This window comes from Taudactylus pleione, unplaced genomic scaffold (assembly GCF_031769625.1).
Source record: "Taudactylus pleione unplaced genomic scaffold, aTauple2 ptg000032l, whole genome shotgun sequence".
Taxonomy (NCBI): Eukaryota; Metazoa; Chordata; class Amphibia; order Anura; family Myobatrachidae; genus Taudactylus; species Taudactylus pleione.
In genome coordinates this window covers 46,829,495-46,901,583 of record NW_028284434.1, presented here as the reverse complement: position 1 = coordinate 46,901,583, position 72,089 = coordinate 46,829,495, and positions in this window count along the sequence as shown.

Below are 72,089 nucleotides of genomic sequence, written 5' to 3'. Positions count from 1 at the left end.
GTACTAGTTAAGTCACCTGTGCTTAAGCGTGGCTATCCTTGGACTGTAATGGCGGAGTTTGGGAACCTCTGTTTTAGACCTTTATAGTATTTAGCCACACCATTTAGTCAGTGGCGTCCCTCCATGAGGTGACACCCGGTGCGAGGAGGGTTATTGTGCAAAGCCGCACACCGGCAAAAAGGGTACGGGGCCTCATGGGACAGGGGTATGGCTTGTTGGTAAGGGGGCATGGTCTCACTGAGTGAACCCCTATTTAAGTCACTCCGGGGTCCGGAAGATGCGGGCTGCCCTCGGGGACAAGTCTGTTTTAAAGTGCCAGCTCCCTCGCTGTGTCAGGAGTGCTGCACATAATGCTACAGTGCAGCACCCGGTTCCTGTCACTGAGGACTTGGCACTTTGGTGTCACCCCTCGGCGGTCCGCCCCTTCCTTTTGACGCCACTGCTTGGCGGCATTGCAGTAGCGATTCTGGCTGCAGTTTGCTGTTCCTGGCACTCTGCTAAATAGTTGCAGGGGCTGTGGGTGGGTGATTCGGCACTTTGGTGTCTCCCCCCTTATGACGCCATGGCATTTAGTCCAATACTGCCACACAACTGCTAGACATTGACCAGCATATAGGAAATACATATATTACTATCTTTTCTATCCTATTTGAAATCCTCCAACCCACATTGTACATGAGATTCCCTCTGATATCATGTTTACGCTGTATCATATATATATTGCATTACTCATGTCTGTATTCTGCTACATTTGCAGGAGGTCTGTGCTATAAACTATCTGGTCATCCTCGTTACCACTGTTTGCCAGACGTGAACAGAACATGGAGGCGCAGAATGACAGAAACATATAGTCGTATTTTATACTTTACTTTGTACAATTTTTCATTTTCAATAGAGAGGGGCTGCAATGTTACAGTGTATCACACCAGAATAACAAATAGCAATAAACCAGGAACAGATGTAGAATGTTTTGTTCCAGCACCATATGTGAGCATTGGGAGACAGTTATGTTTTGCATACAGTAGTAACTAGTGTGAAACGTAATGCCACAGGTACAGTAACTGCCTCTTCCACAAAAACAATAACAGCTTCCCTTTTCTCTATCAAAGAGGAACTGCGAATGTGAGAGAAATGTAATTCAGCCAAGAAGACAGTATATCTGTCAGCGCGGAAAGTCTGGTTTATACTTCTCAAGGAAAAGTGTGATTCTGAATTTTTCTCCTTATGCTGCAGTACTGTGGTACACACCTCCCACTTGGACATCTGGCTGCCAGGGGCACTATAAAAAAGTAGGTAAGGATGAGAAAAGCACATGCATTCCTCCAGGAGGGGGCAACCAGGTTGGCACTGCGCTGGGCATAGTGCAGCAGAAGTGGGCGCTGCTGGGAAGTGATGATGTAGTGACATAATTGCGGTCCCGCCCCACTATACACTGCCGCGATTACTGGCATTGTTAAGCAGGGGGGCGGATCCATGATGACGCGATTCATCGCAGAGCTCATCATCAGCCACCTGTTTAGTCTACTTTACTCGGGAAGTGGGCAGCCATTTGGCAGGTGGCTCCGGGAGACCTGCCCACTCTCTTGGTGACTGAATATCAGGAGCCTCCTGGACGATCCGGGAGAGTAGACAAGGATGATCTTGTGATATACCTTCTGTACAGATATGCTTACTCCAAATCACAGGCTGTGGAATGTAAGTATCCGGAGCGTGCAGGAAATTTTTTGGGTGGATTCTTGTTGGCAGTTCTGCTTATTCCAAGATGCATTTTACACCACTGTGAGGCTTACAGTGCAATTGATTCAATGGGAAAGTTGTGGTGGGTAGAAGGGAATGTACCGGATGAGACATGTCACTTGCCTAAAAATGGAAGATTGAATCCCAGTAGCAGAGTGTCGCAGCGACACTGAAACAGGCAGAACCTCTACTTCCCATCATATCATACTTATGAAATACATATATTATAAGGAACCCCCTACTGCAAATAAAGCATATATTAGAGGCCAGTGGGGAGTCCCATGACAGCCTCCTCTGCGCTGTCTGGAATGTTTGGAACTGCAGTCACATGTCTGGAATGTTTGGAACTGCAGTCACATACATATATTATAAGGAACCCCCTGCTGCAAATAAAGCATATATTAGAGGCCAGTGGGGAGTCCCATGACAGCCTCCTCTGCGCTGTCTGGAATGTTTGGAACTGCCGTCAATACGTTCCAGCTACTGGAAGTGCGTTCTAAATGCCGGAAATGCGGTCAAGGACGCTCGCCTATATCACAGGGTATACAGAGCTCTTATAGGCTGCCAGATCAACAAATAGTGTTGTCCAGGCAATCAAAGAGTATTCTTAAAGAGGCTTATAATGCTACAAATAAAGAAGCAGACACTGGGGTCTATTCACTAAGCCTTGGAGAGAGATAAAATGGAGAAAGATAAGGTGCCAGCCAATCAGCTCCTAACTGTCATGTTACATGCTGTGTTTGAAAAATGACAGTTAGGAGCTGATTGGCTGGGACTTCTCTTTTCTCCATTTTATCTCTCTCCAAGACTTAGTGAATAGACCCCAGGGTTAGATACTTTAAAGCAGAGGTTCCCAAAATCTGCTATTACAGTCCAGGTTTTAAGGAAATCCATGCTTAAGTCCAGATAGTTAACTTAAATTGACAGAGGTACTAATTAAGCCAGCTGTGCTCAAGCATGTATATCCTTAAAACCTGGACTGTAATATTGGAATTTGGGAACCTCTGCCTTAAAGCAATATACATTCAAATCAGGGTATAGATCAGTGATTCCCAACCTCGGTCCTCAAGGCGGAATCGGTATGAGATGCCTGCGCTCGGGATCCCGGCTGTTAGAATCCAGACGCCGAAATCCTGAAAGGGTTAACATACCGACACTTGGTCAGTATGCTAACCCTCCCCCTCTCCCTAGCCTAACCCTAACCCCCCTCTTTGGGGCCTAAACACCCCCCCCCCCCCGGTGCCTTACCCTATCCTCCCCCTCCCCGGTGCCTAACTCTAACCCTCCCCCCTTAGTGCCTAACCCTAACCCTCCCTCTAGTGCTTAACCCTAAACCTAACACCTCGATACTTACCTTCGGTATCCTGGCGGTTGGGATGCTGGCGCAGGGCTTCTGACCGGCATTGAGATTTCGGCAGCGGTAATAGGAGCTTCAGCATCCAGACCTCCGGGATGCCAAACGCATACCCTCAAGGCACACTAACAGTCCTGGTTTTAGTGATATCAGTGCTTGAGCACAGATGGTTAAATCAAAATAACCCAGATACTAATTAAGTCACCTGTGCTCAAGTATGGCTATCCTTAAAACCTGGACTTAGTGTGTCTTGAGGACCGTGGTTGGGAACCAATGCTATAGATAGATGATTTTTTTTTTACAGTGAATGCAGTTGTATTATTTATGCACCTGCCCTGTCAGTTACCTATAATCAGCATAGCACACATACTGTATACCCAGCACTGTCTCAGCCAGCACACACACACTCTGCAGTACATCTAGCTGTTGTTGGAACACAATGTGTCTTCCCTGACATCTTACAGAGATTGTGCAGCATCTGGCAGGACGCACATTGCAGACAGCACCTGCTGATATGTGCCGTCAGATCAGTGTATCCGCTGGCTCTTCGCGAGTATAAAATATTTACCGTTATTTTATTAATACATGACAGAGCCAGACCCGCAGCTTATTCATCTGCAGGGAGGTTACAGCGGGTTTGCAGGAATGAGTCCTTTCAGCTTGGACTGAGTGCTAGTTCTCTCCGGACATGATCTGTAGGTGATTGAACCCCCAAGTGATGTCTGTAAGCAAATACATTACAGTACAGCACAGAAGAGGATTCACTAGGAGATGAGATAGAAAGTAATAACAAAACCCCCTATAATTGTTTAGATTTCTGTATGCTTGTACAAGAAAACAGTTTAATTATTATTATCATTATTAAATAAATTATTCTTAATAATATTATTATTATACATTTATTTAAAAAGTGACAAGAATTTACATAGTGTTGTACAATAATTCAAGAGGTATACACAAACATTGTATATTGGTACAAAAGGGTATAGATAGGAAGGATAGCAGTTGGGAAGCCGACGGACGTAATCCTGACTGCCAGCTTCCCGACTGTCTAATCCCGTCAGGGGTCTAATGACAGGCGTCGAAATCCCAATGCCCTAAATTAGACCCACGCCGGGAGCCCGACACCTGGCTTACCGATCGAAGGTAAGCCGGCTGGATTTTCACCCCTGCCGGGCTGCCGCTGCCGAGATTTGAACCATGCAGCCGGTAGTAAATCACACTGACTCCGATGGGAAGTATTGCATGGGAGTGTGGTGTAAAGTGTTGCATGGGAGTGTGGTGTAAAGTGTTGCATGGGAGTGTAGTGTAAAGTATTGCATGGGAGCGTGGTGTAAAGTATTGCATGGGAGCGTGGTGTAAAGTATTGCATGGGAGCATAGTGTAAAGTATTGCATGGGAGCGTGGTGCAAAGTATTGCATGGGAGTGTGGTGTAAAGTGTTGCATGGGAGCGTGGTGTAAAGTGTTGCATTGGAGCGTGGTGTAAAGTGTTGCATGGGAGCGTGGTGTAAAGTGTTGCATGGGAGCGTGGTTTAAAGTGTTGCAGTGGAATTGAGGGGTAAGAGGAGTCAGGATAAATGAAAAAGGTAAGCTTCTATGATTCTCACAGTTGAGAAACTGGGTCGCATCCTGAATAGAGCGTGGGAGGAGACGCTCTTACGATGTCCTGCAGATGCATTTGATCAGGATTCCATAAGACAATCTGTGAATAACAGGTGTATGATAATTATTTGCTGAGTACTCTAGAATGAGGCTGTAGTGTAGAGTGGAAGAGAATTGCAGTTGCCATTGCAGGCTATGAAGAATAATGCTCGGCAGTGGTTCCGCCGCTGGCCACTGAATTTTGTGCATGTACTTCCCAAAGTTGGCTGCACACGGACATAATAGGAAGGAATATAGTTTGGAATAGCAAAAAGTTACACATTGGTGTCCGAAACTACAAAAACTGCAGGCATTTACTCATTTAAAATTAAACACACGTTTTCTTAATAAAACAAAACATGATGGCATATTCTTATGTCTAATTTGATAAACTTCTGCCACCCACTAGGAATTGATCTCTACTAATTGTTTGCTCATAATTAACTAAATATTTTTTTATTGAACTCCAAGGGTTGTTTTAATTTATAAAATGAATCAGGCTCCCCTCAGTGATACAACAGCTAATAGGAAATAATTCCAGCTGAGATGTGTGCACTTGATCTGATATGTGTCTGGATATGACTGCGGGCTTATTGTATAGCCATGACAAATTGAGTCATTTTCTCTGATCTAAAACAGCACAGCACACCCCTGGGAATAACTTTATTGGTAATGAATATCTTTACTCAGTGTTGTCTATTCATCTCTGTAGTTACTGCAGCTAGTGCAAGTGTAAGGTATACATCACATTTTATGCATTTTGTGTTAGGGGGTCACTAACAATCTGGTTCTATAGTTCTGCCATTATGTTTCTTACACTGACATATAGAACACAGCTTTCCTTTCTTCTTATCCCAATAGATAGAACCGTAATCTAAGTTTTCTTCATTCATGCCTACTTTCCCAGAATGTCCGGGGGACTTCCACATTTTTGCGGAGTTCCACATACTCCCAGAAGAGAGGATATAATGTGATTCTCAGGGCCTAATGACAAGAAGCACCCCCTGGACCCCCACAGTGATCATCTGCATCTCTTCCTGCAGGTACAATGTCTTCACACTCCATGATCAATGATTCATGAGAGATCTCCCTCCGGCATCAATATTGCTGGATCCAGGCCAGTATGTTATGATGAAGTTGAACCATGTTAGGCACACAGTAGAAACTGTGCTTGCCGAGAGTTGAAAATGCAGTTTCTTGTGGTCATTGAGGATAGAGAAGTGAAATCTGGCAACTCCCTGTTTCCCATGTCTTAGTTGACTTTGGCAAAGGTGAACCTTTTTGATGACAAAGCACAGGGGAAAAAGATGATGTTGCTTTCTAGACAGATGGGAAGGTCCAAGAAAATTGTTTTTCCTTAATATTTCCCATATGTATCAAGCGGATTGGGTATGGGTTCTCGGCGGTCAGGATTCTGCTGGTCAGAATACCGACAGCGTCATCCCGATAGTCAGAATCCTGTAGATAAGTATACTACCACTAACCCTAATCCCTACTCTAATCCTCTCTCCCCGGTGCCTAAACCTAATCACCCCCCTAGTGCCTAAACCTTACCTCCCCCTCCTCGTACCCTAAACCTAACCCTCCCCCTTAGTGCCTAACTCTAACCCTCCCCCTAGTGCCTAACAGTAAACCTAACCTTCCCCTATCCCCCAATATTTACCTTTGGGATGCCGGCGGTTGGGATACTGAAGCCAGGATCCTGATGCTGTCAAGATTCCAGCGCCAGTATTTAGACCGTCAGCATCCCACACGCAGAAGAGCTGTCCTTTGCCGTTTTAATTACAAATCTACATTCATATGGCATTAATAAATGCAACTATGCATGTGGTAAGTTGTGGGATGTATCAAATTCAAAATGCAATGCTTGATACATCCTGCCCTCCATCTGGTCTCTACTGCGAGAGTCTTTAATTCAATGTCATACTGAAAGACCATGTTCCTCAACCTTAACCAGTCTTGCAGAGGCATTGGTGGTGTGACCTGAAGAGTAATCGATCAGCTTCAGTGTGACCAAAAACTCCTTTCTACTACCCATCAGTGGATCATCTTTCTCATGGTGTAATGTAGCTTACTGTAGGTAAAAGTCTGGAGAGTCTGCAGGCTGGTGACATGTTCCACTTTGATCTTCTCTGTGGAGAGTAGGGCCGGCTCCAGGGGTCGGAGCACCCTGCGCCGGCTCTCTACATTGCGCCCCCAAAAATGGGGGCATGGCCTAATTACCATAGACCATGCCCCCTACATGATGTTATTTGGAGGCGTGACCACATGGCACGCCTCCAAATAACGTCAGGCTGGGGGGAGCCTCATTAGCTGGGCTTCCTCCAGGCCTCTCCCGTCAGTGAATGGATGCCGCACGCATGCAGCTGTGTGGATCCCCATACAGCTGCGGCGGTGGGAATCCCCAACCTCCTGATTTGACCACAGGTGGAACAGCGGGACAGTATTGTCCGGAAATCGGGATGTTGTGAAGGGGTGCACCTCTATGGGTGGCGCCCCTGTTCGACCGCACTGGCGAACATCCCTAGAGCCGCCTTGGTGGAGAGAACCAAGTGTAAATGGCTGAACATTTTTCCTATAGGTTTGCCGAATGGTTATGCTGGAGTGTATGATATAGTAGGAAGTAGCTTTTACTTTTACACTGCTAGGAAAAGGTCTCTTGATGGTTTGCCTTTAAATACATCCCCTTCTATTTATCATCATCCTATATACACATTTGTTTAAGTAGCTAGGATTATGGTAGTAATCATAATCTGAATAAAAAAGAGAGCTGGGGATAGATTTGCTAAAGCTTCTAAAAAATAAAGGTGGTGGTTTTGCCAATAGCAACAAATCAAATTCTGTCTATCATTTCCCTATTGCATCCTAGAAAATGAAAGACAGAATCTGATTGGTTGCTATGGGTAACACCACTACTTTTCATTGCTAGAAGCTTTAGTAAATCTATTCCCTGGGGTTTTAGTTTTTAGAATTTCATTTCTAGCACTGGTGGTGCCTGTCTGCAATCTAGTAATAGTCAGGAAACCAAGATGCTGTGGTTGTCCTTAAATAGAAGGGTTTATCCAAAAATTAGACATTGCCTTGTACACTGCCCACAAAATATTTAAATGAATGAATGAAAGTTCCCCACCGATAAAGTCCTTGTCTGCCAGGACAAGGACTTGAGCTATTCTCCGACCTATTTACAGAGGTCCAGAAGTCAGAATGTAGCTGCAACTTGTTGCCTTACTGCTCCCAAGAAGCTGCATTGAGATAACAGTCACCAGGAGGTTTATTTACTGAAGGTCGATTTTTGGTCGATTTTGTGTTTCAGGGTTCTAAATCACTCATTCACTCTTATAGATAATTTTTTGACATTGTTTAAAAAAAAGATGTCCAATATCATGTTAGTAAATGTTCAATTTAGACCCTGTAACACAAAATAGACCAAAAATCGAGCCAATATCGACCAAATATCAACCAAATTCGACTTTTAGGGAATATACCCCCAGGAATAAAAAAAGGTCCACGCTCTGGAAAGAGGATTTTAGGTTTAGGTGAGAGCCCCTTTAATAAGTTGTTATAGGGCTAGAGAAAAGGCACTACCAGATTTCAGTGTTGTAATAGGGATATACAGAAATATGACTTATGCAGAAAGTAAAAGCATAAAATCATCAAAGTATTAATAAAATGCTAGACATGCGTAACAAGCATTGACGAAGTGTATCACTAGAAAGGCACATTGCACGTTAGTGATTGAGGTTTCATGAATATGACTACAATTACTGCTGATTCCCGGTGGGAAACCGTTAATAGGTTAGTTTGATTTCTTCGGCAATTTGTGATAACACCTTCTTAGCTAATGTTTTGACCTCTGAAGTATCTGTGCATTGATCGGTCACTCAGCTCAGACAGACGCTGCAGGACAAGTCCTGTATATTTTATGAAGAGAAATCATTTCTAAGTGCGCTGTTGAATGGAGAAGAAAAATTTGCCAGAATATCCATTGATCAGTCGACCTTTACACACAATTGTGGATTTAAATGGAACATCAGCTTGAATTACAGAGAATGGTTGAAAGTTACAATAAAGTGGATTCTGAGCCATCTTTACTAAGCAGTAGAAGTGCATGATTATCTATTATTGCCCAGATCTTGCATTACACCGTAATCTGCAGTATTCTTTGTAAATGCTTTCTATTTAATGATCAAAAGTGCTGAAGGTGCCGGCCATCACGCATGAGAGCAGATCTTGGTCTACATAGCTGTACAACTTTATATTAAAGAACAAAAAGAATATATATATATATATATATATATATATATATATTAAATAAAGACTGCGGCACTCCAAGATTCAAAATGTGTTTTGGCATAATTCACAAACGATTCAGAGCCCCTGTGGCTCTTTATTAAAGGCATCCACTGCTTCTACAGTGAGTGCAGGTCCAGTCCTATATATATATATATACGCATATATATATATATAGATAGATAGATAGATAGATAGATAGATAGATAGATAGATAGATAGATAGATAGATTTCAGCTGGAGTTTTGGCTTTCCATGCTTTTTGCACCTCCCTTTTTTCATGTGTTCAGTACTTTTTCCCTGAGTCTATTCACATTATTACACATAACTTAATTTATGGACATGTATGGTTTGATGTCTTTGCATGTGTGGATTGCATGGTTTGTTGCTGACAGTTGGTGAAAATTTCATTACATTAGCCCCAGTACAAATATATTTACTGAGAAGAATGTTGCTGTGTTCAATACTTATTTTACCCGCTGTGTGTATATATTTATAAATCTATAAAAAAAAATAAGAAAAATAAAGCTGCTCTTCTTGTACGATCCTTGCCAGAGAGTGGATCTGTAAGTAAAATATAAAAACAGGACAAGAAGGCGCTAATAGTGTAGTATGTAAAATCCCATTTGGTTTTCAGAATAAGTAATGTGCGTACATTTAAAATTAATAATTACTCTTATCTCAATTCCAACCAATATTCCAATGAATCAGGACACGACTTCCATATGGTTTCCAATTTCACAATGTAGCCCAGCACCAAAAAAAATCCAAGAAATATTCATAGGGTAGTATTGTGGCACCCCACCAACACCCTGTGTTCTTACCCACGCTGATGTGCCTCTATGAAAATGTAAAATATTAATGTGACTCCTGCCATTGTCTAATATAGGGCATGATTTAACTGGTTTCATTAAGGTTCAGGGACTATTTGCACTGCCCCCTCAGCGGTGGTGGACGTTAGGGGACCAGTGAGTACTGTAGCAGGCTCAAGGATTTGACCTAGAGAAAAACGGCAGTTGGTGTGTGCAGTTGGTGAGGTAGCTGGACAGGAGAAGGGGCTGCGCTGCCTTGATGCTTACCTGAGGGCGGCGGCCGTACTCCGGGACGAGCAGCGGAGGTCTCTGAGGCGGGGAACATCCGTTGGAACTAAGAAGTGTCATCCGGGGAGGTTCTGAGAACAATCAGCATAAGAGAGATGTGTCGGATGACCCCTAAGGGAGTGCCTCAGGCGGAGCTGCAGAAATATAGAGAGACTGAGCTTGTAAAGGAGCTTGAGGCAAAAAAGCTGCTGCAACCTCCCAAATAGACACTCAGTGACATTGGCGCTTATTAACTGGAGGCCTACAGTTGTCCACCGTTACATATACCCAGCAGTCCCTTCAGAGATCAGCGTGGGGTTTATAGACTGCATTCATAATAGTAAGAGTAACCCCCTGATACCGCATATTGGAGGTTAGGTACAACAGGTACCAGCAGTGTTAGGGCGACACTTCAGTGCCAGCACCTGTAATACTATGAACTAAGGTTGCTAAGCAAAGAAGGAACTGACTGTAATACCAACACCATCGCAGCAGGATCATTTACAGAGGATTACAGTGTAGCATTAAATACAGACAAGTACTGTAGCTGGAGCAGTTTAAGAACTATTCTTCATATCCCGGGCAACGAAGGGTGCACCCTATTAACTATTTCAGCACTGAACTAGCAGTGTATGAGACATGTAAAGTGCAGTAGTGTGAGGAAAATTTTTTCCTAATAAGGTGTATAGAAAAGTAACACAAGTTTGCAATTGTATTCTTGATGTAAAATTATCCGTTTATCATACTCACGTGAGGCTTTTGTATATATTTTAGAGATGTTAAGGGAATTGCAAAATCAGTCATTTGTTAATTGCCAATAGAGCATACTTACCCATTTATAGTTTGCAGGTTCGAAGTCCAGAGTTCACTAGTGATCTGCAGGTTCCTGAAAAATAAAATAAACAAGAGTGTTAATGTGTGTGTTACTGTCTACTGAAATGCATTGTTGATATATGCCAAGTGTTTCTTTGTTCTTGCAAAGTATAATAAACATAAGAAAGGATTCACTATTGCCATCTTTACTGCTATACTATATTGTATGATTACATTGTGAATAAACCCATAGTATAGGGTATCACAGTATATACAAACTTTATAGTTTAAAACATAAGATTAAGAATACGTACAAGATAATGACTTGGCATATAACATATCGATCAAGGATAATTCACCCAAATGAAGGATCTGGAATGTTCAAGCTGAATGGTACCGAATTCAGGAAACCTCCGTGGTATTGCCTCATGGGTGTAGACTTGAAAGATAATAGACAGGAACCACCAACGTGTTTCATTTGTAACCAAACTTCCTTAGGGATAGATTCCTGATCCATTTGTGGTGCTTAAATAGGGCTACTGGTTCACTAGAGCATTATTTTGATTATTTCCTATTCACAGTAAAATGACTCCATTTATGGTCATATGTATTAATACACGACTACTACAAAATGGCTGAGTTTGTATCATAAAATCATATACAAAAATCATGTACAGAAATCTCTTATAGATATAAGAAAAATTAAGCAATAATACTTTCATAAAACAGAAACAGTCATGTTTAAAAAATCACTTTAAACGAGTTTGCACATGTTGAATTTCATTAATTAATAAATTCGGGCTAACCAAAAATGGCCGCCGAGTATGGGGAAAATGTGTTTGTTACTATAAACTGTGATTCACCTGAAAGAATGATTAGACTATAATCAAGTCCCATTGGACCTGTAAGAAGTTGCCAACTCATATATTTGCGCCACCAAGGGCGCCGTGTTCATGACAAGGCTATATAAAGTCCCAATTAGAAATCCTAAAGAATCGCGGAGTGTCATCCGAAAACCAGAAGTGGAGGAAGCACTTCAAAGAGGGTAATACAATACAAAACTGTGCATAAGTTTAAGGCAGGTGTGGAAAAAATGCAAAGTGAATGAACAGAAGAGAAATTTAAATCAAATTAATATTTGGTGTGACCACCCTTTGCCTTCAAAACAGCATCAATTCTTCTAGGTACACTTACACACAGTTTTTGAAGGAACTCGGCAGGGAGGTTGTTCCAAACATCTTGGAGAACTTAGCACAGATCTTCTGTGGATGTAGGCTTGCTCAATCCTTCTGTCTCTTCATGTAATCCCAGACAGACTCGATGATGTTGAGATCAAGGCTCTGTGGGGACCATATCATCACTTCCAGAGCGCCTTGTTCTTCTTTATGTTGAAGATAGTTCTTAATGACGTTGGCTGTATGTTTGGGGTCGTTGTCCTGCTGCAGAATAATTTTGGAGCCAATCAGACGCCTCCCTGATTGTATTGCATGATGGATAAGTACCTGCCTGTATTTCTCAACATTGAGAAATACAAGGCACACTGAGGGTAAGACCTACTATACATATGCTGTGTGTCAGTGTTGGGACTGGTATTGGGGTGCAGGGCTCTCTGGGCTGGTGTGGCTGGACTGTTTCATGGCATCATAATGTACACTGTTTCCCCTTTAGTTTGTGTTTTTTATATATGTAGCACTTTATACACTTTTAATTATAACCTCCTACTTATGTAGGACCTAACACCTAGGCATTTCTTTACTTTTCTTTAACCCTCACTTTAAATCTCACACTAGTGTGATGCCATGGTGCGGTTCTGCTGTGTTGGCCTTGGGGGTCCCGTGCCCTGTATTTGTTCCATAGCAGTGTTAGGGACCTGCATGATGGAGGTCACCTGGATATGGTGGGCAGGCCCATCATTATGGCAATCATTATGCTAAGACCCTCTTGGATGCAATTTAGCAGTATTATTATTAGGTTCAGCATAGTTAGAGTGTGCACTTGCATTTGTTTCTGCTTTACTGGCTTATGCCTGAGTTCACTGCAGTTTCTATAATAGGTGCAAGGTGTGCGGTGCACACTGGCCCCTGGGTTCAGGAGGGTCCACAAACCGCACACCCTGCATCCATATAATTATACTCCATCGGCCCGGCGCTTGTTGCCAGAGTCTAATACACCGCCAGAGTGGAGAGGGTCAGATCGGTGCCTGGACATGTCCCCCCTCCTCTCTTGAACCACCTCTGCCTGCCCCTCCTTACCCTGCCATTCTGGCTCCCTAAGTGTAAAGAATTGCAAGTGCAACATGCACCTGAATCTGCAAATGGATGGAGAAGTAAAACTTCATTGTGAAGTACTGTACAAAAATGTGCATTTTACCCAAAATAAAGATGCTTACTGCAAACTCTACAATGTTAATGGAGACATATTAAAAAAATGATTGCTGACTGTAATCGCTGGAAGACGTAGTTTAGCTAAGTATCGACCAAGAGGGATGAATACATTAAAATTATATTTCAGAGTTTTTTCCCCCATTTTATTATTTTGTGCTTTACTAATATCTTTCTGTTCTTTGGGGGATACTGTGAAGTTGAATGTGTGTCTCACAAATAAAAAAATTAGCATTAAAGGAAAAGATAAAATGTTAGGCTGGGAGGCTCTTAAGTATGAGAAAATGTTGGAGGCTGGATACGTTTTAATTTTCAATGCCCTTCTTATAGAAGTTTATGCATTTTATATATTACATTTTTTATATCTTGCTTATTGTATCTTTTTTTTATTCTCTATATACTATTAAACAGCTGCAGGGAAAAGCTTGAGCCATATATCCCATCCTTGTACTACAGTAGAGACATGAAATTGTATGGTATTTTGGATTTGCCTTCTCAGATAACTCTGTGGCACTTTTACCAACGTTGGCGCAGAGGGCTTGATTCAGAGGTGGACACTATTGCGTCTTCATTCTAATGCCGCAGCCGATGGGTATCCTATCGAGGGGCCTACTGGCCATGGCTCAAGTCCACCGATGTGTGTACAAAGAAACACTATAGATGCACGATTGGCCCCACCATCGGACATTGCACCTGCCGTATGACAGGCACAGAATGTCCGACTGAACATGGCTGCTGATGTCAGTGCAACTGCGTCTTTAGAACATCGCTGACACTGACACTCCTGCGACATGCCTGCGTCTGGTAGCCCCCATCCTCTCCAGTTATCACCCATTAATGCCCATTGACATTGCATGGATCTGCATGCAATTTTGATCTGTGTCTCTGGCCCTCATTCAGAGCCGCTCGTAAGCGGACGTTCGCTCGTAGTCATCCGATGTTGTCAAACCACGCATGCGTCGGTGTAACAGTGCTGATTGCGATCATTTTTTCAGTCGTTCGTCGAATAGCGAACAGGAAGTGACATGTCATGACAGAATTGTCCGTTTTGGGGCGGTGACGGGGGTGGAGATGGGAAAACGCAGGCGTGTCGAGGCGTTTTTTGGGCGTACATAAATTATCTGATGCGAACGGCCAATGTGAACGGAACAAGTGTTACGTCACTGTCTCATCCACTTTCCATTCAAACCGGTCGCTCAGCTTGTGGTCTGGTATTCTCTACCGCAATGACGATGGTCTCTTCGTTCTTCCCGAGGCTCATCGATGGTTTCCCGATTTATCAATTGAGGCCTCAAAAACAATCAGTTTTGAATTGCAAAAATGCTTGTAAGGTGTTTAGCCAATAGCCTTTATTTAATAGCAAAAAAACGCACGCAGGTGAACTACTCAGCTGCTAATTTCTGGGTTAGACAATCAATTAGCTTACAAATTTATTTTACATTTGCGTGTTTTTGCCAAATTTGTTTTTTTTATTTTTCCGGGCAACAATATTGTACGCAGGTTTGTTGTTTTTCTTCATTTTTTAGGGCCCAAGAAAACAATCGTCCTTTTGTTTTTTGCTAAGTGTTAATTAAAACTCATAAATTGTTTTTAACCCTTGGTTTATTTTTCCATAAAAAATGTTTACATTTCCATGGTATTTTTTGTAATGTTGTTTGCAGGATTACCTTTTAACCAGTTTTTGAATAAATTAACAATAGAATTGTGCAGATTTTCAACATTATTTTTTATTTTTTTGGTTTATTTCTCAACCAATTTTGGGGCAATAAAAAAAACTTGATAACGTAAAAACAAATAACAACTGATTTTAAAAACACACAAACAAAATAAGTGGCATTTGAAATCCACAAACAAACACAATTAATAAAAAATTCACAAGAAAGGAGAGGGAGGTTTTGGGCATTAAGGAATATGGGGCAAACACAGAGAAGGATTGTGGGAAAATTAGCCAGTGCTGTCATCGCCTTTTGGCCCGTTTGGCCTGGGTAGGGAGGGAGCCTGAACGGGTCCGGGATGTCCTTCTGCTGGCCTGGCCAGAGGCAGATGTTGTGACCTCTGGACTAGGCATAGGGCTAGGCACATTTGGAGGGATGGCTGTTGTTGTGCCAGAGGTGGAGGGTCTTGATGTTCCGGCAGGAAGGGAGGCCGGCTCCAACATGTGCTGGTGAACAAGCTGCTCCAGGGCATTTGCTATCCGCACATTGGCCCCAGTATTTTCCGCCAGGGCTTTAGCAATGGTCACGTTGGCCGCAGCACTTTGCTCCAGGGCGTCCGCCACCCATAGCAGATTGGCGTCCATCCTCAGCAGAATCTCGGTCTGCTGATCCGTTTTAATATTGAGATCACTGAGGAGGCCCACTGCCTGCGAGGGGGAATACCCTGGACTGTCTGCCACAGGGTCCACAGCTGGATCTACTGCTTCCTCCCCTGCAGAGCCAGCAGAAATTCTGCGGCCAAAGATCCCCTCTGGAGCAGACTCATCCGCCTGTGTCTCTGTGAGAAAAAAGAGTAACATTATAATCTAGATATTGTCCCAAACACATTTCTGAGTTGTTAACATTACAACATTTACCTGGGGCAACATGAGGAGCCGCAAAGTTGGGCATGTCGGTATCCATGTTCGACACGGCAAACATCTCCTCATCCTGCACACACCCCTGGGCCAGCTCCTCCAAATCCGTGAGCTCCAGTGACACAGGGGTGGGACTCCCACCTGTTCCCCCTGCATGCCTAGCCCTATCAGCCAGTTTTTGCTTAAGACTATATTTGAAGTCGCTCCATCTGTGGGGTAAAAAGTTGGCATTAGTCCTGCAGTATTTGGACCTGTAAACACTTTTTAATAAAATGTAGTTTTTACGTACCGGCGTTTGACCTCACGGGTTGAACGTTCACAATCACCCACCCTATTGACACCACTGGCTATGTCATCCCACATTTTCCATTTCTGGCTTGCACCCATATTCCTTGGTGCCTGTGGCAGGTTGTCATTGCACATTTGCACCAAAACCTCCATCTCCTTTCTTGTGAATTGTGTCTGCCTTTTTGGGGGGGTTTAGTTGGCCTACTAGGCCCAGCAGCCTCTTCCATGGCATCCTCCACTCCTTTTTTTAAAATGGGATTAAAATTTTAAATGTAAAATTTTTCCAAAATTATTGTTAAACATAATCCTTTAGCCCAAAAAAGAGAAATACTTACCTGGCACCTCTTGGCCAGTGCTTTGCTGCTCTGTAGTCATTTTGGACTTTCAGGTCTCACTACAGCAGACCGATTTGGCTTTTCAGTGACGTTTTTATACATGTGTCAGCATTATTCAGCAGCATCATTGACTGTGCGCTCCTATTGTCCGTCCTTAATTTGAGCGGGAAATAAAGACTATTTATGGCTTGGTGTGACTGGAGTCGATTTGGCATGTTGTTTGTTGGAGGTTTGGTGTAGGCGTATTTTTGAGGTTTTGCTGTTGACTGAGTAGAAGGAGGAAATTTTTGGTGGTTTTTTTTGGTTTATTTCTAGCTTCTTTATTTTCCGTTGCTTATTTTTTTTAGTGTTTGGCTATTTTTTGGTGATTTTTTGAGTAAGTATTTTAAAAAACCACCGTCAAAAATAATAGTAAATAGTTTAGAAATGTTTGTAATATTTTTTTATTTTGCTTGACAGTTATTTTGGCATTGCCCCAGTGACGTTTTTGAACTTCGGGATATTTGTCTGGTTTTGGTAAGTGTTTTTGTTTTCATGATTTTACAAATTAGATGTGTTGTTCTTAGCATATGTTTCGCAAAGTAATGTTTTTTTTTTCTGGGAACAATCATGTCTTACCACTAAATGTAGCGTACTATTTAGCGAACTAATGTGTCTTGTTTTAACTGTCAAAGTAGCGTACTATTTAGCGAACTAATGTGTCTTGTTTTAACTGTCAAAGTAGCATACTATTTAGCGAACTAATGTGTCTTGTTTTAACTGCCAAAGTAGCGTACTATTTAGCGAACTAATGTGTCTTGTTTTAACTGTCAAAGTAGCGTACTATTTAGCGAACTAATGTGTCTTGTTTTAACTGTCAAAGTAGCGTACTATTTAGCGAACTAATGTGTCTTGTTTTAACTGTCAAAGTAGCATACTATTTAGCGAACTAATGTGTCTTGTTTTAACTGTCAAAGTAGCGTACTACTTAGCGAACTAATGTGTCTTGTTTTAACTGTCAAAGTAGCGTACTATTTAGCAAACTAATGTGTCTTGTTTTAACTGTCAAAGTAGCGTACTATTTAGCGAACTAATGTGTCTTGTTTTAACTGTCAAAGTAGTGATGGGTAGTTCACGAATGATCAGTTCAAAATGAACTGATCTTCAAAATGAACTAGTTCATTCAGTTCACAGCTCTGGCAAAGAACAGTTCATCAGGATCTAAAACAAGTGGGAGGAGTTAGACACAGTGACAGAGAGAGCACAGCAGCTCCATTAGGCATGAGTCAGTACTGCTAAACGACCACAGGTGGCACTGCTATGCTCAGACTATGTGTGTGACTGTGCAGCTCATTGAACTAGATTCAGGCATTCTAGTTCACTAGTTCGAATAGGTCAGTGACTCATGTGGAGCTGATTGAAATATATTGTCATGATGACTCATTGAGTAGTTCAAAAGTCACATGATACATTCCCCATTAGCTCTCTCACATACAGTTATGAGTCAATACTGCTAAACGACCACAGGTGGCACTGCTGTGATCAGACATATGCATTGTATGGATCTGATGTATATTGTCAGGATTCATTCTCCTAGTATATTAATTCACAAGATACACTCCTAATCAGTTTAATACACAGTGCTGCATGCTACTGTATATACTGTACTTCTGTTTACTCTACAAGACATAGGGGGAGATGTATCAAACCTTCAAGAGAGATAAAATGGAACCTATCAGCTTCTGTCTTTTTATAGACTATGCTTTGCATAACTTCTTTACTTTATCTCTCTCTAAGGTTTGATACATCTTCCTCCTATCTTTACTGTACTGATCTCAATTTTATAGGTGTGATGTATAAAACATTCTAAAGAGGACAGGTAGAGAACTTGCCCATATTGAGACCATCCCCTATTTTTATGTGGAGGCTGTAATCTCACCCGCCCTATTGTTAATCTGTTTTTATTCTTTCAGTGTAAAATCATGTTTTTCCACTAAATGTAGCGTGCAATTTTCCGAACTAATGTGTGCTCCCTTCTTATTTTTTTTTACCCTAAAAAATGTGTTCCCAAAAAAAACTAAAAATATTTTCTACTTTTGAAATGTAGGTTGTTCTACTCATGATAAGACCCCGGCCTGTAAGCATCTTTGGATTTCTTAAAAAAGATAAGTATATTTTTCTTTACACATTTGTCTAAAACAATAACTACCTGGCTTACCATTTCAGGTTGATGTTGGTCGTATTATATTGCCCATGGTTCCAGAACCCGACTAACCTCAACTTCGTCCCAGGCGTAGGCCTCGTAGGCATGCAAGGCCCCAGATATATGGAACATGTGTCACCCTTTTTGGAATGCCAGATGATGAGGTATTAAGACGATACCGTTTTCCTCCACAAATCATCCTAGACACTCTCTCATTAATAGAGAGTGATCTTGAACGGCAAATTGTCAGTCCTACAGCAATACCACCACTTACGCAATTAATGTCGGTGTTACATTTCTGTGCCTCAGGATCCTTTCAAACCACTGTGGGAATAGTTGCCGGAATCTCCCAATCCTCCTTTTCAAGGATCCTGAGGGCAGTGATGGAGGCCATTTTTAAACACCTCCATCATTTTATTAAAATGCCAGTGGATATGGGTTCCCTTAGTGTGGCGAAGGCCAATTTTTACCAAATAGATGGCTTCCCACACATCATAGGGGTTGTGGATGGTACTCACATACCACTTCAGTATTTTTAGGAACCGCAAACACTTTCATTCACTGAATGTAATGGTGGTATGTGATACCTCCCTCCAGATCCTGTCCCTGAATGCCAAATTCCCCGGGAGTGCACATGATTCCTTCATCATCCGGCAATCAGGGATTTGGCACAAATTAAACAACCTACAAGCTGGTGATGCGTGGCTTCTGGGTAAGTTGACACCTTCTGTTGCAACCACTGCAAAGCTTGTTACACACTGGTTGTGATGTTTGTTTTTCTTTTTTGACAGGAGACAGTGGTTACCCTTGCACGCCCTGGCTGCTCACTCCTTATTTGGCTCCCACACCAGGTCCACAAAGTGAGTATAATTCCGCACTTACAGCAACCAGGCAGGTGGTGGAGCGCTGTATCGGCCTTTTAAAAGGCCGATTCAGATGCCTCCACCGCTCTGGTGGCAACCTCATGTATTTGCTGGATATGGTTTCGAAAATTGTGGTCCTGTGTGGGATATTTCACAACATCGCCATAAGGAGTGGTGTCCCAATGCAGCCAGAGGATGCCTTGCCTGAGGATTGCCCCCCCGAGGTTGGTCGGATGATGTGGTGGCCAGATATTTTAGGTAATTATTGTAAAAAATGTAGTTAATTGACACAATGTAGACAGGTAAGATTTTACTGGCCAATTTTAATTTGTTTTTTTATTTTTGTGTCTTTTATTCCATAAAATTACCCGAAAAAACGATGCCTACTACCTGATCCCAAAAATTGTCTTCATGTGGCCACATTGGATATAACTTCTGGAACAATTATTTCTTCGCCTCATTTGTGGATTCATGTTGGCCTGCTACTTCTTCAAACAGTTCTTGATTGTTTTTTTTTTTTTTTTTTTTTGGTGTTGGTTGTTTTTTGGAGTGTGTTTTCACTGTGTGAATTGATTGTCACAACTCACTTTGTGTTTATTATTTGTGTGGATTAAATTTTTGGTTTACGTTAAAAAGACTTTTCCTTGGAAAATTACAAGCAAGTGTATCCTGGTCCAAAAAAGGCAAACTTTCTTAATGGCTAATCCTGTAATGTGTTAAATTGTAAAGTATTTTACCATGCTTTGTGGCTAAAAACAAACACCAAAGGTATTATGGTGAATCAGTATGTTTTCTAATCTAGGCCTAAGCAGGTTTGATTTAATATTTACATTACCCACCCCAAAAAAAAAAATGCTGGTAATTCTACAAACCTATTGGTATTGTTAGGTGTTTAATGTGCCAGCTTACATACTTACTTGAGCTTTCTACAATCAAATTTACATTACTTAAAAAAACATGCTCCAATAGTCGACTTATGTAAGGTTAAACAATCTAATATTTACAGACAAGGAATGAGACTTTAATAAATCAAAATATATTTTATTTTTAACAACATTTATAGTGGGGACAAAACAAAAAACTTAGTGCCGCAGGACCGCCAACATGTGATCCAGGACCACAAGCATCCCTACGACATGGCCCCTCAACGCGTGCAAGCCTTCCTGCATTGCTTGCAAACGCCTCTGGTCCTCCGTGGGTTAAAAAAAAAGTGTGGATTACTAAACTGACACCTTAATTTATATGTTACCAAACAACTTAAAATTCAGACAATACTTTAAAAAAAGATCTAAAATTATAAAAAAAAAAAAAAAGTAATGGCAAACACAAAGATTGTATAAATACAAACTATAAAAATTACACATAAAAAGACAACCAAAAAAAGGGCGAAGTACGCAAAAACACTACATTTGTTGGTACCGTAAACTAGAAAGACACAAGTATGAGTGTTTGGACATGTGTGATATGTGTAAGGGGAAAACATCCTAGACATTGTTTTGCAAAGATATATATCCAAAACATTAGAAATATTTAACAAATTGGAAATGCACAGGCAAAAGGACAACATCACCCAAAAACCAAAAAATGCCAAAGCAACCATAGTTTAAAAGGGAAACATACCGGTCATATTGATGCCTGGTCCTGTAGGCCCGACATCGTCCTCCTCTGAGGTGGGCCAGTGCTGGTCCTTTGGAGGAGGGGATATTTGACTAGGTGTGGAGGGGGAGGAAAAGAGAGGGGTGGAAGGGAGGGTGATGAAAAGAGAGGGGGGGTGGAGGGGAGGGTGAATTTTGAGGGAATGGGAAGATTAGGAGGGAGGGGCCTCACGGACTGGCCGGTCTGGGGTGGAGGGGGAATTTGGGGAAGGTTGGAGAGAGGAGGATTGGGTGGGAGTGGGGGATAGGGGACGAGGCCGACGACGTTGTCGGATTAGACGTCGTAGTCTGCGCTCAGCCCCTAAATGATGGATAAAAAATTTTAAGGATTTTTTTTTTCTTTTGGTTTTGTTAACAATTTACACACCCCAAAATTTAAAATGTCCCCCCCCAAAAAAATGAAAACATGCACACGCAGGTATGTCCTAAATAAACAAACAGGGCTAGATGGAAAACATGCACACGCAGGTATGTCCTAAAAAAACAAACAGGGCTAGACGGAAAACATGCACATGCAGGTATGCTTACATTTAAAATGTTACAAAAAACACTTACTTTCGCTAATTTGCACCCGCGAATTTGCCAAAAGGCGTGGGGACCTGCGGTGGAGATCCGACCACCGCCTTTCAAGCTGGCCGATATTGCAGCGGAAGCCCAAATTCCGAAGCCGGCGCCGCACCTCCGCATAGGCGAGCCGCTTGCGGAGGTTTGTGATGGAGGCCGGAAGATCAGTGATTCTTCGGTCCATCACATCTGTGAGGACCAGGAGTTCTCTACGTGTAAATGCTGCGGCTCTCATGATGGCAATGATTTTTTCACCGAAAAACAGTTTTAATAAAGGTCCCAGAAAAAATTTGATTGGCTAATGTACTTTGAAAAATAACAGAACGCATTGTATTGGTTATTGTATGAGTCATGTGACCTACACCCTCACAAATATAATGTGAATTATGATAGGCTTGATGCAGTGACATGCGTAAGCTAATTTAAATAATATTAATAAAGATGAAAAATCTGCATATAAACTAACGCAAAACAATAGTAGCATTCAAACAAACTATAAAATTTGAAATACCATCCCCTTGGTACAAACGTACGTATTCTGCGGAAGGAATGACACACACGAACAATAATAGAGTTTATTGACATTGTTAAAAAAAACGGATTGCAAAGATGTGAATACCAATTAAGCCAATGAATATACTGATTGCTATTAATCGATTCAAGTATGTGGGCAGAATGAAATAGCAGGCAATCGAAAACTGACAAGGCCACTTCCGGATGTGACTTGTGCGAGCGTTCCCTGCAACCAAAGATGAGACGGACGGTCGCTATTTGGAACGTTCACTAGCTAGAGGAGGGGTTGGGAGACTATGGGGCGGAAGATTAGCTGTGAACGAAAATACGAGCGAGCGGTTTAATTTACATTTTCCCGCTCGTACGCCGTACGTGCGAACGGCCACTTGCGTCCGGGTCTGAATCAGGCCCTCTGTGCGGTAGCAGTGCAGATGGATGCTTGTGCAGAGGGAAAACCATCGGCCTCTTGCACCCGATGGCTTCCCTGAGCTCCCCTCTAAATTACCTCCAGAATGACTAGACCGCATGGTTTTTGGTGTTTATATGCACTGTTAACATTTATTAAAGGCCAAACCACCTTACTGTAAACTGCCAAATCTGAATCCATCACGATTGTTACACACAGATGACACCGCAGTGAGCATAACGCACGTCACACTGTCAGACCAAAAGGCTTATCATTTAGACCTGGCTTTGATAGGTGAGACTGCTCAACTCAGCGCCATTTCAGTATAGAAAGAGAAATGTTTCTGCTTTGAAGATCTTTTTCTACAAAGAAATATTACAGATACTGCAAGTGATTGATGTCATACATCAAACTGAGGAGCAGGCAGGGGACTAGGGGTTTGTCGTAAATTTAATTTACTGCGTCAGGGGATTTAAATCCTTTTGCATAACAGGAGATTTGTATTGTCACTGTTCTTTTTGCCGTGTTTGGTTGTATTATTCTGATAACTATTAGCAGGGGCACCATGGGGAAGTGGGGTGCGGAGATTAAAGGCCTAACCTTATCAGGATTGGGCAGTCACACCCCCTTTAGCAATGTGTCACTTCTAGATGAAGCATGGCAGTGCCGGATTACCAAATAGGCAGAGTAGGCACCGGCCTATGGCGACAGCAGATCGAGCTCTCTTAAATTGTTTCCAAAAAATAGAAAAAATTTATCAACTCAAAAAAACAGAAAACTTTACATTAAAGACTGTATAGAGAAAATACTTCTCAATGTAATTTACCCATTAACATCTTAAAATATTGTACATAAACCATAGACATCAGATTCACATTAGAGTATGAGGGGTATTCAATATGAAACGTTAACTTCACTGTCGAAGTTAATGTTTCATATCGGAGTTTTTACCTGCGTTAAAGTATCGGGCGCGCTCCCGCTTATACCCGTATTCAATATAATATTAACGAAAACGGGAAACTCCGAAGTTGGATTTGCGTAAAGTTACGAATTTTTCCTTTAAAAAATTGTAAGACCCCCCTAAAGTAGTAAAAACATGGGGGAACACTATGGGTACCCCCGTTTTAGCCTTTAATTGAAAGTCGGGGATTTAAATAGCCGCAGCAGGTGTTTTTTTTCCGACATTGAAGAAGTGATGCAGAAGAGCACTTAGGTCATTTTTTTTCGTTTTTTTAAGTGGTCCCATCAAATTTGGGGTACATGAAAATGGGTACTAGCATATTTTTATGTCCCTAAAGTAAGTTTTTAAAAATTCAGCATTTGTGCACCTGCCACTATAATTCTATTCTAGAAAACACCTGCCGCATACTTGCAGAATAGCCCTGAACCTATTTCCCTATTCTTCAACAATTTTTTCCCATTTTTTTTTTTCACCCCAATTTTTAAATTAATATTTTGGGGTGTCCCTATTTTTTTTTTTTTTTTTTTTGACACAGTTCTTTTTTAAATGTCAGTCCCAGGGGTGCAGGCTATTTTTTTAAAGCCTGCACCCCTAAACCCCAATTCTGCACTTTTTTTCGACACCTATTCAATGGTGAAAAGTTATCCCCGTTTTTTATCAAAGACTTTTCAAAACTGCGATAAGTCTTTGAAATTGAATACGATGTAAAAGTAAAACCTGCGATAATTATGTCATACCTCCGATATTAACGCAAAAACGATGTTATCACACCCATATTGAATACCCCTGTATGTCTCTTAAAGCTCATCTTCTGTCAGCTGTCAGTATGTAATAGAAAGTATTAGGAGATAATTTGCGATGGGGCCCCTGAGATTTCTACTGCCTTGGGGCCTCCACAGGGTTTAATACGGTGCTAAAAGAGGGCCGCATTACTTACTACACAGTATGGCCATGCCCATACACATTTGGCCACACCCACCAGTACTGGGGCTGAAAGAGCTCATGGTAGTAAATGACAGTGAATTACCATTACTACTACTGTATATTCAAGGCTACTAGATCTAGATAAAGGGTCCTTATACTGAAAAATGCACTTTAAAGTCTGAGAAAGGCTATCATCAGAAGGTATAACATGGTGCAGCTACTGTAATCAGATATTCTATCATTTCTCAGATTAATTTGTCCACTAGAGGCACTGTTTCATTGGAGTCTATAAGGCTCATTTACAAACATGCAAACTTCAACTGGTGAGCTTGAGCCATCTAACTTTCCACATGCTAGTGCTATGGCAAACAGAATTTTATTGTGACTTTTAGGAGATAATATGTCATTATTCAGCTTAGCAACAGCAATAGACTTTAACAGTTCAAAGCTTTTCAACAACAATACTTTCTTTAGCTATGCAAACAGTACTTGTCAACAGTCCCTGAATGTCAGGAAGACTCCCTGAAATAGTGGTGGTCACCTTGACTTCTTAAAGAGTATAGCAATCGCTAGGCTGGGTGTGCACAGTGACACTGATAACGCCATCACTTTCTGTCCACCATGGAGGATACACTGGGGAGAATAGGAAGATGTGTGCTACAAGAAAATGGCCACTGCTCTTCAGCACTCTGATGGCTAATGAATGATGTGTGGTGAGTTACAAGGGATGAGAGTTAGAGAGAGAGAGTGAGAAAGTGTCATGTTCCAGGCTATGTAGCTGCTTTGAGGCTCATTAATAGTTGGACGTAAGTCAATTTTATGACATGTCTCCCCGAAGCAGCACACGCCAAACTCGGCGCCCTTCTCATAGGTGTTCCTTTGACAATCTCCATCAAATGCTTTTTCAAAAGTAGGCAAGTATGAGCCAATGGCGTTTGTTGTGATGTACTTTAGGTGCGCACCATGGCGGATTAAAGCTGAAGTTGTTGGGGATCTCAATAGATAGCCCATCGCTTGCTGCATTAGCATCATTTCGTTTGTCACAGCTGCTACTGCTTAGGTTCCACCTCTGAAGGCCCCCATACATCAGCAATTGATTGCAGCAATCGTGCAATTTGCAATCGATTGTGTATAAAAATCTTTCCCTTTTTCAATCGATTGTGGCAATTCTGCAATCGAATGAAAAAGGGAAAGATTTTTATACACAATCAATTGCAAATTGCACGATTGCTGTAATCAATTGCTGATATATGGGGGCCTTGAGTCAGGCCCAAAATCACAAGTGAAATAATTACAACCACCTGCAGATCTTTTAAAATGTGCCCGTCACTTATTAATACACCTACGCTCCAGCTGGGAAATATGGAAAACATGCACTGTTAGTGTGTCCCATACTATAACCTTACATTAGCCCAGGCCCTACATCTGAATCAGGATTTTAATTCATATTTACCGTAACATTTGCCTAAACCCTAATCCGAGCTGGTCTCCTAGTCACCACTTAGCTGAAGCATACTTGCCTAATTTCCCGGAAGTTGTAGGAGACTCCCAATCTTTTGGCTACTCCCCCACACCCCCAGAAGAGTGGGTGGATCTTCCTAGGGAAGTGGACCAGAATTGGGAGATAATACCGGGAATCGTCCATCCATAGTGAGGGGGCGGGGCAAAAAGGATGTGAATCTATGCGTTTTAGTTCCAGCCCCTCCCCACAGGCCCACAATATTTTGCCACGATGGGGACAGGGCCACATTTCATGGCCGTTACTAGGACGGTGCTGCCGCACTGAGCGCATTATGCTCTGAAGGGGAATCAGCCGCTGCCGTGATCACCCATCTACCGGGCGCCTGTTGCGATGTTCTTACCAGCGGTGCTCCCGGCTTCTCTGCAATCTCCACTCCGGAGCGCCAATTCCCAACTTACACACAGACAGTAGGGAGAAACGTCATTACTTCTCTCCCACAGTGCACTGCAGAATAGCTAAACGAGGAGCCATGGCCCGTTAGACGGTGGGAGCAGCAGGGCGCTCTGTCACTGTGTCATTGAGTTCACAGATTGGCTGCTGGGTGGTCAGTTCTGTCACTGTGATGACTCATCCTATGAAACATTAAAGGCAGGCAAGTACAGAGCATGTAGAATCTGTCACAGAGGGGAGGAGTGGGGAGGGGGTGACATTAGAAATGAATTATCGAATGAAAGAACAATTAAAAACACTAGTGCTGCTGCTAGATCAGGCTTAGGCACTCGGCAGCAACAGATTGCCTAAGCCTGATCTAGCAGCAGGACTAGTGTTTTATAGTAAAATTCATATTTATTCCTAATACGGGAATCATGATAATTGTCAGTGCTACCTAGAGTATCTAAGTAACCAGATGCATTACTGTGTGGCATAGTGTGTAAGGGGATTTTATTGTGTTGCATAAACTGTAAGATGCATTACTGTGTGGTGTGTCATAATGTGTAAGGGGCATTACTGTGTGGCATAATGTGTGGCATAATGTGTAAGGGGAACTTCTGTGTGGCATAACTTGAATTGGCGGTACTATTGTGTGGCCACACCCCTTCCCTGCGAGAACATGCCCTTTTCTTGGTGCTCGTCTTCCAAGGCGTGCTGTCCATATATAAAATATGGAGGGGGGGCGCCAATGTGCTTTCTGGCACAGGGCACCAAAATGTCTAGTTATGGCTTTGCCTCAATTCATAATGAGCTCGCCCTCAAATTTGTCCAGTGCATCTCCTATCCGGGCATCTCTCAGAGAGGAGAAAACAGAAGTAAGCAATTATGAGCTGAAGCTCTAATATCATGCCCCAATGTGGAAAGGTCACATAGGCCAGGAAGTAGGCTCATGGAATTAAATGAAATACATTTATTTTACCATTACACACAGCTGAGTGTCAGTTGGTCTCATTTAGTTCATGCTGACGGTTTGTCAATTATTTAATTTTTATTCTAATTTAATGTGCAGTACAGCTACAATTACATTGCAAAGGAAAAAAATATTCATCTATTTCCTTTATACAGATAGAATGTATCGTGGTTTCAGGCCATATAGCCGTATTTGCATCTTTAGCCTGGGCTCATTGATGTCTTATAGTATATTACAGTGACTGGCCACTCATTGGCTGGGACCCACATGGAACCAGCCAATGAGCAGACGCTACATGTAAAGCAGCCGCTGATTGGCTAGCAGCCCGTGAGAAATTACAGATGATTTTGGTCATCTGTCATTTCGCGAGGTGTAAGTATATGTAACAGCATATACTTACACCTGCTCGGCTTGGTTCGGGTAAATCGTTTTATTGTTTAGCCAAGACCCTGGATGCTACGGAGAGCAGCGCCAGGATGGAGGTGAGTATACGATCTTTTTGCAGGTCATTCCACACGGATATCTACATTGTAGAAGAGGACAGACCGGCTGGTACAGGTAAGTATGTGTGATTGATGTATGTGTGTAATAAACTTGTACTATCTAAGGGCCTGATTCAGAGCCGCTCGCTATTTGCGGTCATTCGTTCTAAAACAAGGGGTGGCTATTCAAATGAACCGTTCGCTAATTGCAGTCTGTTCACGCCTCTAAGTCTGAACGAGCGAGCAAAACTTGTGGTTGTAATTTGAAAAATACGCCCCCTGGCCGCTCGCATCCTACGTCATGTCCGCTATTTATTAGATTAATCGAGCACATCGAACAGCGTATGAACTGCTCGCTATTCTTGTGGCTGGTTTTTTCAACCGCTATTTTGCGAGCAGTTCGGGGTAAAAAAACCAAGTGACGTGGTCAATGACGCTGCTGTATTAATTATGCACTCCCTTAAAACGCCTGTTTTGACCGTTTTTAAGCACGCCTGCGATCTAATTCCACACCCCCGTTTTCAAGCACCTTCCCCTGTTACCACCCACATACGACTCCTTCTGTCACTCAAAATAGCAGGCATTCGCTATATAGCGAACAAACGATTTTCGTCCACACTGACTGGTTCGCGCATGCGCATTACAATCCGTACGCATGCGCAGATGTGCGAACATCGGTCAGAACGAACGAGCGGCCGCTTACAAGCGGCTCTGAATCAGGCCCTAAGGTGTGTGTGTTTTGTCTTTTTTTAACTATTTATTTTACAGTGGGGGTACGGGTGCCGGCCGCCTGCTGGCACTTGTAGTTCCACAAGTGCCAAAGGGCAGGCATGCTGGCACCTGTAGGTCCACTGTAAAATACAATAGTTTACTTATATTTTACACTTTATTACCCCCGTACCCACAGACTAAGCCTGGGGTTTCGGGAGAGGGGGACCCCTTTTTTGGGGGTCTCCACCTCCCCTGAGATCCACGGCTTGGCCTGAGCGGCTTGGGGTGAGAATGCTTTGGCCCTGGAGACTCGGCAATAGGGTCTCCTGGCTGTGGCATTACACCCTTGTCGATTTGGGTCCGGTGCTGGATTTAAATATAGGGGCACCCCTACGCAATTTTTTCCCCCTATATTTAAAACCAGGACTGGCCCTGCAGCCTGGTGCTGGTTCCTAAATTACGGTGGAACCCTACTAATTTTGTTCCCCGTAATTTTTGCAACCAGGACCAGCTGACAAGTCGGGGGCTGGTTATGCTTTTGGGGTGGGACCCCAGCATTGGCTGCAGCCCCTAGCAGCCGTGTAGGGCTGCCCAAAAGGCAGAGCAGTTGCTTCCACTGGGAGCCACTCTCTGCTAATCGCTGCTCCGGCTGGCAGCCTGAGACCCACCGGACTACTGTAGTGGCTGTGTAGTGCTGGAAAGTATCCCTGACCCCCCCACTCCCCGCAGTCGGCACACTGTAGATGGTGTGCACTGTGAAGTTCTGGAAACTACCCACCCAGCGGATGCCCCCCTCCACCGGACTCTGCTGTAGTGTGTATGTAGTGCTGGAAACTAACAACCATACCCCCCTGGGTTGGCACCTGCCCATTGGACTGCTGTAGAAGGTGTGTAATATGCTGGAAGCTGCTTCCTCCCCCATACTCCCCCACCCCACGGGTGCGCCTACCCTGCGATCAGCACCTCTTCACCGGACTGCTGTAGTGGGTATGTAGTGCTGGAAACTACCACACAGCCCCCCTCCCCACGATCAGCACTTTCGATCTGCACCCCTCACGAACGGCACCCCATTTCCACCAGACTACTGTTGTACTGGCACAGGACTTACCTTATATTTTTTATACATTCTCTGGAAGCACCTCAGCTTCCTCTAACATCTTCTCGGCTCCTCTCTGCGTGTGACATCATGTGCAGCACACAGTGCAGGGCAGAGCAAGGTGAGCCAGAGCGGCACCCAAGCAGCCCAGCCCGCCGGGCTCTAAGCATCTGCTTGTGTTACCTAGCGGTAAATCTGCTACTGGCGGATACCGCTTCTCCACCATATATAAATGTGGGGTTGGGTGTTAAATGACAGGGGTGCTATGTGCCCCCATCATTATTGTCGCTTCTGTCTACAAGATAGCATGCTGATGTGCCACCCAATGTATGAACGTTCAGTGGCACTGACTATTCCGACAGCTGCAGCTATCGATTTCAACACCGCAGCAGGGACATCGCTGTCCCTGGATGAACCAGCTGTTGGGCTCCGGGCTGTGCATGGAAGATCTCATGATGCTTGCGAGATCCCATGCATGCCAGCCGGGAGGTGAGACACAGCGCATCAGCACTAGGTTGATGCAAGCTCGAGGCTGATGCGCTGTGGGGTCTGGTGTGGATCACCGGAGGGGGGAGTTTTCACACCCCCAACCCAGCATACATCTCGTCTGTATTTTTTCCAGCTTCACCTTGGTAAAGAGGCGAAGCAGGAAGGGCTATGCCAGCACAATTCGTGCCACTATAACACTGTACATCTCTGACGAAGAAGACAGAAGACCTACAGTACATAATGATTACTGACTGGAAACATACAAACCTCCCATGTAGAACAGGTCTGCAGTAATCAAAGCAGAACACACTGAAGTAGTAATATTTTAGGTTAAATTGTGTGACAAGAAGACAGTTGTTGGATATTTGGATTTTTAGGTTAATGGGTCACTAAATCAAAATGTAAATTCAGCAAATAAACATATTGAATGAGAGAGGGGAGACGTTTGAAGGGTGATGGGGGGAAAAACGGTAACTGCGCATGTTAAGGGCTGCAGGTACTTCTTCCCTGCATGTATAAAAGTAAGCAAGCTATGCCTCAGTCGTTATCGGCTTTCCTATCTCCAAGATAGGGCGCTGAAGTGGGCAGGTAATGTATAAACAGTCTTTTGCATGGAACGTTCCGACAGCTGCAACTATCGATTTCGACAGCTGCAGCTGTCGTTGCTGCACCACACAGCACTGTCCTGGCAGGGATTGTGCATACAAAAAAAAAAATAAAGTTTAAAAAAAAAAAAGCCCCGGGTGACACTGGGAGAAAATGACTGGTGCATGCACAGTATGGATGCAAGCACCAGTCACTACAGCCGTATGAGGGAGAGTGGACAATGCTACACTGGTGAGTTAACACTTTCCCTCTCTGTTATAATACATGCGGCCGGTAGCTGGGCACACTTCACCGCAATCCGGCAGTGAAGCAGGTCCACGCAAATAATGCCTGGAGCCGACCGCATCATACATTTCCCCCTGTGTTTGACAGTTAGTAGCTGATTGGCTGGAGCACCATTTTAGATTAGTAACGAGGGATGATAACAAGCTTATCACTCATTATTAACTGGGGCCCTTAATTTGCTTCTGCTTTTTTCCCCTTACTTTACAGACAATAAAATAATATACATAATTACATTTGATTCGCAGCAATCTATAACATGGTATTGTGTGAGTTAAAATCTTAGGTCTAGAGCTGGTCAGCCAGGGCTGCAATAACAGATTAGCGGTTTGATGGTTCTATGGTGTGCTTCAGTGGGGCTGTAAACCCAGTTCATTGAGAACTGTAAAAGGTAACAGCCTAGAACAGAGGCGATGTGATCCCAAGAGTCAAATTTTAAAACCAGCAGCTCCCTGAAGAGTAAGAAAAGCTGATGGTAGAATGTACACACACAGGTGTGTGGGCGACTTCGAAATCTGTTTAAGTAACTAGTATAATATGGAGCATAAATCTGAAGGTGGCAAAAAGAATGTGCAGTAATATTGTTTCTATTCCATAGGCAGTTCATATACGGTATCATGCTGTGCAGACAACTCTCTTCTAGGAGCCTATTTTTCAAGTTCAAAGCTGCAGTCAATCAGGCATTATCATAGTCCACATTGAAACTTGTGGTGAGTAGATTTCCAAATATAAAGAGGGGGACCGCAGCACATAACAGCTATGTTTAGAGGATTGTTACATTTTTGGGTTTGTGGGTTAGTTATCAAGTGGTAACACAGCCGATATCTGGCGGAAAAATGCAGGTGTATTACAACCCTTTTCGGGGGCGTGTCTGCCTGCAACTGCAACCCCATACGCAGGAAAAATGGCTTCGGCGCCTCGATTCCCGCGGCCATTATGCACGACAATAAGGTTTTTTCAGAAGTCCGATAATTGATTGTTCTGCATCCCATGCTACGTCTTGTACGCAGTCATTTGGATTTGTGAAGCTGCCGGTTGGCGTCTCAATACAAATCCAGACAGCTGCGTCATTTGCATATTTTCACACATCCGCTGTGAACAAATTTGGAATGAGGGTGTCATTAGTGTCCATCTCTGTATCAGGCCCGTGTGTCTGTTTTGAATCTAGTTGAAGCAACAAATTTAGCTGAAATTACTTGGAAAGCACAGATTTGACCTGTGGCGCCTGCAAATAACCTTCACACATGGATAAGGAGGATGGATTTACACCTGGTCAGCAGATAATGCAGAGAAATTAGCTGGACATGTCTCTCTACTTCCAAACGCAATGCCGTAGCAAGGTGGCACTGTGCCCTGTGCTGGCCACGACCCCTATTGGTCGACGTCATTATGTCACGTCAGTGGTAGGAAATGCAGCACTGCCCAGATAATCCTCAGGAGGCTGTACAGACTGTGGTTTGCATGTGGAGCGTCCAAAGGAAGCTACAAGGCTTCTATATTACTGTATATCTACTCACTGAGGCCCAGGGCCAGATTAAGGGGGGGGGCGACAGGGGCGGTCGTCCCCGGGCCCCCCACACACGAAGGGGCCCCCACACAGGGTCGGTGTGACCCTGTGTGGGGTACCTGTTCCCGGATTGGTGGCTCACTGCTGCGATCCGGTGTTACTGTATGCAGCGGCACAATCAGTGCCGCTGCATACAGCACAGAGCGGCACCCGAGTTCTCTCACCAGCGCCACGTGACACATTACGTCCGCGACGCCGATGAGAGGACCAGGGAGCAGCTCTGCCGGGAGGTCACGCCCGCACGCCGTCCCTCAGGTAAGTTAGTTGCAGAGCAATTGGCTTTGGGGGTAGGAGGACGGTAGGCAAGGGGGGGGGTGGGGGATCTCCATGTGGCTTGAAGGGGGCCCCCACAATTTAGTTGCCCTGAGGCCCCCACAAGCCTTAATCTGGCCCTGCTGAGGCCAGATTAAGTAAAGCATGGGTCTGGGCTGAAAATTATCAAGGGTCTTTTGTGAGAAGCAGAGGAGCTGTGATCAGTACTCCGTGGGTGTGGCCATTGCCATGTGAACGTGCGTACCCCCTACACTATCAGCCCCAAAGTCTCTCTAAATATGTCAAAGTAGAAAAATCACCTTATTTTGCTAGGAAAATTGAATTACAATTTTAATAATAAGGATTTATGGCCGGCCATGTAGCCAGATGGGCGGATGGTCATCGTCATGCTGTGATGATGATGGACCTATTTTTTTTTTATGTGGGGGCCTGGATTTGTAGTCCCATCCACCCCATTGTTACTCTGACCCTGTAATGCTGGCCATACACGGGACGATTGATCACACGATTTGGGCAGTTTCTACAGGTTGGACAGACCAATCATTTGAAAATAGTTGTATTTTGATTCTTCTGCGACCCCGATGCGTGTCCCCGCCATCGTCTAGTTGGATCGCAGATCAGATGGTTTTGCAGAGAGATCTCAACTGATCGTGTAGGAATTGACACACATTATGTGATGTGATTGATCAAATCGTATGGTCTTAAGTGAAATAGTTGCATTTTAAATACAAATCGTCCTGTATCTGAAGGGAAGAATTTTCAAGGGAAATTGTGCAACTAATCTGACCAACTTTTGTATCTCACCGTGTATGGCCACCTTTAGTCACAGCCATCTATTCACATTACTTAATTGACTTTACCATTTGAAAAAAAAAAAATTACATCAGAAATCCCTATGTAAGCCGTGTTAGTTTAACAGCCTTAAAAGCCTCAAATTAATGAATAATGATTAGTTCTACATTCTCCATATATCACAACACCAATTCCTAAAGCTCAGATTGAGATTTGCAGTACGTGCTATTATATAGAAGCCTTCTACTACTTTGGATTCTGGACCATACAACTTTATCCAGCTCAGCGTCACCCTGGCTATCTGCACTCTGTACAACTCAAACCTGGTGTAGTAGACACATAATACAACTCACACAACTCGCTATTCCATCAGTGCAACGGCCAAATGATATGTAATTGTTTCAATTGCACCAGCCGAGATGTGTTGAACGTCTATCATCTCCAGCCACTCTCCCAGGTTAGGTTTCTTATCTTGGCGTAACGAGGAGTCTTTATTACCCCAGCTTTCTACTCATGATACATTTATGTTCTATAAGCAGCCAAGACCTCAGCTTAGGGCTGTAACAGCTCCTTTCATAATTAGGCCTTGCCTGCTTTAACTGAGGGAAATTACTGGGTTTTCACAGAAAGGTATTAAGTACCCCGTGATTTCTGCAAAAAAAAGAAAATAGTTCTTCGTTTTATCATTATTTCCTCACTTGTGAAAATACAGGTTTGTTACCTGCAGTGAAAGCTTGCATTTGACATAAACAGAGATAATGGCTTAATGGATTCTAAGTGGTGTAAGGTACAGAACATAATTCGTAAGTAGTTTTTGAAGCTCACGCCGCATGTAACTTTAACATCCTAATGTGATGTTTTACAAGGCACGGGGAAATCAGCTGTGTGGAGTTCAAGTTCCTTGTGTTCTTGATGGTAACAGTCCCTTAAATCTGCACAAATGAAAATATTTAATGAGGGATTGTTTGCTGCATTCTCGTGGCAACGTACAAATGACACCTTTCATTACACAATCATTATGTTTATTGGAGCTTACCGACAAGATATCAGGATGTAAAGAGCAGATGTCAGCTAAAGTGGATCTCGGAAACTGCGGAATACAAAAGATGTAAAGCCTTGAAAATGTGTTTAATAGATGGTGGAGCACTTGCAGAGAAGCTCAATGGAATGGCACTGTGCCGCAGCCCACGCAGCAGGAATAATAACAGTTGCAGGGTGTAGGCTCTGTCATTTACTAACTATGGCGGCTGGGCCTTGCTGTCACATGGGAGTAAGTGTGTTATTATAATGAGATGAACCAAGGCAGCTGTCTCAGACAGCAGGTTATGGGGGGCACCACAGGTGGAGAACTAATTGCAAAATGATCATTGTGTTGCTGCAAAAGACTATATTATACTGTTCTTAGGGGGTGATTTAGCTGCGGACGGATCTGCTATCACAGTTGCTAACATGGCATCAGCTGCAATAATACGATTATGATAATGCAGCAGGATATTTTTTTTGTGTGTGGCAGGACGGAGCTTAGACCCACCCCTTGGCTATCACTAAGCCCCGACTCCATTTTTATTTGGCCCGCGGTCCGGCATGCCCGTAGCAGAGGTAGCCATCTTCCCTAGGTTCACCATAGATGGTTTGTGTGCCATCGATGGTAATCACTGATGGGCCCATCGATGGTAACCATTGATAGCCATCCCTACAGCAAACTGACAGCAGCAGTAGACTCCGGGCACTAGTCTGTGCCCGGAGTCTACTGAGCATGCGCAGGTCACTGAGAAAATGATGCGGCAGCCATTTTTTTGGTGGTTTCCTACTGCGCATGCATAAAACACTGAGAAAATTGCTACCGCACATACAGGCGTTTTGTGTAGCGCTACTTCGTGGTACTTCGGAGAGGTGAGCATGAAAAAAAAATGGATGGGTGCATGGTGTGTGCGGTGCGGGCCCCCCTGGACCCACGTGCACTGCACACCTAGCACCCATTATAAATACACCCCTGATTGTACATGTTTTTTTCATGGAGGGGCTATGTACCCTAAGTATCACCCAAGCCCCAAATATGTCCCAACAGCCCTGTTAATAATAGTTGTATTAGTAGTATTTTTCTTGTTGATTTGTTATGCACAATATTGATATTATAGTGATCCGTAGCCTGAATTTTGTAACATAATGTTCCTATTGTGTTAATGCATATTCCAATTGGAGGATCTAGGCAGAGATTCACCTACAGGGGTTAAAGTGGGCCAGAACGGGGCGAACTGCGTTCTGTCTCTTCTATTTGGAGACAGAACCAGTTCTGCCTCCTCTGACCCACCTTAGCCTGGCTCTGCAGGCTGGCTCCATTTGCCAGCCGCCCGCTGAGATTTTGTTACCAGCAGGTGCCGGCTCCCTCCCCGCAGAGCCAGCCGGAGGCTGGAGCTCACTCTTAAGCTGGGAATCCACTATACAATTTTCTGTCAGATATCTGTCGATAATCGCCCATTTGCTCACAAACACTGGAAAATAGCCAAAAATGGTTGTTCAGAGAAATTGGTTAAAACACACAAATTTAACCAATTTGAACAATTTTTTTTGGCCTTTTTTCAATGTTTAAAACCATCTGATCGACTGTCATTTGCTCCTATACATTACCAGGTTTTCATTCCAACCAACCAGATTGAACAGATATCTGACAGAAAATTGTATAGTGGATGCCCGGCTTTAAGCTCCGGCTTCCGGCTCCGCTTCCTCCACGGGCACTATGGGAGAGACGTCATGACGTCTCTCCCGTAGTTCAGAGGACTCGGAGCAGCCAGGATGACCGGAGGCACGCGGAGCAAGGCTTAAGGCAAGTACTGTTTTTTTTGTGTGTGTGTAAGCGGCACTATAGGGAGCATAACTACTGGGGTCATTACACAGAGGGCACTACTACAGGGGGCATTACTACAGGGGGCATTACTACTGGAGGCATTACTACAAGGAGCACCACTTCTGGGGGCACTGCATAAGGGGCACTACCACTACTGTGGGCTCTGCATAAAGGGCACCACTACTGGGGACACTGCATAAGGAGCACCACTACTGGGGTCACTGAATATGGGACACCACTACTGGGGTCACTGAATAAGGGACACTGCCACTGTGGGCACTGCATAAGGGGCACTACAACTACTAGGGGTACTGCATAAGGGGTACCACTACTGGGGGCACTGCATAAGGGGCACCACTATTGGGGGCACTGAATAAGGGGCACTACCACTGTGGGCACTGCATAAGGGGCACTACCACTACTGGGGCCACTGCATAAGGGGCACTACCACTACTGGGGCCACTGCATAAGGGGCACTACCACTACTGGGGCCACTGCGTAAGGGGCACTACCACTACTGGGGGCACTGCATCAGGGGCACCACTACAATGGGCATTGCATTTGCATAAGGGGCACTACGGCTGTGGGCACTGTGTGTAAGGGACACAAATGTGGGCATTGTGTAAAAGGGGCACTGCTGTGTGTCATACATGACTAAGGGACACTACTATGTGGTGTAATGTGAATCAGGAGTGAATCAAGCTTGTGTTACTGTGTGGTGTAATTTGAATTGGGAATACTATTGTGTGACCACTCCCCTTTCTTTTGAGACCACAACCCTTTTTCGGTGTGCGCCTACAGCGCGCGCTTGCCCCTTATTTTCAATAAGCGTGGACGGGGGGTGAGTTCCACCATTTCTCTAGGACCACTTTAAGCACTGTACACCTATGTATACTCACAAAAAGTGCTGCAACAAGACTTGTTAGTTCCAAGTCCTCAGATATGGCAGCTTCCAGTCACCTTTAGATGGGAATCTAATTCTAGGTGCTTTTCAAACAACATTAAAAAAAATCAAAAGTACCTAAAATCAGTAATAATAGTCTTTACTATAAATTGCAAATATTGACCTTTTTAATCACTATTATATCTAATAACAAAGGGGGTGACTCAGTGTGCATCGCAGAGTCCCGATCATCGGGAATCTGCACATGCGCCGGACCCGTACTGCGCATGTGCAGTAGGAGTCTGTGATGTCACACGCAGTCCAGCAGCAGACTGTCAGTGATTGACAATCTGCTGCCATTTCTGGGTGGGGCGGGGATGGCGACAGCCTCCGTTTCGCCCTGTTGGGGGGGGGAAATGGAGATGCCAGGGTCTTTGTTGGCTGACTGAGATATCCCGTCCTCTTTTCCTCATCTGCGACCCCCACGCGTCCAAGGGCACAGCTCGGATCAGTAATGCATGCAGGAGAACTATTGGTTCTCTGCCACTGATGGCAAAAGTAGTTGACATTGGCCAGCAACCATAAATGTTTTGAAAACATTTATGGTCGATGGCCATCCCTAGTTCGCTGACGGCAGCCGGGGAGAGAGGAGGGGGCCCCGGATGGGGAGTGAACATGGGCCCCTCCTCTCCTATTACGCCCCTGTGTACAATAATACTATTTGCACCACTGCAACATTTGACCCCTCAGCTGCCAGCTGGGCCCCCTGCTTGACCCCTCCAACAGACCCGGTCCCAGGTAATCAGCACCCGCTTCGCCCTCCCCACTCAGCGCCGCCCCTGAATATTAACAATGTTTTATTGAACATTTAAACCATATTATTTAATAATGTGAGTTGTATGAATAGATATGTCATTTATTTGCAGACGTTAGACTAATGATGCACGTTTAACAATCCCATTCTTTTGAATCTAAAGTTTTTTCTGTATTGGAGATCTGTCTACATTGTAACGATGCTTGTAAATGTAGTGTAGCAATAAGAGAGCTGGTTTGCATTAAATTCAGGGGTACAAAGGTCCTTATTGATGATCAAACATGAACATTTTTCATAGACAAAGTTGTTAATGAACTCACTTGACCTGGAAAGTCCCTTCTTTGCCCATAGAAGAGATTTGTGAGGTCTGCGAAGCTTGTGTAGCTCATTAAGTTTTCAACAGGAACATTGCAATGGCAGAAACTGTGCAGTATATAATAATGTCAAAGAAGGTAGCAGCACCTAAGACAACATTTATAACATCACAAAGCGAAGCAGTCTGATCGTTACTGTCAGACAAACCTGAGTTCAAATGTATTCTCTATATTATTTCAAAGTGCTGGGATCAAGCTAGAATCTACTGTAGAATATTTTCTACTTAACAATCCTATTCCTCACTCATGCAATATTTTCCTTTCCATCTCAATGTTTGCCTTTGCTGTACCTAAACATACTACTCATGCCACTGAAAGGAAAAATCGACTCTGCTGTTGATGGTATCATTGGTGGTTTGCATCGATGGCAGGAAACAATCAACATGAAAACATTGATAGTTTATACTAGAGATGAGCGGGTCCAGTTTCCTCGAAACTGAACCCTCCCAAACGTATCTGTTCTGAGTAGATCCGGGTCCCGGCCAGCTCTGGATCCGAAAATGGGGCAAAACACCATCCTCGTGTTGTCGGATCTTGGAGTGCAGACTGTCGGCTACAACCAGAGGGTGCTACCATGGTAACAGGCTAATGGTTGGCTGAGAATGGCTGGCTCTCAGCCAATTAATGCATCCCCATAGACTTCAATGGGCTCATTGAAGTCTATGGGGAAACGCTGGCTGAGTGACAGTCATTTTCAGCCAAGTGGTAAAAAAAAAAGATAAAAAAAACAAACAAAAAAATTAAAATTAGCGCAGGGTTCCCCCAAAAGCTCAACCAGCATCGAGCTTTGTTGAGCCTATCCTGCTTGTGAAAATACAGGGGCAAAAATATAGGGGTTACCTGTATTTTACACAACCAGCACCAGGCTCCTGAGCCGGTCCTGGTTGTGAAAATATGGGGGAAAATGGCGTAGGGGTCACCCTTATTTTACACAACCAGCACCGGGTCTTTCTAGCGGGGATGTGAGAATACAGGGGGGACGTATAGTTCCCCCATATTTTACACAACCAGCACGGGGATCTAGAGCCTGTCCTGGCTGTGAAAATATGAGGGAAAAATGACATAGAGATCCCCTCATATTTTATGCAACCAGCACCGGGCTCCTGAGCTAGTCCTGGTTGTGAAAATACAGGGGAAAAATGATGTAGGGTTCCCCCGTATTTATTCAACCAGCACTGGGCTCTCTCTAGTGGGGATGTAATGCAACAGCCAAGGGACACGCTTATATTGGCACCCCAGCCAAAGAATTCAGCATCCCATTGTGTCATGTCTTCTTCTGTCCATCTATTAAAAGAAAAAAATTAAAATCGCAAAGCCCACGGACATAGTAATGACCTGTATGGGTCATTGGCTGGGAGATTTCTACGGCTAGCGGTCATTCGGGTAGATGTGACCGTATTGGTCACTACTATGTCCGTGGGCTCTGCGATTTCCATTGTTTTTAAAGTAGGCCCTGGGTGCCTACATGGACCTAGAAGGGTATGACACAAGGGGTAGGTGAGTTATGATTTATTTATTACAGCGATCGTGGATGCTACCGGACAAGAGGACAGAATAACTACAGGGAGTGAAGATAAGTATTGTTGTGAGTCAGTGTGTAATAAAATAATACAATATTCGGTGTGTGTGTCCTATCTTTTTTTGACTATTTCTTTTACAGGGGGAGTAGAGACACCAGCAGGCCCTTAATGACCAGCATGCTGGTACTTGTGGTTCTCCAAGTACCGGCAAGTGGGGCAGGCTTGCTGGGACCTATAGTCCCCCTGGAAGAGACAATTGTATTTTTTTAAATCAGTTATACTGTACCATGAACTCGGCACCCATTGCCGGTGACTGGTTTCAGATGTCACTATATTTGTCTTACATAATTTAACCTCACGTGTGTGCGCCTATCTCCACACATGTGTGTATCTATACACAAACATGTTTTTGTATGTTAAAGAAATAAACACAGTAAATATGACACCCCTAGTGTGGGGAGTTCTTGTGTAGTGTGGATTGTACCTGGTCTTGGAAGGCTCTACTCGTTCATCTTCCTGTCATGGCGCAGCAGGGGAACCTCAAATCCCAAATACAAAGTGAACACCAGGAAATGATGTTTAGCTTTATTATACTGCAACTCTGCATCACTGTACCTGTTTAATATAAAGGAATAATCAACAGACGTGATAAGAAAATACCTCTGTTTGCAAACCTGTGTAGGCCACTGTTAAACTGGCGAAACACCAGGCCAAATTGCCTCCAACCACCTAACTGACCAACCGTCCAACTAAAACACTGCCCCACACATCTAACAAACTTTTTAATTAAACCAGCCAACCATCCAACTATTCATCACACAACCAAACTTCTCTCCAACCTATGATGTCACAGAAGTATCACAGATAAAAAAAGCAATATATCCGCACATACCTACATATTTTCAAAATTGTATTAAAAATCCTTCCCTCATACCCTTTAGGTTCTGTATTACTCCTGCTTATGGTGAGGGGTGTACCCAGGAATTAGTTGAATCTACAACAGCACAAAAGAAAAAAGTATTCCTTATACGGGGCACTCACAGGATTTTTATAAACCTGTATTATTAATATATTTACTAATCATGATCTGGTTATCAAGAATAAAGGCAATCCGCCCATTAAATAAAAAAACCCTTTTATTTAGTACACCTAAAATTCTAAGCAAGCGAAGTATGAAGCACACATTAAAATGTGTGATTTGATCGTATTACAAACAAATGATGTATAATGTCCCCAATGATTTGTCTTGTGTTATTATTTTACACATTTCTTTTGGGATGTAGTTGGCATACCAGCATGCGGAATGCCGACGGTCTAAGTAACGGTGCCGGAATCCTGACAGTGTCGCGATCCCGAAGGTAAGTATCGGGGGTTAGGGGAGGGTTAGGAGTTAGGTACCAAGGTGAGGTTAGAGTTAAGCACTAAGGCAGGAGGGATAGGTTTCGGGTGCGAAGAGGGGGAGGGGGAGGTTAGGCTTAGGCACTAGGGGGAGGTTAGGTTTAGGCACCGGTGAGGGAGGGTTAGGTTTAGGGTGCGGGGAGGTTAGGTTTAGGCACTAGGGCGGAGGTTAGGGTTTGGCACTGGGTAGGGAGGGTTATGTTTAGGGTGCAGGGAGGGGGAGGTTAGGTTTAGGCACTAGGGGGAGGGTTAGAGTTAAGGACTAAGGCAGGAGGGATAGGTTTAGGGTGCGAGGGGGGAGGGGGAGGTTAGGTTTAGGCACTAGGGGGGAGGTTAGGTTTAGGCACCGGGGAGGGAGGGTTAGGTTTAGGGTGTGGGGAGGGGGAGGTTAGGTTTAGGCACTAAGGGGGGGTTAGGTTTAGGCACCGGGGAGGGAGGGTAGGGGTTAGGGTTAGTGGTAGTATACTTACCTACCGCTGTCAGAATTTTCACTGCCTGGATGCCGCTGTCGGTATTTTGACCAGAGCATCCCGTCCGCTGGGAACTCATACCATACCCATTTGTTTTATATTTACCATGTCATCATATAAAGGGTGAAAAAAAGAAAATTCTTCTTTCACATGTTAATCCGATATTTTATATCTCAATAACCTATTGGATGACTGGAGTCCAATATATTTGTATCTCAGTGGTCATAATTAGAATAATTAGTATCATATCGCTGTATTATTATCATCATCCAAAATTCAATATCACATCACAGAGTTAGGTATCCGATATATTATCTCAATACATAGGAAGTACGGATTTTGATGCACCTGATCCCCAGGAGGTAATTTTGAATCAGTCTGATACAAATAGGACACTCGTTTTTTTCCATACAGGTGGGGATTGACTAGTATGATTACATTGTGATATCCCAGATATATTGCATTTGTACATGTATTTACTAATAAATGTTTCTTTGACATATTTGTATCCATGATGATGTAACTTTTCAGCGCTGTGCTACCTTACTCTCATGCAGCTCTAGCCTGCATCTGCTTTACCCGTCCCATGCAGCTGCAGCCTACACCTGCAGGGCACCTAGGGCTGGGACATGGCGCGGGGGGTCACCGCCATACAGTAGTACAGTAATGCCCACAGTAGTAGTTCCCCTTACACATATTGACACATAGACACTCACACAACACTGTACTTGCCTGAGACCCCTCTCCTGTGGCCGCCGCGGTCCGACAGTTCCTCGCTATCGGCACTACACACACTGTGGGAGCCAGAAGGCAGAGCTCAGGAGTGACCTTCAGCCTCCAACTGTAAGGAAGGAGCCACAGGGCGCTGGCTGGTAACAAGATCTCAGCAGGCGCTCGGCAAATAGAGGAGGCGGTGGTGGCGCCTTTTCATTCTGGCGCCTCCCTGCTGCGCAGGGCCGGCTTACCGTATTGCACCGGCCCTGCCTGAAGCTCTCTCCTTGGGCTTTTCAGCAATACACACACATGGCTCTAAGTCTCTCCAGCACAGTCCCAGCTTTTTAAACTCTGCCTACAACATCCTCTGTGATTCCCTGCCTTGGGCTTGCAGGACTGCCTGCAGGGTATCCACAGGGTCCTAACTCCCGGCCATTAACCACGCAGATGCCAAGGAAACGCATATATTTTAGAGGACATCTCTTTGCAGTTGGTTGTCGAACATAATATTAGCTCTGGCAGCGCTCTCCCCTCTTCCCTCAACATTTTTTTTTTTTTTTTTTACCAGAAACCCTTTAAAGGTATTTTGGTTTGCATGGACATTATGGTTGAAAATTAAGACCATACTAAAGCTGTTGACATTCAGCAGAATACTTTATCCATTTGCTCTCATGCCCATCTGCTGGAATGGCAACATGCCCAGCTTCAAGGTCTCATTCAGAAAGAACGCTTTAAAAAAATATTCTAACCAATCAAAGCATATTTTGGACCTGTATGTAAATGATGCCTCCGGTAAAAAAAATAGAAAACGGCAGTGGCCCAGAACACCAGCACATATCTTCTAATATGTTCCATAAAAAAACATATATCTCTCTCTAGATGTATTGAGCCAATGGTACTAACTTTTCCTGAATGTCATTAATGTATAACTCTGTCCTTTGGTACTTGAAGTGATCTAATAAAGTTTCAGGTGTTACGAAAGTGATGTTCTTTAGATTCTTTGCATATTTTTTTTCTTTTTAAATCAACAACTGTCATTAAAGGGAATATTTATTATAAACTGCGGTTTGTCCCCTAATATTAAGAAACCTTAACACCACATATTGCGGAAATAAGGATTTATTTTTTTACTTAATTGTATTAACACAGGCTCCAATAAGAACCCATCCCAGTTATCAGGAAAAACCAAAGTGATCACATACGTGATGACTTTACTTCCAATGGACGCCCCTGAGGATAATGCGCATGTGCAGCTTTCCTGCTATGAACGAATCGAATAGAACGCCTAAACTCCAATAGAGACAATGGAGCACATTCAGACCTGCTCGCAAGATGCGGCTGCTTGCTAGGAAAAAGGAGCCAGATATTTAAATTAAATGCTCACCCTGCGTGGCGTAAGGTGTATGGTGTATGAGCGAGCTATGGCACTGAGCGCTCGAAAGTGTATTAAGATGCCCGATTTCTCCTCACAACACACGTCATCTCCTGGAATTGTTAGATTAATCGGTAACATCGAGAGGCAGTGGAGCTGCTTGCAGCCCTTGAAGTAGCCTTAGCCCGCTGCAAGCACTGCGATCAGTGCTGGCTGAAATACATGCAGGTGACGTGTACAATGAGGCTACTTTGCTAATTATGCACGCCCTTTAAACGGCGTTTTGTTGGCCTGACACCTGCGTTCGCAACACCACACCCCCGTTTACAAGCACCTTGCCGTTACCACCCACAAACGGCACTATCTGGTACTCAAAGTAGTGACCTGATAGTGGCTTACGAGCAACCAAAATCCTATTGCAAAGACTGGCTTGCGCACGCTCACTGCGAATTATACGCATGCGCAGACCGGCGAAAATTGCTCAGAGCGAGCGAGCGCATCTTAGCGACCGGGTCTGAATCAGGTCCAATATACAATCTGCAACTCTCCATTAAAATAATAATTATGTATTAATAGTATATTAAAAATCTACCATAAAAAAACAGGACTAATAATCCCACATAAAAGACATATAAGCAACAATATTGCACAGATATAATAATATTTAGGAGTTTCATATGAAATAATTTCATGCGAAGTAACACATTTTAGCCAAATGTATCTCTTCTGTGCACATAGAATCTTGTATCTTTTCTTCCTTCCAATGTATCAAAAGCACTTTGCAATAGAGATTTTGCTCAGACAAATCCCTGAAGGTCTCACAGTCAATAGTAAGGGTATATCCAGTGTTTGCATATATCTCCACACTACCCGTTAAAGAAGTGAAATTGCAGGAGTAAATGAAGATATGTAGCTTGTAGCATACATATAATGCAGACTGATGTAATAAGCCTGATTGTTGTATAATACAGCTAGGAATCACTGCATCCTGTCCATATATACAAAATGTTCACATACAGGACTACTGATATTCTCATCATATGAAAAGCACACTTTTCTCCACTTCAGCAGAACGATGTGAAGCACCGCTCGCCGCGTTCCTCCCCGGAGCTCTGTAGCACAGCACCGATGTGTCAGTGCACGCTCCACGCTGCATTGTGGGCTCGGCACAAGGTAGAAATCACTGCTCCTACTTTAGAATTGAATGGCAGGGGTAGTGCTCCATAGAACAATGGTCAGGTGCTTGGCTGTTAATGAGAAGTGAGCTGGTTTCAATCATATTTTGCAGATATGCATCGATAAGGGGTAAAAAGATGTGTACCCCACAAGTCCTTAACGTGTTACTCTATCGATGATAGTTTCCTCAGAGGGATGTGTGGTGGTACCTCCTGCAGTGATCCATTCTAAGCTTACTTGTGATCACTAGAAACAAATTAAAAAAGCCTTTTGCAAACATTCTGTTGCCCATTTTGTCTGTGTCTGAGAAAGGGTAAGTTTCCTTGCCTCTCTCTGCTGCGGTGTGAGGGAGGGAAGAAGCAACAGTGCTGCAGAGGACAGAATGCTGGAGCAAGAGACACACACCGCATTCCGATAACATCGAGACTGTGTAGTGAGCAAGACAGCGGAGGCATCGGTAACATTGAGAACCATCGGAACCATATGCACAATAGAGGTTGACCTGATGTTGTGCAGGATTTTGGCCACTTCTTGCGTGCATCGAGTCATCTGGCTGCGTATGCTGCCGCACTGCCTTAATTATGCACGACCCTATTATGGCGTTCCAATGCACAGGCATGCCTGCGTTCATCCAACCACCACCATCACCAACTACAAATGGAACTTCCTGTCAATCAATATCGGAAGGGTCTGCGCACACACTGCGTGTAGTCTGTGTACCCTTACCTGATCGCACTGGCTAGTTCGTGCATGCGCAGTGCAGTGCAAAAACATCGGCCGAGTGCTTACGTTCTCTCCCTTGTGTTCCTTGCTGAATCAGGCCCTAAATGGTTGCATACAACTAAATCTGTAAATGTTATTGATCTGTTAGACCTGTTATACATTTGGAATGGTTTATTTGTGCAAGGACTCATGTCAATGAATACCAATGTGACAGCAGCATATTTCTGCAGTTTATTTGAATATATTTTTTCTTGTTAATGAATACATGTCGGATAATATCATGTTCTCACAGCTCTTCTTTGTAAAGCCGATCTGCTTCATTTAAGTGTCTGACTGTTTTTCACAAGCATGTGAGCATGCATCTCACTGAGAACAGAATACATCAGCAAACATCAACAGTCACACTGGCTTCTGGAGGAAGAGATTCAAGGTGAGGAATGCACCATCTCCGATTCCTGCCCTCCTTAACTCTCTGGCTGTCAGGGGCTCTCACCAAGTTTGTACTTGTTTTTTCTTTTGCATTAAACATATTTTGAAATTTGCTTTCGTGATTCTACCCCCTGCTCCATTCATGAAATCAAGTTAGTAGCATGTGTGTGCCTGTGATTACTTTTTATAATTTACATTTTTTAAACTAGTATTTTTTAAATTAAATTTAAGTTTTCCCCCTTTTTACCTTTTTAGCAAATATTAGTAATACACAGATTATCAACAACCATCATTTTATGTGGCTTTGTATATACAGTATATATATATATATATATATATATATACACTCAGCGGGTAAAATAAGTATTGAATGCATAAACACTTTTCTCAGTAAAAATATTTTTAATGGGGCTATTGTAATGCAGTTTTCACCAAATGTCAGCAACAACCCATACAATCCACATATGCAAAGAAATCAAACCATAGATGTCCATAAATTATGTGTAATAATGTGAAAAGACACGGGGAAAAAGTATTGAACACATGAAGAAAGGGAGGTGCAACAAGGCATGGAAAGCCAAGTCACCATCTGAAATATATCAGTAATTAGAACGCAATCCTGCCCTTTGTCAGTGCAAATTAATATAAACTGGTTGAGTCCCAACTGATGGCCTATAAAAAGGTGTCTCATTACCAAGGTGTCACACAAGAAACCTCTCATGATGGGTAAAAGCAAAGAGCTCTCTCAAGACCTTCGCAACCTTATTGTTGCAAAACATACTGATGGAATTGGTTATAGAAGGATTTCTTCTGAATGTGCCAGTGAGCACTGTTGGGGCCATAATCCGGAAGTGGAAAGAACATCATTTCACCATAAACTGGCCACGACCAGGTGCTCCTCGCAAGATTTCTGTCAGAGGAGTGACAAGAATTATTAGAATAGTTGTCCAAGAGCAAAGGACTACTAATGCAGAGCTTCAGAAAGACCTGGAATTAGCAGGTACAATTGTTTCAAAGAAAACAATAAGTAATGCACTCAACCACCATGGCCTGTATGCACGCTCACCATGCAAGACTCCATTGCTGAAGAAAAAGCATGTTGAAGCTCATTTAAAGTTTGCTGCACAACATTTGGACAAGCCTGTGAAATACTGGGAGAATATAGTCTGGTCAGATGAGACCAAAATTGAACTCTTTGGATGCCATAATACACCCATGTTTGGAGAAGAAATGGCACTGCACATCACCCCAAAAACACCATAACAACAGTGAAGTTTGGATTTAGGAACATCATGGTGTGGGGCTGTTTTTCAGCATACAGTACTGGCATACTGTACTTCATGTAATTGAAGGAAGGATGAAAGGAAAAATGTGCTGCCATCTACCAGTGTGCTGAAGATGAAACGAGGGTGGACATTTCAGCAAGACAATGATCCCAAACACACAGCCAACGACACTCTCAATTGGTTTTAGAGAAAGAAAATAAAGCTGCTAGAATGGCCCAGCCAATCACTTGACTTGAGTTCAATTGAAAATCTATGGAAAGATTAAAGATCAGAGTTCATAGAAGAGGCCCATGGAACCTTCAAGATTAGAAGACTGTTGTGTGGAATAATGGGCCAAAATCACACCTGAGCAATGCATGTGACTAGGTTCTCCATACAGGAGGTGTCTTGAAGTTGTCATTACCAACAAAGGCTTTTTGTACGAAGTATTAAATAAATTTCAATAAGCTTGTTCAATACTTTTTCATTTCACATTATTACACATAACTTGTGTGGATTGCATGGGTTGTTGCTGACATTTGGTGAAAATTTCATTGCAATAGCCCCATTACAGATATATTTACTGAGAAAAATGTTGATGTGTTCAATACTTATATATATACTTTTTTTTTTTGGGTGGTGGAGGGTGTGGGGGGGTTTGTACACCTTCATATTCTAAATGGAGAAAGGGGCATATTTTAATAGATTAGTCATCTGACTATGACAAAGTCAGGGAGTGTCAGGACAGAAACGCCTGGAAGCAAATACTGGGTATATTGGAGACAAGTACTATTTTGTCTCAATTTTCTACTCTTACATTTTGGGATTTATTCCTAAAGTAAACACTTTAATATTCCTGCCAGGTTTGATAGAAGTAGCTTCTATCTTCCAGCAAACTGAATTAAAGTCTATATGTATCTTATGGGGGGCCCTGGCTGAAGACCATAAGAGGGATCTATACTCGTATACAGTACTGTGCAAACGTTTTAGCCAGGTGTGGTAAAAATGCTGCAAAGTGAGAATGCTTTAAAAAATAGAAGTGTTAATAGTTTATTTTTCAATTAACAAAACAAAAATTGAATGAACAGAACAGAAATCTGTATCAAATCAATATTTGGTGTGACCACCCTATACCTTGCTGAAACCGGGGGGAGGTTGGCCTAGAAGCCAAATGACATACACGTGTGTGGCCTGGACTCCTGTCTGGCGTCGGCTATATACCATATTTATAGTCCCTTCTCTTATGCCCAGAGCCCCCTGTCCACCTCAGGCTTGTGCCTGGAAGCTTGCCCGTCTCGGAGATTGCCTGGGCGAAGTCAGAGGTCGCATCCTGTCTCCCCACAGACTGCGGCCTGCCCGCCCTGAAGAAGCCACGGTCTCCAGTTCCCCCCTGACCCGGAGTGGAGCTCCTGCTTCCCCACGTGACTGGCGCTCCGTCCTCCACTCACCCCCAGATGCGGTGCCTGAGCCCTGACTTCCCCCTTGGACCCTCCTGCCAGCACTGACGGACTCCCGGTGATCTGTCCCTTGCCGGAGCTATCACCCGCCTGTGCCCACAGCACCGCGTGACCTCCTCTCCCTACTGCTGTTCGCCACTGACAGATGCCGACATTCAGCCCCCCCTGCTCCCTGTGGGGTAACAGTACCCGTTGGCCAGACAGGTATCAGTGAATGGGGATCAGTCTGCACCCTGCCCTAGATGTTAGCCTGTGCTCCCCAGATTGCTTTTCAGCAGTGAAGAGCTTCTTATCACTGGTGGGCTCTATTTAGCTATATTTTGTTTATTAGTGCTACAGACCACCTCAGCATTAGTCCTCTACGCTAAGTCACTACATTACTCTACTATATTATTGCTGGGTGTCAGACTCTGTAATAAAGAGAATTTCTTCTTTAGCAGTCTATACATTCTCTACTGCTGCCACCTACTGGGTCTACAGTGAATATCATTCCTAGTCTATTTGGTTTACCATACTTTAGACAGCCGAGCCAGTCTAAATGATGTGAACAGTTTGCCGGAACCCCGGGACCTAGTGGCCTTCTTTATGTTCTTGTAATAATCAACAAACAGTCGACCACCACGTGTTCAGTTGCTCATCCGAATCAGAATATATTTGACTACTAGCAGGAGTGCAGGAAATATTTGTCTCTTGTTTTTTTTCAGGCTTGCCTTGCCACCCGCCTCTCTCCATTGTGTCTCAGAAGCCAAAAAAAACGGCGCAGAATTCATCTGCCAATTTTGTTGGCTCTAAACGTAAGTCACTCGGCTGTCGTCTGATCATCCTGACACTTCCAGTTTGCCACCGTCGACAGATGTTGAAATTGACCATCAAATACAAGAGGTTATGGTTAATCTTTTGGAGGGTGTCAAAACCGCTTTTGGTCAGGAACTTGCCAAAGCAGTCAACGACTTTAAGTCGGAGCTATCCTCTGTTGGCACAAGAACGGACGTGTTGGAATCAAAGAAGGATGATATCTGTCGCTCCCAGACAACCCTTGATAAGGAACTCTCACATCTCCATGCCAAAGTAGAATCCCTCAAGGAAAAACAGGAGGACGCAGTGAACCGCTCCCATCACAACAACCTAAGAATTCGCAATGTGTCCAAATCCATCTCTGCCTCAGATCTGCAATCTTTTCTTGTCGATTTCTTTCATCATATTCTCCCTGACCTTTCAGTAGCGGACTGCCTAATAGATAGAGCTCATTGAGCTCCTCATACTTGGAATCATGGCCTTGAAGCTATTATCTATTAATGTCAATGGTCTCAACTCGCCACGTAAGCATACTATTACCCTAGGTGCCTGTAGGAGGGAAAAAGCAGATATCGTGTTCCTTCATGAAACCCACCTTACAGGTACTGACACCCAATTGCAGGGAAAGCAGTTCTCCCAAACCTTTTTCGCCTTGGCAGAGTGCAAGAAATGTGGTGTTGCAATATTAATTCACAACAGAACCCCTTTCCTGCACTCTTCTACCTACTCAGACCCTGAGGGTCGATTCTTTATACCGTAGTTGTTGGTTCACTATGCTCTACTAAGGTCAACTTGGTTTCGGTTTATGCTCTGAATCAAGGACAGGGTGCCTTCTTTTCTAAATTGTGCATTGAGCGACTAGTCCAGGGTCATCTCATTATAGCCTGGGACTTTAACATTACCCTTGACCCAGCTCTTGCTAAATCTCTACCTCCTACCCAGAAAGCAAGGATGCCCTGATTTTATCTTCCCTGCTTAAACAACATAATCTATATGATTCCTGGCACCTAAAAAATTTGGCAGCACGTGACTATGCTCACTACTCGTCTCCACACCGCATTTATTAATGCATTGATATGATCTTTGTTTCCCATTCGCTGATTTCTGAGACTACCCAAGCAGGGATTACTCCCCTTTCATGGACAGATCACTCTGGAGTTTTTATCCTCCTTGATCTTCTACGACATTACCCTCACTCCATAGATGGCATCTAGATGATACGCTTTTAATTAATCCAACTACTACTTTTTCCACTAAGAAACAGGCCATATCTGACTACTTTACAATCAACTCACCATCCAATGTAGCACCAGGAATCATATGGGAGGCCCAAAAGGCGACCATTCGTGGCCAACTCATTAGCTCTGCCTCGGCAGCTCGCAAGCGCGCCGCTGTCGAAGTATCCTCTCTTGAACAACAACTTTCTACACTTCTTGATAATCATAAACGTAACCCCATTGCTGATTTGTTAATTCAGATTGATTCTGTCCTGGGCCAGCTAAATACCGTACTCTCCGGGAGAGCTGCCTCCACTCTACAAAAACTGCAGCAACGTTTCTACGATAAAGCTGACAAGGCTGACGCAATGTTGGCTAGAAAGTCAAGACAGAAACGTGCTCTAAATTTAATTGCTAAAATTCATCCTCACCATGCTAACTCTTATGATCCTGTTGCCATTGTTCAAGAATTAAGGCAATTCTACACCTCATTATATAATCTTCCGACCCCTTCTCAAGGTGACTCTCCATGGTTTGGTGACCTGGAGACATATTTAGCTGGCACCCCTCTCCCCAAACTTAATCTGTCCCAACTTTCTTTTTTAAATGCTGATATTACGCAAGACGAAGTCTGGGCAGCCATTAAATCCATCAAAGGCTTCTCTGCTCCTGGCCCCGACGGTTTCTTGGCACAATACTATAAAAAATTTGCTATCATTTTAAATCCCAATTTAACAGATTTTTTTAATAAAGTGCTGGATGGAGCATCCTTTGACTCTGCCATTACACATGCAAATATTGTGGTGATACCAAAACCTGAGAGAGATCATTCATTGTGCTCTAGTTATCGGCCTATTTCCCTACTTAATGTAGACCTAAAGCTCTATGCTAAAATACTGTCTACTAGACTGAATCCCCTTCTACCATCCTTAATACACCCTGACCAGGTGGGTTTTATACCCGGGCGATAGGCCCCCGACAACACTAGGAGGACTATCGACCTAATACACACCATTCATGATGGCAAAACTCCCTCCTTACTGATGTCATTAGATGCTGAGAAGGCCTTTGACCGAATCTTTTGGACATTAATGTTTGGGGTCCTTGGGTTGATGGGCTTCTCTGGCAAATTAGTCAAGGGTTTCTCAGCCTTATATCGCTCTCCCTCTGCCACCGTCTCCTCTAATGGTTTTACCTCTACCCCATTTGGAATATCTAACGGTACTCGCCAGGGTTGCCCCCTTTCAGCGCTTACTTTTGCCATCATTATAGAACCCCTGGCTGTTAGAATCCATGCTAATTCAGAAATATCTGGAGTGTGTGTCGGGTCCACAGAGCACAAATTGGCTTTATATGCGGATGACGTTTTGTTGTCCATCAAGAACCCGCTTACTTCACTCTCATCTACCCTGACTGAACTCAAATTATACAGTAATTTCTCTGGTTATAAGATTAACCTTTATAAAATGGAAGTCCTTTATTTTTATATTACACAAAATGTTAAAGTTTCTTTGAAAGTCTCTTACCATTTAATTGGCGTCTCCAAAAGATTAAGTATTTGGGTATATTTATAACCAGACGCTACCGGAGGCGTATCTATAATGGGTGCAGGGTGTGTGGGGAACACGGGCTTCTGGGTCCAGGGGGGCCCCGCACCGCACACCCTGCACCCAAAATATTACTGACCTCTCCAGAGTCCCACGTCGGCGCGGGGTCCGGTGCTGAAAAACAAATGGAAAATGGCCACGGTGGCCATTTTCCCAGTGTTTGCGCATGGGCAGTACAGGGAGAAGGGCCACCGTGGCCATTTTCCCGGTGACCTGTGCATACATTATAGTCTCTGGGCACACTCTAGTGCCCAGAGTCTATAACCCCGGCGCTGGCTGCTCACAGCTCAGTGCGCTGCCGGCCGCCGGGCGGAAAGGAGGGGGCCCATGTCGGAGACTGCACACGGTCCTCTCCTCTCTAGAAATACCCCTGGACGCTACCATCAACTCTTCCAGGCTAATTTCCCCCATATCCTCTCCCAAATTAAATCAGACCTTGTTTTGTGGTCCCGGGAGGTGCTACCTGTGGAGACTATTGTTGCAAACACAAGAAGAAAAAGTACAATTGCACAACTTCAACATTACTAATTATATATAATACATTATGCAACAGAATTTTGCAATAAATAGAGCGTCCCCTTACTCAAAATCTGGCACATTTGCGCAAAACAGGAGCAAACACCATTTGCAATTAGGAACGTGCAAATGAGCCTTATTTTCTTTGATAAAATATTTCTGTATTTTTATGTAAATATTGGTAAACTTTAATTTGAAGTATATATTTTTCCTTAGTGCATTCAAATCAGGACTCTCTGCCTCAGGGCAAATATCTTCCAAGTCTTTGAATTGGACTATAAATAGAGAAAGCACAATGACCACTTTAAGCAGCAGAATAATCATTTTCGAGCATTGCCTTTTGATATAGATTTGAATTACATTTGTCCTTGGTCAAGACATGACTTCTTCTATTTTAATAGCTAGAGAAGAAAGTACATAGCAGAGACTTTTAAGGTTAATGTGGAAGCGTAATGTGATGCTTGGAAAATAAGTTTATAGTTTCTGCGTAGATCTCTGGAGTCCTCAAAAAGTAGCCTGAGGCCTGTTGTGGTCCCTGGGCCCTGGGAGAACTAACAAACTCTGTCAAGATTGCTTAAAAATCATCTTGTAAAGCGAAACTCCTGTGGGTCATATGTCTGACCCCAAGTGCAGGCTTCCTAGAGGAACATACTTTTTTACTTAGAGGGGTGGATTTGCTGATGTTTCTAAAAATGAAACAAGTACAGATGTAGCCCATAGCAACCAATTAGATTATAGCTATCATTTTCTAGAATCTACAAAAATGATAGCTAGAACCTTATTGGTTGTCATTGGTCAACACTTCCAATTTTCCTTCTTCGAAGTTTTAGGAAATCTCACAGGAATACATTTGAGTTATACCTCTTTTACACCAAAGTCCCGGGTCTGACCCGGGATTTGGAACACATTTCAAACTCGGATCAGACCCGCGACAGACGCCTTATACACCGCAGCACCGACCTTCGACCCGGCTCTTCCGGTGCTGGTGAGCAGCGCTTCTTCCCCTCCCTAGCCCTCCCCGACCCTCTTACCTCACTCCGCAGCGGTCCAGATTCTGGAAGGGCGGGTGGGTTGCCCTGCTCCGTGCTGGTCGGCCCCGCCCTGGTTGCAGTGGACACTCGGACATGATGTCATCTCCAAGCACCACTGAAACCGGCCAATCGGAGGGCATGTGGCACGATCCAGGTCACCATGACCAGGAACGTGCCATTTACACTGCAGGGTGACACGGGAACGACCTTGCAAACTACCTGAGGTGGATCCTCGGGTCCCTGGAAGTAATTTTGGAAGCTGAAGACACAGTGGAAAAAGTAGCTTTAAACCCGCCATAGAGTATGACTCCATTTTTGCTAGACTGCTGGTGGCATTTCCATAGGAGAAGTTAGGGCAGGCAGAGTTAGCAGAAGTGTGACAATCCATTGTAAAGTACAGAGAGGACTCTTTGCAGAGCAGTGCAGAGATGACACTTCCTTGCAGAGGGCAGGACTCAGAGATGGACGCTAATGGTGCTACAGCTGCGAAGGTGTATGCAGCGACTGTGCAAAAATATGAACATGTCGCAGCCACTGGAATTTGTATTGAGACTCTTTTTTGGAATCTGCGCTACACTGGTTATAAGTGTTGTTTAATAATTTAGTTGAGCTGCAGGGTCCAATTAAAGTACCCGTCCCTAAATAATCAAGCTATATATATAAAGATCCACGCTCAACATGTAAATCAGCACTACCATAGGCAATACAATAATTGCAAATCGAGACTGTGTGATACCAGTACTTATATTATTGTGTTTATTTAGATACAATGGGTCATAATCAGGAGTGCTGTTTTGCAGTATATACAGTGGTGGATTGTCTGTATCCCCACACTCTCATGCATGTACATAAATAAACATTAAATATGTAGGCAATGATATGAATTTCAAATTGTAAAGAATGAAAAAAGGTTATATTGGAAAATTAGAGAGAAAAGAAAAAAAACTGGAAAATTAGAAAAAATGGCATGCAGTATTGGAAGAAAAAGACAGGAAAATTAGAAAAAATGGAATGCAGTATTGGAAGAAAAGAATGTGTCTAAAGATCGTGACACTCCAATGTTATGCTTGTGTGAGGTGATGTCCAGTGCAGACCTCAATTAGGTTATAGGTAGTAATGTGCATGGTCAGGTGGGTGTTCAGGGCTGTGTCCTGGTGGGGCAGCGTCCCATACCACCATTTGTACAACTTACCCTTCCTTTTGTAGCGCTCACCACCGGGTGAGCGGGATGGTGATCTCCAGTGGCTCTGTTCGCTGTCTGCGCCGCTATTAGATCAGTGTGCGTGGATTCGTGAGCACTAACTGGGGCAGTGTCCAAGCCGGCTCTTCTGCGAGACTTCCTGGTTGCCTCATGTCGCGAGACTCTGTGGCTCCCGGGTCTCAGCTGTTCTCCAGCTGCGCAACTCGCACCAACTTCAAGGAGACTTCGGTGGATTGGGGAGCAGGGGTTGGTGTGTACACCTTTCAGATGCAGGTGATAGATGATGTGTGTGTGTCTTCCAATGTGTATCAGCCTCTAGCCTTCCTCAGGGAATCCTTATGATAACTGCAGATGTAATGGCTATTTATTCTGTATGTCGCCATCTTTGTTGTGCTTTGACCTTAGATGGCTGATAGTATGGTGGCCATCTTTGTTGTGGTTTGACCTCAGATGTCATTCTGATAGTATGGTGGCCATCTTTGAAATGCTATTGATAATACTTTTGCTCTTATCATAGGACCATATAGTGTGGAGTCAAAAAAAGTTTTTTTTATCATGAAAATGTTCCAATGTTATGCTGGAATTAAGATAACAATGTGTGTATTATTTATGGTAGTTGTGATGTACTTGATGTATTTGTCCCACAATGTTAGTCATGCCACTTCTGTGGCTATACTGCGTTAAAGTACTATAATTGGATTTCATTAATTGTTGGATATTAAACAAGATATTTGTTGGATAATTGTTGGATATTTTATAATCAACTCGACTCTATTTGTTGAATATTATCCAGGGGTACTCTCTGTTTCTGCTGATAATGACAGCTTTAATCTCGTTGTCAGCATTGAGACCTCGGGTTATCAGGGTTTTCAGGGTGAATATCCACTTAAGCTCATTGTGGTTAAGTGTCTTCTCAAATTCCCCCCCCCTCCAGTTCTTATCTAACCTCAAGATTCCCAGGAATTTGAGACCTTCTGGGTTATGGTTATGCTTGACTTTGAAATTCTAAACCTTGTCTTATGTTTTAGTGATGTTCTGAAATCCTCACCTGTAATTTCCATAGTGTCCTGCCAACTTACTGTAAGCCACAGGGGCACTCTATCAAATAGATCACTCCTGTGTCGTTACAAGTTATGTGTTGTTTGATCTTATATGTCATTCCCGTTGAATTAGATTGGAATTGTTTGATTCTTTTTGTGGTGGTGTGTCCTGTTCTACAATTCTGGCAGTTACCGCAATAATAAAAACACTCCTTTATGTTTGTGTGGTTCAGGGTAGTTTGAATCTTTTGTTCTTTTCTTATATGGTTCTTCACTAGATGTTGTTTTTAGATCCTGTGCCTTTCTATATATTATCTTTGGTTTTTCTGGTATTATGTCCACTAGTATCTCATCTTCCCTTAAGATGTGCCAATGTCGATTCAGGATCTGTTGGAGTCTCCTTGTATCTCTGTTGTACTTACTAATGAATGCAGTTTTGGATAGATAACTGTCCCCCTTTGTTGTCTCTTTGTATGAAAGTAGTGTATTTCTATATAGTTTCTCTACTTTATCATATGAATCCTCTACCATCTTTTTGTCGTATCTTTTACTTATAAATTGTTCCTTCATGTTCTGACTCTGAGTTCTAAAGTTCTCTATTTCACTGCAGTTGCATCTTAACCTGGTGAACTGGCTTACCGGAATACTGTTCAGCCAGTTTGGGTGATGACTGCTATTGGAGAGAATATAGCTGTTTACGTCAACTGGCTTTATATAGGTTTTCGTGTGAAGTTGATGGTCTACAATGTATATGTTAACGTCCAGGAAATTTACACTTGTTTGGTTATATTCTGTTGTGAATTCCAGATTGTATGTGTTTGTGTTAATATGGTTAAAAAATTGTTGTAGCGTGTCCTTGTCTCCCTTCCATATAAAGAAGACATCGTCTATATACCTCCTCCACAGGACTAGATTTGTGCCAAAGCCATGCCCAGACCAGATGTTACTGTCTTCCCAATGAGCCATGAAGAGGTTGGCACAGCTTGGCGCAAATCTAGTCCCCATCGCGGTGCCTGTTCTTTGTCTGAAGTACTGTCCCCCAAACAAAAAAAAATTGTGCTTGAGTGTATAGTGGATCAATTTAGTAATGAAGTCTATCTGTTCTGGTTTTAATGTAGCATCTTGTGTCAAACATTGTCATGTCGCTTCGAGTCCCTGTTTGTTATCTATGACTGTGTACAAGGACGTGATATCACTTGTACACAGCCAATAATTATCTTCCCATTTAGTGTGTTGAATTGTCCTCAGTACATCTGTGGTGTCTTTGATATAGGATTTATGTTCCTTCACATAAGGCTGTAGAAAGTTATCAACATATTTTGATAGATTGGATGAGATCGACTCTATACCTGAAATTATCAGGTGGCCTGGTGCTCTGTTGTACTCTTGTGCACTTTCGGTAAATAGTAGAACACAGGTATTATGGGCTGTCTTATGTTCAGGAAGTTGTGTTCTTTCTCTGTCAATATGCCTTGGTCTCATCCTTCTTGTAAGAGTTTTTTTAAAACCTGATACTGGTCAGTCGGATCTTTTTTGAGTGGTTTGTATGTGTTAGTGTCGCCTAGAATCTTGATCACCTCTTTGTTGTAGTCCTTTGTATTAAGGACCACAGTGCTACCCTCCTTGTCTGCTGGCTTTATTATAAGTTTAATTTGTATTGAGATGCCCACCAACGGCTTCGCAAATTCAAGCAACTGCGTACAAGGATGCAGATCGGTCGCAGATCAGCCGATAACCAGCCTCCTGAGTAACCCTTTGGGTGCCCAGAATGGCTGCGGGAACTGAAATGCCAGATCCATTTTCACTGAGTACAGGATCGCCATTGCAGGTAGAGACACTCCCCAAAACCAGTCACGGCATGCCAGCATTTGATTCGCTACCTCCCTGTTTCCGCCCACGAATGGTCCCTGGCTGCCAATAATTTTGCAAATAGATCCTCACTGTGAGAGAGTACGGTAATGAAGCGATGCATGAGCAGTGTGACTCAGACGCACGCACAGACCACCCATAATCGCTCACCAGTGTAAACATCAGCATTGCGCCTGAATCAGGCCATGAGAGAGATGCTAAGGGATATGTGTGTATATATGAACTGCAGATAACTGTCCCCACAACTTAGTAAATATAATCTGATACAGTGGGGCTGATTCAGAAATGGTCTCGGTGCACAGGAGCAAATCGTGAGTTCCTGCATACATTGCATATGTAGATACGCATTTATACAGCTTGTGTCTGTGATATTTTGATTTGTTCGGAGCTCGGCCAGTTTTGTCTCTCCGTCAGCGGCATCCCAACAGTGACAATCCAGACAGATTTTTGTAAGTATTATAACTCTTGCCCTAACCCTTCCCCTAACTCTGCGGCCCCGCAACCTAACTCTAACCCTCCCGCAGCCTAAGCCTAACCCTCCCCCTAACCCTAAGTTTCCCCCTGACCCTAATTTACCTTACCCTTACCTCTGCAATCTGCCAGCATTCTGACTGTCAGGATGCTTACTACATGGAAGCATAATACAATAATAGTTGGAGATGACAGCTATGTATATGGCTGCTGTTAGTGGATGACTTTGATACTCTGGGCCTGATTCAGCAAGGATCGCAGTTGCTAATATGCACGCAATCAACCATTGTTTTGTTCTACACATGCGTATGCATCACAGTGCATGGTCAGGTGGGTGTTGCGCAAACTAACTATTGTGATAGGGACTGCAGCCGCAGAGGCTACACAAACCCCTTGCAGAGTGATTGACAGGAAGCACCTTTTGTGGGTGGTGAAGGGGAGGTGTGATCGTGGAAACACAAGCATGTCAGTGTGTTTTCGCACGCCGTTGCAGGGGTGTGCATAAATTAGCCACTGCAATCCCATACACAGTGTGAGGACACATAGGGCCAAATGTAATAGGGTGAGAGTTTAGAAAAGTGAGAGTTTCTGACACTTTTTAAACTTTGCCAATGTAATAGAGTCCAAAAACAAAGTAACGGAGCGAACTTGCATGTTTTTTTAGACTTAAAAAACTCTCACGATTTAAAATCTCATTCAGATGTTTTCCCATTTTGAAGATAAAACTCAACCAATGTGAGAGTTTACTGCTAAACTCTCACATTTTCTAAACTCTCACCCTATTACATTTGGCCCTAAGCGTGCGTGGTTGCTAGAAATTTCTGAGTAAGGTCAGGGCTTGTGCAAGTGTGCATGAGGCTGCGATGGTGCTTCATTGTACCGATGATTTCACTATTCTGCTAAACATTAGAGATTTGTGTAAGGTAAAGGGGTGTGTAAGGTAAAGTGGGTGTGTAAGGTAAAGTTTGCATTGCGATTGCAATGGATTAGCTTGCTTTGCAGTTGAACTGTGTGTGTACGCAGTATTGCGATCCATAGTGAATCAGGCCCTCTATTCTTAAGGTGGGCACACACCTGACAGATACATCTGCAGATGATGGTCATTCATAAACACTGAACAGCCATCATCTGCTTGCGCCCTCGGGTCCCGGCGGCCGGTGGGTGAGTCGGGGACGTGTCCCAGCCCCCTCCTCATGGCTGCCGCTGTGTGTATGGGCGGTCTGCAGAACACCCATACACACTTGTCAATGGACAGATATGTCTGTGACATTTTGGTGAACGCCGACGTTCACCGACATATCGCGGGTACACACTGGCCAACGGGCAGCAGATATATTGGCCTATCAATTGATCGGCCAATGTATCTGTCAGAGTGTACCCAGCATTACCTCTCATCAATGTGATCTCTGCACATACAGGAAGTGGCTGTAGAGAGAAGAGATAGATAAAAGTCTGACAATGTTTTGGTGTATTCGTTTATTAAGGCTTATATTATGGTGGACAAACAATGGACCTGTATGCATGAAATCATAAATCACTTACTAACTGACTCTCATTGCACCACCCCTTAATGAAATAATTGTAAATTAATTCTGGCTGGATTTATCATTTTTACATATGCAATGTCCAGTGTGAAACCATGACAGCGGCTAATTGAATTCAAGCTGCTGCCATGCAAATCTATGACAAATTGATTTAATTGTATTCACTAAACATAAAGTTAAGATCTGAAAGGTCAGCTGTAATACTGGAGAATTCCCCCAGGGATGAACACTAAAGAGCTAAGTGTAAGTCCCATTCATCACATGTTCTCCTCTAATTAGTCCCCACAATGGCAGTGTGTGATAGACAGCGACCTAAACAATGGTATTGACTGATTATTAGCTGTGTATCTATCATATTGGCTGTCGTCTCCTGGCAGACCCTGTGCAGTGCATCAGCACAATTCACCGGCTGATTTGATGGATGCCTTACTTATAACAGATTGTGTATTAAGAAGAGCTTGGGGCTGAAGATGCATTGCAGGCCATAGGGGAAAACTCTCTAACGACCGAGATGTCAGGATTGGAATCAAAGCACCAAACAAGTTGCTATTAAGTTGCTAATTCATTGCTGTTGTCACTTCTAATTAACAGGGCAAACTGTTTGCAGGCAATGGAACATTCACACTGCTCTCTCAGACATCTTTCTCTCTTTTAAGTTGTCTTTGGGTAGAGGTGAAAACTATCTGCATTACTAATACCCCTTTTCCACCTAAATTCCGGGTCTGACCCGGAGTTGGAACAAAGGCCCTGATTCAGAGCCGTTCGTTAGAGGCAGTACGCTCGTTGTGTTCCGATGTTGAGTAACCGCGCATGCGTCGGTGTTACACTGCGCATGTGCGTACGGCAGATTGCGAGTTTTTTTTGTCTCGTTCGTCAAATAGCGTACAGGAAGTGACATGTCAAATGTGATTGACAGAACAGGCCGTTTTTGGGCGTTGACGGGGGTGGAGATGGAAAAAAGCAGGCGTGGCGAGGCGTTTTTGGGGCGTATATACATTAACAAATGCGAACGTCAAATGTGTTCGTACCAACTCATACGTCACTGGATGATCCTCTTTCCCTTCAAAATGCTCGCACAGCTTAGGGGCTGGATAACTCGACCACAGTGGCGATGGCCTTCTCCTCCGTCCCGGCACTCCACGATGTAGCATCGATTAATCACGGCTTGTCAGAAACTCAATTAGTGTTGGATTGAAAAACGGCTTGGTATGTGTTTGGAAAGCAGTTTTTTTGGATAGCACAAAACCGAACGCAGGTGGAAATCATAGCTGCTAATGTCTGGATTACACAATCAATTAGCGTACATTTGTGGGGGTGTATTTTGGCCGCAATGTGTTCGTTTTTGGACTATTGTAACAATAATGTCATCATGTTTAGGTTTGGTCCCTCATTTTGTGTTTGCAAGGTGATTTTTCCTCCTTAGGTAATGTTTTAAACGTTCCTTAACGAGCCCTTTTTTTTCAATGTGTAATTTTTTAGTTTGAACGTTGTTGGCTTGTGTGGCCGGATTAAATGTAACCCATTTTTACAATAATGTCAGAATACAAAGTCGTACATTTGTGGTAAATTTATTGGTATCCACCCAAAAAAAAATACACATATTTAACTCAAACATTTTTGGCAGTGTTCCACAATATTTATTAATTGTGCAAACAATAATTTTTGGGTAAACGAAAATTCAAAAATTAAAAACAATTCACAAGAAAGAGAGGGAAGTTTTGGCCAGAAAGGAATATGAGGCAAGCACAGAAGGAGTGTGGGAAAAGTAGCCAATGGTGTCACCGTTTTTTCGGCCGTTTGGCTGGGGGAGGGAGGGCGCCAGTCTGGGTCCGGGATGTCATCGGGCTGGCCTGTCCAGAGGCAGATGTTGTGGCCTCTGGACTAGGAACAGGGCTAGGCACATTTGGAGGATTGGCTGATGTTGTGCCAGAGGTGGAGGATCCTGATGTTCCGGCAGGAAGGGAGGTCGGCTCCACCATGTGCTGGCGAACGAGCTGCTCCAGGGCAGTGGCGATGCGGATGTTGGCCCTGGTATTTTCCGCCAGGGCCTGACCAATGGTCACGTTGGCCGCAGCATTTTGCTCCAGGGCCTCAGCCACCCGTACCAGACTGGCGTCCATCCTCTGCAGAATCTCCGTATGGAAATCCGATTTAAAATTGAGTTCTGTGAGGAGGGACACTGCCTGCGAGGGGGATTGCCCTGCACTGGCTTCTGCAGGGTCCTCAGCCGGATGTACTGGTTCCTCCCCTGCAGAGCCAGCAGAAATTCTGCGGCCAAGGCTCCCCTCTGGAGCAGACTCATCCGCCTGTGTCTCTGTTGGAAAAATGAGAAAAGACTCACATTAGAATCTACATATTGGCACAATAACATTTCAGAGTTGGTGACATCACAACATTTACCTGGGACAACATGAGGAGCCGCAAAGTCTGGCATGTCCGTGTCCATGTTGGACACGCCAAACACCTCCACAGGCTGCACACACCCCTGTGCCAGCTTTTCTAAATCAGTCAACTCCAATGACACAGGGGTGGGACCCCCACCTGTCCCCCTTGCATGCCTAGCCCTGTCCGCCAGTTTTTGCTTCAGGCGATATTTGAAGTCGGCCCATCTGTGGGATGAAATTGGAACCATTACTTTTTTTTTTATTTGGTTTTAGGGTGGTCAAGTGTTTACTTACCGCCGTTTAACATCCCGGGCTAGACGGACATAATCACCCACCCTATTGACATCCACGGCTACCTCTTCCCACATTCTCCACTTCTGGCTAGCACTCATATTCCTGTCTGCCTGTGGCAGGATGTCCACACATTTCTGAATCAAAACCTCCATCTCCTTTCTTGTGAATTGTGGCTGCCTTTTCTTTTTGGCAGCTTTGCCCGGAATACTGGGACCAGCAGCCTCTTCCATGTAATCCTCCTCACCTATGTGTGTAATTTTGGAGAATTGTCAACTTCACAACTTGCACAATATTATGTTTCAAATTAATCATTGAGTCAAAATGCATGAAATACTTACCGCCTGACTGTTGTCCATTGTTTCCCTGGTCTGTAGCCATGTGTGAGCTTCAAACTAGAAATACACCAGAATTGTGTTTTTGTCTCGTGACGTATTTATACATGCGTCCTTATTTTGCGGCCGCATCATTGATTGTGCGTTCCTATGATCCTTCCTTAATTTGTGCGGGAAACGAAACACTATTTATGGCTTGGGGCGTCTCGAATCGAGGTGGCGTTTATTGAATGTTGGAGGTTACGTTGGTTGGAGTTGATTGTTGGCTGGTGTAGGAGATTGCGTTTGTTGAAGTTTTTTTGGGGGATTTATTCTTTTTTTGATTTCCGTTCGTTTTTTTTCCCTTTTAATTTTTTTGGTCGTTTCCAGTTTTGGTAAGTTTCGGGAAGTCTAACTTTGGGTCAATTTGTCTCTCATTCTGGTGTCGATTTTTCTAATAAGTTTTTCCCATCATTTCATCTCTCTTAGGTTTTATTTTGGCTCTGCCCCAAAGACATTTTGTTCCGGATTCTTATATATTATCTCTTGGTAAGTTCATTTGTTAAACTGTTTTGGAAATGTTCTTGTTTGTCTGTACGCAACTTTGGTTGGCCTTACACATGTAACGTTTGTTTGTGCAAAATCGAACTCTGTGTTTTTTATTTTTTTATTTATGCGGCGTTGTTGTAACTTGTATTTGCGAACTAATTAGCGAATTTTTTCTACTTACTATTGTGACTTGTATTTGCGAACTAATTAGCGCATTTTTACTACTTACTATTGTGACTTGTATTTGCGAACTAATTAGCGCATTTTTACTACTTACTATTGTGACTTGTATTTGCGAACTAATTAGCGCTTTGTGAAATGTTTATTCATCCCTTAAAATTGTTTGTGTTTTTTCGGGAGCATTGGTTGCTTACATTTGGCCTCAATTTGACGTAGTGTGTGCAACGTCATTTTGCTCTTTGCCCAAATGTGTGTGTGTCCCCTTTTATGTTTTTTCTTGCTTACATTTTTGATAATGACATGGCCAGCATAAAATGATGTATATTTTTGATGTGATTATTTGCAGTTACAACATATCATGACAATACCCCGGCATGTAAGCATCAATGGATGGTATTTTCAAGCTAAGAAAAATTTATTTTTAATGGGTGGGGTAAAAAGCCTGACATTCCAATGTTGCCATTTCAGGTTGATATGGGTCGGATTGTTCTGGCCCTGCTCCCGGAAGCCGACCAACCTCAATCTCGTCCCAGGCGTAGGCATCGTAGGCGTGCAAGGCCCCAGATATTTCGAACACGTGTCACCCTTTTTGGAATGCCAGATGATGAGGTTTTAAGATGATACCGTTTTCCTCCAAAAATCATCATAGACACTCTCTCATTAATAGAGAGTGATCTTGAGCGGCAAATTGACAGTCCTACAGCAATTCCACCACTTACGCAATTTATGGCGGTGTTACATTTCTGTGCCTCAGGATCGTTCCAAACAATGGTGGGAATAGTGGCGGGCATCTCACAATCCTCCTTTTCCCGGATCCTGAGGGCAGTGATAGAGGCACTTTTCAAGCACCTCCATCATTTTATTCAAATGCCTTTGGATATGGGTACCCTTAGTGTGGCCAAGGCCAATTTTTACCAAATAGCTGGCTTCCCACACATCATAGGGGTTGTGGATGGTACTCACATACCACTTCAGCCTCCAGCACGGCTGGAGGCAATATTTAGAAACCGGAAACACTATCACTCCCTCAATGTAATGGTGGTATGTGATGCCTCCCTGCAGATCCTGTCCCTGAATGCAAAATTACCAGGAAGTGCACATGACTCCTTTGTCATCCGGCAATCAGGGATATGGCACAAATTAACCAACCTACAAGCTGGTGATGCGTGGCTTCTGGGTAAGTGGAGACCTTTAGTACATAACAATGTTAAGCTTCATACAGAGTGAGCCTGATGTTGACTATTCTTTTTCACAGGAGACAGTGGCTACCCTTGCACGCCCTGGCTGCTCACTCCTTATTTGGCTCCCACACCAGGGCCACAAAGTGAGTATAATTCCGCACTTACAGCCACCAGGCAAGTGGTGGAGCGCTGTATCGGCCTTTTAAAAGGCCGATTCAGATGCCTCCACCGCTCTGGTGGTGAGCTCATGTATTTGCCGGATATGGTTTAGAAAATTGTGGTCCTGTGTGGGATATTTCACAACATCGCCATAAGGAGTGGTGTCCCAATGCAGCCAGAGGATGCCTTACCTGAGGATGGCCCCCTCGAGGTTGGTCGGAGGTCAGTATGTGGGGAGGCCATACGCGATGATGTGGTGGCCAGATTTTTTAGGTAATTATTTGAAAAAAAACAGTGTTGATACCTAATGTGGTTGGGTTTGTTTGAGAACATCTAATTTTTTGTTAATTTTTTTCTCCATCTTCTGTTTTTTCACATAATCTTTGGCACTCCAACGATGACTACTTCCTGCTACCCTTACAAAACCTGTATGTGGACATTTTGGGGATATATTCTGGAACCCTTATTGCAACGCCATATTTGTGGAATCATGTTGGCATGGTCCTTCGTCAACCAGTTCTTGATTTTTTGTTTTGTGATGTTGTTTTTTTGGTATGTGTTGTATTTGCGATTATCACTGTGTGTTTTGTTTGTGAGTGACCACTTTGATTTTTCAGTTATGTTGATAATAAATGTTTGGAGAGTGAAATGTTGTACCTTTTTTGGAACGTTACCAGCAAGTGTAACCAGGTTCACACACATTACATTTGACTAAGGGGTAATCCAGTACTGACGCCAGTTGAGCTAAAATGTAATTTCTTTTCAGGGTCCAAACCAACACCAAAAGGAAGCCTGTACAATCATTTTGCTTCGTAAGATTGGCCTAAGCAGATTGCACACCAACTAGGAACCTATAAAATGTAGAAATATCTAATTGTGACTACACCAAAAAAGGGAAATCAGATTGTTACTGTTATGTGTTTCTTGTGGCTGTTTGACATAAAAGCGAAAGCATGCCAGCAAGCGGGGCGTCCGTCGTTGCAGGTCCGACCACCTGCGCTCCAGCTGCCCGATATGGCGGCGTGAGCCGAAGGAGCGCAGGCAGGCCCGAACCTCCGCATATGCGGAACGCTTCTCGCGGTTGGTGATGGGTGGAGGCTGGCTGGTGATCCGCCTATCCATCACCTCCGTAAGCACCAGCAGCTCGCGCCTGGTGAATGCGGAGGCTCTCATGATGGCAATGGAGTTTTTCATAAAAATCATTTTTGATAAAGTGCACCCAAATTTTATGATTGGCTAATGTATTTAGGAAATTAACAGGAGCAATTCTATTGGTTAGTGTATGAGTCATGTGTTCGACAGGGCCAGAAATCTGTTGAGACTTATGATAGGCTTGATGCAGTGACATGCGTAAGCAAATTTACATAAAGAAATGAACTCCAGGAAATATGAGGGTAGAAAAACAAATAGAATAATTAGGGGAACAGTTAGGGGCTAACATGTATTTTGACAATTAAAAGTGAATGTTTAAGCCGTACGTATTCTGCGGGTAAACACAAACACGGACATAAATAAAGTTTATTGCATTGTGTAAAAAAAAAAAAAACAACAATTAAGCTAATTGATATATTGATTGGCATGATACGATTGAGGGAGGTAGGCAGAATGAACGAGCAGTTAATCGAAATCTGACAGTCCAACTTCCGGGTAGTGCTAGTGCGTGCGTTCCCTTCAAACCACTTCGGGGATGTACGCTCGCTATTTGGCACGCTCGTTAGTTAGAGGAGGGGTCGCCTGAGTTTGGGGAGGATGTTTGGCTGCGAGCAAAAATACGAGCGTGTGCCTGAATTTAAATATTTTTTTACGTACGCCGAACGTACGAACGGTCACTTGCGTCCGGGTCTGAATGAGGGCCAAAGTTCCTATCCGGATCAGACCCGGAATTTTGCCGGCGCCGACTCGGGATATTCCCGAGTCAGCGCCGCTCACACCGCAGTCGGGTCTGCATAGACCCGGCTTTTGCGGAGTGAAAGTGGTCGCTTGGAGATGACGTCATCTCCAAGCGCCACTGAAGCCAGACCGATCGGCCGGCTAGCAGCGCACTCCAGGTCATCGTGACCCGGAGTGCGCTGTTCCCATAGCAGGGTTTCACGGGCTACACCCGTGTTAAACCCTACTAGTTTCCTGGGTTGGATTGTCGGGTCACTCGACCTGGCGATCCAACCCTCTCCCCTTTTACACCAGGGAGCTGCCTGGGTTAACCCTTCAAAAACCCGGGTTTTAGCTCCGGTGTAAAAGGGGTATAAGAAGGCCCTGCCCATTTTATCAGCACCCCAGACAATTTGATAATGTTGCATAACAAAATAAATGAAGGCAAAACACACCTATCTAGTTATGGCTAAATGGGGATGATCAGTAGAATTAATTATGATGGCACAATGTTAGAGGCCCATTTATCAATGCGATTTATCAAGTGCAATGAGTTTTAAAACTAATGGTGCTCCAGCCAATCAGCTCTCAGCTGTCATCTGTTTGAAAAATGACAGTTGGGAGCCGATTGGCTGGAGCACCATATTCATGTGCAACGAGTTTTAAAACCCAATGTGTATGATAAAACTCATTAACAAATGGGCCCCATATTCTGAAAAATATGTCCCATGTAGAACATACACATTTTATAGATCAGATTATCAATAACCTACAGTACCCTGGAGGAGATGTACTAAGCTCTGAAAAGCGATAAAGTGGAGAGTGGTAAACTTCCTCACAACTGTCATGTTACAGGCTGTGTTTGAAAAGTGACAGTTGGGAGCTGATTGGCTGGTGGTTTATCACTCTCCACTTTATCACTTCCCAGAGCTTAGTACATCTGGCCCTAGTCTTAGATTTCCTGAGACACTTCCTTCGAGTTGCACCCAGTGCCAATGTCAGATGCCGTTGAGCTGGTTTTTTTTTCCTATTGCACATAGGAAGCAGATACCGGCAGCTACAGGAGGCGATGTCAGCCCTGGAGAAAACACCCGACGGTAAGTGACCTCTCCCCTTAGTAATACCTGGGACACTTAGCGCTGCCATAGGTGTCTATGGCAGCGCTAAGTGCCCCAGGTGCAGTGCGATATTGTAGCCTGCACTTAGCTCTGGCAGGCTGCAGGCAGAGAAATCCCTTTAGTACATACTGAGAAGCGGCATATACAGGGATTTTCTCTACCTTTAGCATTTTTCCCCCTTTTCTCCCCTTAGTAAATAGATCCCTAAGCCTTGGAGAGGGATATAGTGGACGGAGATAAAGTACCAACCAATCAGCTCGAAACTGTCATTTTTCAAACATGGGGGTCTATTTACTAAGCCTTAGATGGAGATAAAGTTAACAGAGATAAAGACTCAGCCAATCATTTCCTAACTGCCACGTCACAGGCTGTGTTTGAAAAATTACAGTTAGGAGCCGGTTGGTTGGTACTTTATGTCTGTTCACTTTATCTCCATCCAAAGGCTTAGTAAATAGACCCCACAGTCAATAAAGTGACAGTTGGGAACTGATTGGTTGGTACTTTATCTCTGTCCAGTTTATCTCTCTCCAAGGCTTAGTACATGGACCCCATAGTCACTTACGCACGACTCGCAAAGGACAGACACGCGGTCGCTGCAGCATCCCATATTAGTTATACTGGAATACTGAGTTACATTTTGGTCAAAAACTATAATTTCTTTACACTTTAAATGCTACAGGGTCATAGCAAGAGAAGATTGGCCATCAACACGGTAGGGAAATTGGAAGAACCAACCTGTGTACATGAGCCTAAACCTGGAGAGATCTAATTAGTGTTGTAGTGAGTATCGGTACTAACAAGCTTCCAGACTAGAACACCTTCGTGCTAGTTTCTGTCTCACATAATCTGTAAAGGATTTCCAGGCCATCTTTTACATGCTGTCAGTACGGTCACTATACATCATTTACATCCAAAATATTTATAGACTTATATAGTATGTCTTTCCTCTACAGCGCACTGCAGGAAAATGCTGCATATACTGTAGCTTCAATATTACAGTATTTTAGTCTTTACTGACAATTTAAATGCTACGGGACATTGTTATTAATACCCCGATAACTAACACCTATGTGTGCTATTATGTATTCATGCTCCAATAAGCAGCTGTCCTGGTGAATGCTAAAACCTGTACTGGCAGTGTTCCTGCGCATTGGGGGACCGTTAATTGCTCATACACACAAAAATGATATGTAGGGAGTGTATGGATCTGTTCATACTTTAATAGCTCTTTCCATTGGAAAGAGTCTGCTAATGCCATCTGTTAGCTATCAGCCACAATATTATATAGTGAAATGTGCTTCTCATCTTCCTTTAGCTGTTAAGAAGTCAAGAAAATAGTCTGTTTCGCAGAGGTGCAAAGTTACGTCAATGCAATCTCTATGTTCCACTTGTGCTTTGCCTCTGCGCAGTGCAGGTCTGATCCAGAGTTTCTGTAGGAGCAAATCAATAAACCAAGCAAAAAAAGGAGCAATTTCCACCCGGTCAATTTATTCTGCTCTGTGCTGGGGTTTGAATTGAGCACAATAATGATAGGAGGACTGCCATAGAGATCACCGAAGGCCACTAAATCCTGGAAGAGAAATGTGTAAAAGTTTGCAATCAAATGCAGAATAAAATTAGAAAAATGTTGCTGATCTATAGTGTGGAGGCTTCTCTCATTACTGCTGCTTACACACGTAAAGATTTTCTGTCCAACCAGCCAACTAGTTGATTGGTTGGAATGAAAATCTGGTAAGGTATGAAAGCAAATGACAATCAGCAATTTGCTCCCAAACACCGTAAAATGGACAAAAACTGTTGTTTGAACAAATTGTTTAGATCAAACATTTAACAAACTTTTCTGGACGACCATTTTCATCTGTTTTCTGGCATTTGGGAGCAAATTGCTGATTATCAGTTACTCCCATACGTTACCAGATTTTCATTCCAACCAATCAACTATTTGAATGGTTGGACAGAAAATCTCTATGTGTGTACCCAGCTTAAGGGGCCCATTTATTAATGATCGCATTTTGCAATGCGACCAGGGCATCCAGTACCGCCCATGATCGCATTGCAAAATGCGATCACACCGGCTGAATGTACTATCCGGCACATGCAGGGAGATGGACTCCGAAAGGAGCCCGTCCCTGCGATGTGGCCGGAGTGCATGCGGGACTGCTGCGCATGCGCAATCCCGCGGACTGCACATGAGCGGCGCCCATTGCCGGCGGAGGGATCTGGGAGATCCCTCTGCTGGCTGAAATGCGGTAAGTCCCCATAGACTACAACGGCTAACGCTATCTTCAGATAGCATTAGCTGCTGGGGCCAATATCGGGAATGCTTCACATTCCCGATATTCATACATTTGGCAGCATCGCATCCCCCATAGAAACCTATGGGGGATGCGGCTGCGGGCGGTAATGGAGAGATCGCAGCAGGCATCCGGGGGATACTTAATATTTGAGGTAAACCCCCGAAAACAGATGTTTTCGGGGAATTTACCTCAAATTAACTTTGATAAATGGGCCCCTTAGTCTACTGTAGGATGTCTTAGCTGGCTGTTAACAGAGAACAATAGCTTGCAGAGCTACAGGACACCCAGTTACATGTATTGTCAAATGCTTCGTATTGGAATATAATGTCTTTACATGCACCTTTATGAATGTTTCAAGATGTTATTTCATATTGAATCAATATCTATTTTAGATAGAGCGCCAATTAAACTTCTTTTCTCTCATTCCCCTCTTCGTCTTTCCATCCACTCCTTATCCTCATTTGCATCCTGATTATAAAAGAACTACCATCACAATATATTAAGAATGTTTTGCAGAATTAAATGTAGATGTGCACAGTAATGTATTTAATTAGAAAATCTTGCTCAATTTACATAAATGGAATATTTTCTGATTTCCTCCCCTTTATTAAGTTGCTATGTGTGAAGAGCATACAATAAGCCTCTCCATTGACAACGGTAACAACTCACTATAACATCATATTAATTAATATTATTTGGTCAAGGGGACTGGCAGCAGTCAGTGGGCCTGATTCACTACGGATCGCAATACTTAGCCCGCGAAGAGCCGCGCCGGGCCTGGATCAAAGGTGGCCTAATTGCGGGAGGCGAGGCCACGCCTGCTTAGGTAAAAAGAAAAGTTTTGCAGCGATGCTGCGCGCTGGTGAGGGGTGCGCAGTGAGCTTCTCAGCCCAACGCATAACCAGTGGGGGGCACGATCAGCTAGATCGCTCCCCCCACAGGAATAGCAGCATACTTGCCAACATTCCTGGGCAGCTATCCGGGAGCAGCAGGAGGGGACCTGCTGCTCTCCTCCTGCTTCTCCTTTACAGAAAATCCCCGCGATTTGCGGGTCCATGAGGAAGGGGCGGGGCTAATTGACGCGATTTAGGAAGTGGGCGGGATGCGGGAGATATGGCCACTCTTCCGGGGGTGTGGGGGGTTACCCAAAAAATCGTGAGCCTCCCACCATTCCCTGGAGAGTAGGCATGCATGCTGTGGCTGCTTCTTAGCACCCGCAAGCAGTCTCCCAGTGCAGCCCAGCACACAGCAGCATGTGCTGGGCTGCGGTGATGTAAGAGGGGAGTGTAGCAGTG